Here is a 72,089-nt window from a genome sequence, read left to right on the forward strand (position 1 = left end):
GGAATCATTAATTGGATCTTCAGTATCAATTTCTTAGGATGCAAGTTTAGCCCTGATAGTTCGAATAAAGCCGGGGTTCAAAACTCCGACCCTAATGGTGGGGTAGGAGGCCATAGTGGCCTTAGATTAGGGCAGGGTCACGGGTGAATATTTGATATAGGCTGGCCTAGCGTGATCTTGCTACTTTTGTAGGATACGAAAGTAGGACAACAATGTATTGTTTTATTGGTTGTAGACCTGTAAACGGATCAGATTCGGCTTGGATACACCGTATCTTGAATCTGAATCCGATTAGCAAAACCGTTATCCAAATCCAAATCTGACAAAAATTTAAAGAAAGCATCCGAATTCGAATCCAAAACTTTATTGAATATCTGATAATAATTCAATCCGATAAACTATCCAATTATTGATATAGGCCCTAGCATGATCTTGCTACCTTTGTAGGATACGAAAGTAGGACAACAATGTATTGTTTTATTGGTTGTGGGGTTAGGATTAGGGTCAGGTGAGGTCAGGGTTAAGAGTGTCTGACCTAGCCCAATTGAGTCCTATCTTATGGGGTCAAGATTACCCAGATAAGATCAATCAAGTTTCAGGTTAGTGGTAAGGTCAAGTCTTGAGTTCTTAAAAGCCCGGCTCAGTCCGACCCTAATGTGACATTATGTCTACATCAACATCAGGAATACCAATGAAGTTAACATTGCTTGCATTGGCATTAAACATTACCAATTGTTAAAGCAATAAGGCCACAACAATTAATAGACAAATCTTAAATTGGTAATTGTTAATCCAAGTTTTTATTCAAGTCTTTTTTGCTAAGCAACTATCACTATCTAGCTCAAATTTTACAACTGGTTTGAGCTTCCTTCTTGTCTCCTAGATTATACTAGATTTTGAATATGGGTTTCTTGGGAAGGTGACTTATCTTTGGATGCAATATTAATTAAGAAAAATACTAAATTAGAAGAATTCTGACAATCGATTACTTCATGATGTTGACAAGTTAAACCTAATTAACTTGAAATAATCTTTTCTTATGCGAAGTCCTTATCATCCACACATTTACTCAACACAGTCACAGATTATGCTAGCAACTAATCAAGCTAGAACAATAATGAGATAAGGACTTCCTTTCATTTGGCCATAAATCTAGTTAATGCATAGATATCAAACTTGAAAAAGCCTTTTGTAGAGCCTGGCAGCTGATCTGATATGGACTGTACATGTGTGTGTTTCAAAATATTCCAAGTCACACCATTCATGAGTATTTTGCCTTTTTTTGGGGTAAGAAGTTAAAAGACTTCTTTCATTGAACTTGAAAAGAATACAGACACACGAAAAAAGAAAGAAATACAAAAGATATATGCATGAAAACTCAAGGTTTGATCCGAACCAAGGAGCGGAAATTGATCAAATTATCATACATGCAATAGACAGGGTCATCCAAACTAAGGGATGGGTTAAGCCCACTAAACCTTTAAAATAAAGTGTTGTAAAAACGACAACAACAATTAAGCACAAGAGATACAAAATACGTATCCTCCATCACAAACGCCCAAAGAGGCTAAAACATGCCACAAAGGCGGAAACTGACACGGCATGAGGGCGGAGAAACACTGATGGCAACTCAGTTGTTGTTGTGGTGGCACCATTATTGTATGAGAAGGTTGTTGCTGCAGTGGATCTGAAAGAAGTTGAGTCCCTTCAATGCAAACGGGGTTGGATCTAGATTTTGGACTACCATCCATTTCGTCGTAGACACAGAGACCAGCGGCAGTAGAGAGGCACCAGCAGAAACTCACGGCAACTTAACCTCCAGATTCATGGGATGCACGACCAAATCTCTCATCTACTAGTTTTTTTTTCTTTAAGGGAAACTTCTACTGTTAGGGAAAAACATAAACAACAACAACAATAAGCCTTGTTCCAACTAAATGGAGTCGGCTACATGGATTCTTGCCATCCAATCAGTTCTGTTCGAGGCCATGCTAGATACAAGGCCTCAGCTATACATAAAGACAAAGAGAAATGGAGAGAAGAGAAACGGAGAGAAAATAACGAAGAAATGGAGAGGAACGAAAAAAAGAATGAAACAGAGAGAGGCAATGAGAGAAACGGAGAGAAGGCAGGGGAGAAAAGAGAGAAAAAATGGAGAGAGAGGACGAAGAAGATACAGAGGAAGAGGCAGAGAGACAGAGGCGAAAGACCGCCAATTTCTTTCCACCTCAAAACGAAGCATGCACAGGGTTGCTCAGAGGGGTGATGTCATCAGAGGTGCTGGGTTTAGGATTTTTCAACATCCATGAGTATTAGTACAGCTGATTGATTTAAGTATTAAAATCATTTTTGTATGTAACAGTTAGCCCCCTGTGTTGTTTCTTTATTTATGAAGCACTTTTACATGCTTTCATATATATACATATAACAAGAATCAAATGTATAAATTTAGCCATTAAAAATAAAAATGCATAGAACATGTAATGATTAAAGGGACCCATATTAATATTTGAATTTTGAAGTCATCAATTACAATTCAATGTATTTTGGGTATAAAAAAGTCACAATTTAAAATCTAACTAAAGGCAAAATACTCTTTTTGGCTCCTTTTGACATTTCCCTTTTTAAGGTCTAATATCTTAAGAGTATTTTTCCCTTTATGTAAAGCTTTCAAATTTGAGCATCTTTCCCCTCATCATTTCCCAATAAGTATCTCTCCCTCTTCTTCTCTGTGGTGAGTTGTGCTCCGTTAATGCAAGATTATCTACACTAAAATTTTTTTTATGCTGGTTATAAAGAAGTAAAGTTTGATTTTCTTTGGGTTTACTTTTAGTTAAAAGATCCCAAAAACACTTATTATTAAATTATAGGGCCCAACCGGGTTCGAACCGGTGACCTCTTGATCTGCAGTCAAATGCTCTACCACTGAGCTATGGACCCATTGGATATATATAAAGGTTCTCCTAAGGATCTAGTCAAGATGCGTGTAAGTTGATCCAAATAAACTTCAGATTAAAAAAAAAAAAAATTCACAATGCCCTTGGGTTCTCAGTACTTGTGAGGATAAAGTGATAAAAGTTTTGAGAATATAAGAAAAGGTCACGAGCGAGACGAATTGTTTTATCCGTATGATAGGTGTTAAGTGGAAGTACCATGATGTGTACAGCTGAAGCATCCTAACAAGCCGTCCTTGAAACTTGTTCTTTTTATTTTTTTTTTTTTTTTTTTTTTGGTAATCCCTTGAAACTTGTTCTTACATGACCCAATCAACTTAGAAGCCGTGTGAGATGAAATCTCATGTATGGTTACAAATGAGAAAAAGAAATGAAGAATCCTCTTTTTTACTCTTGACTCCCCCACTCCAGTCATTGCTTTTCTTTCTATTACTTTGAAAGTAGCTGCTGCAGCTTCAGGCACTTGAATTTTACGATATTTCTTTTTATTTCTCATTAAACAAATGGCATATTCTTTTGGAAACCCTAACTATTCTTAGCATGATGTTGAAGAATCTCATTGCTATTACTCAAACAAACATGAAAAGTATGCTTGCATTTTCATCCATAGGTCATGGATGGAGATTCTTTCACCACGGATGAGAAAGGAAACTTGGCCCTAGTACTCTAATATCTTGATGCAAATCTTCTTGCATTTACATATCATTAGATCTTGAAAAAGCCATGTATCAGTATCCAAGAACCATATGAGAGCTACCGAATAGCAACATATAAATACAGATGCCAATGCAAGGTTGGTAGAGTGGTCAAATACTTTTTAGTGGAGAGGTCGTGGGTTTGACTTTTACGAACAACATATGTAATATTCTACCCCTCATATATATAAAATTCCTATTCCTCCCCCCCCCCCCCCGAAAAAAAAAGAATACAAAGACACCTCAGTGAAGAGGTCAAAGTTCGATTTTCTTTGATGATATATTTAAACCATATCATGTCGCTACTTTCTTTTCTTCTTACTTATAATATAATAATAATTTTACGGTCCAATTGGGTTCAAACTAGTGACCTATTCATCTGCAATCAAATGCTTTACCATTGACCTATGAACCATTAGGTATGTATAAAATTTCCATTGAGAATGTAGTCGAGGTATGTAAGTTGACTCAAATAAACTTCAAACACACAAAGACATTGGACTTTACTTTTAGTAATTCTCCATCAGAGTAGTTGGAATTCATCAAAACTACTCAAATGAGTTCGGTTGAGTATTGACTAATTGAAAGGCAAAGCAAGTAGAAAATGTTCAATAAAAATCAAATCTATAAAACTTTCAAGCCTCTTGCATGTGCGAATCATAACTCATATTAATTGGACATATCTTAACAATTTTGGCTCAAAAAAAACTAGTTGATTTGCCTCATGCAATTCTTAGATTTTAAATATCCCACCAGCAATGCCCCCGAGTCTAGCATGGATGAAAATTTCTTCACCATGGATGAGAAAAGAAGCTGCCTCTTGAGAGGAGGTGATTTTGGCTCATTTCCGATTCTTGGATTCAGAGGGTTGTTAGCTACTGATTTATTGTCTTACCCCTTAGTTCCTAATGAATGAATGTGTTTTCTCTAAAAATTAAAAAAAAAAAAAAGAAAAAAGAAAAAAAGAGAAAGGAAACTATTATCATTGTACTATATATTTCTTTATCATAGGCTCTGTTTGTTTGTAAAGATGGAGTGAGAAAAAAGAGGTAGAAAGAAAAAAATATGTGGGTATCATATGTAATGGGGTAATAGAGTGAAAATGTATGGTTGGTAGGGTGGTAAGATCCATACTTCTCAGTGAAGAGAGGTCATTGCGTTCGACCCTTGCGGATCACAAAGCTCCTTCTGAGGATGTAATCTAGATACACGCAAGTTGGCCTAGATGAATCTCAGAAACAAAAAAAAAAAAAAAAAAAAACTGAAAAGATTTTGTAAAAAAATGTTAAATGTGAGTCTCACTTTTTGATTTTTCACATTTTTTCACAAAATTTTGAAAAGAAATTAGATGAAAAAATTAGCATACTACTCCACCAGAAGCTTATCCTAGCTTTTCCAATCCAAACAAACTATACTTTCAAGATTTAAAGGAAATTTTTTTCCCCTCTACCTTTATTCTAGTAAACAAACAAGAGGAAAAAAAAAGAATTATAAACTCGCACTAGAACAAGGGCAATTTAGTCATTTTGCGAGGTGCTGGTACTTGGCTACTTGCACGGTTGGACCATGCGCCGTTCACGACCGGTCGGCGTAATTTAAGATCATCACGAGGCTGGTCTGTGTTTTATTTATTATTGACTTTTAAAAATTCTCAAAACAGAAAAAGAAGAAGAAAATAAAAAAAAGTAAATGAGATGGGCCCACCATCATCAGTACGGCACCACCGTCGTCCATCGTTCATCTAACCGATCTGCTCTCAGTCTATGCAGCAAAAGCGATTCTCCACTCCACTCTTCCCACATTCTCCTTCCCCTCTGCTTGTACTGCACTACGTGCTTTCGAAAAACCGCGCTTCTCTCTTTCCAAACTCTCTTAACCCTTAAATTTCTGGTTTTACTTTACCACGATTTTCACTTGAGTTAGTTTCATTCATTCATTCCTTCGTTTGTTTCTTTAATTAAAAGTGTTAGATTAGATTTCCTTTTTCTTTTTCCATTCTCGTCTGTTCTGGTGTCGACTTGTCGTGTTCTTGGCAGTGAAATCGAAAATCCCGGATTTCCAGATTTGTCAGGATTTAATGCCGAAGCTAAGCTAGCTAGCTCTGCAAGGAGTTGAAGTTATGGCTTCCGGTGGTTACAGAAATGGAACTCAAAAGGGGGCTATCAAGGTCGATAGGACTCTTCCTGTGTATTCCAATGTCAAATCTTCTTCTTTTAAATCTAAGACTGTTCCCTCGCCTTCTTCTCACGGCACTGGTCTTCGAAAGAGTGGGTCTGGCTCTCTTGGTTCGTCTGGAGCGGGTAAGGGCGATGCTGGAGGTTGGTTTTTGTAAAACTGAACCTGGGTTTTGTTTTCTGTGTTATTAGTTATTGTTTGGTTCTTGTTGCTGCATTTGATGCCTGAAGGTACGGGGATCTATTGTCATTCTTCAAATTTCACTATTAGGGTGTTATCCTTGACTCGAAGTTGACATCATCTCTTTAAAACTTTTTTTCCCTCCTTCTTTTGTTGGGAGAAATGTTGATTTTATAGGTTCTTCTGAATATGGGTTTGGGTTAGATAGAAACGGAGATGAAGCGACTGGATTATTTATTTTTCTTATAAGAAATTCATTCGTACTTAGTTGCACTGGAATAAAGCTTTTAGAGGTCGCGCTAGATGAAGTCAGTATTAATTGTGTTAGTTTCAGGTGGATAACTCCTTCAATTTTCATCGGGATTCATTTTAGTTTGTAGATGAATTTTATGCATAAGAGGAAAAATATTAAACCAGGTGAAAATTGCTGATTTCTGCGCTTCTAGTTTAAATTTGGTTGAGGAGACGCACCTCCAGCCTACTGGTTCATGGTTTAGGTGTGGCAAGGGTGAACAACTGCTGATGTTTTGCCGGGAAAGTTGTACTGACACATATGCATGAATGGATCTCAGATAAATAGGGAACAGACTTTATAGTCATCCTGTTCGGATCTCATACAGTGTCGGGGGAAAGTTTGTGTATGCTATGTCCAAGAAGGTTATACTTCATTTTATTGCTGTTCCTGTATGAGCTTATGGAAATCTGTGGATGGTTATATTTTTCCATGGGAAGATAAGAGATAAGAACAACGGAGTTCAATTTCTGTTTTTGAGTGACTGAAGGGAAAGTACAGAATTATTCTTGGGTTTCTGCAGTCAAAATGATTTTCAAACTCATTGGCAACGGACTTGTAGAGGGGAAGCTGGTTATAAATGCTTTAGTATGGGGTATTCTTCATGAAATGCCTAGGACAAGGCACATGTTGTACCATGGATTGTACTTTGTATATTGAAATACCTCTTCAGAGCAAGGCTTGCCCCCCCCCCCCAAAAAAAAAAAAAAAAAAAAAAAAAAAAAAAGGAAAAAAGAAAAAAGAAAATCTAATCCTTGGTTCTGGTTCCACTTATTTATTTGGAATTCTTGGGACATTGGGGTTTTTCAGGTTTTGCTATTTTGTCATCCATTGAAGATCATTAGTAAGAGTATTTCTATAGATGGCTCATCAAAACAAACAAACGAATTATCCAGATTGACTAAATTGACAAGGCAACGTGCATTCTTTAACTGGTGACTTGTTCCAACATACATCAACAACTTTTTGTGGTGCATTAACCATTGCATGTCTAGTCTGGAAATTAATACTCACAATAGCAGTAAGAGATGATTATGATGTTTTGTCGTGCATTGGTGTCAATACTCAAAAAGAGTAAAAAGGGAATGATCCAATGGTTGAACCTAAACTGATGGTACAAACCAACTCTAATTGCTATGCATGGTACCTCTATATCCCATAAAATTCTCACAAACCATTAAGTGAGGTTTTAACATCATCAAACATCCTGAACTCTTGATAACACTAACCGACCATATTGCCACCACATTATTTTTCTTCTTCTTTTAATTATGATATTTTGTGGTTTTGACCTTCTTAGGGTTGCCTCTTGTGTTGAGTTCCATGCAAATGTCCATTTTTGGGATGGAACACTGTCTACCATTGCTAACTTTTTGTTTAACTGATGCTAATTTTGTTTTTCATTAGCATATATGACAGCAGTAAAAATTGGATATTGCCTTCCATATTTGTGTATATTAAATAGTTCCATCTGTCTGAATATGGTCCCTTCTGGATTGCTTTGGTGTCACTGTCAGTTCCTGGTAGGGTTCGAGTTGCTGTGAGATTGCGGCCGCGGAATGCAGAGGAGCTGGTGGCTGATGCAGATTTTGCTGATTGTGTAGAATTGCAGCCAGAGGTTTGTACATTCTGCAGGACAACGTGAAATATTAAGCACCACTTCCAACAGAAAACGTAAAAAAGAAATAAAGAAAAACTCAGATGTTTCGTGAAAGGTTGCTTCTGTCTCTCTAATTCTGATTTGGTTTGCCAAATTCAGCTTAAAAGGTTGAAACTTCGCAAAAATAATTGGGATTCGGACACCTTTGAATTCGATGAAGTGCTTACCGAATTTGCATCCCAAAAGCGTATCTATGAAGTTGTGGCAAAACCTGTTGTTGAGGTGCGTGAGATATTTACTGTGTATCCTTATAGCTGTCGTAGACTTTACTCTTTGAGTTATTTACTTTTCTTCTTGCGTGATGTTGGAAAATGTCTCTTTTCTCTACAATATTTTTGTTGTCTATATTGATTATGCTACTGGTGCAGTCCTTGGCCAAAATCAGGGTATGGAATTTCAGATGTTGAACCCGAAATATTTTGGTGAAATTTCTGTCCATAGTGGTCCTCTTCATGAATTTTGATCCATTTTAACACCTCAATTTTGATAGTCCTTTCATGTATTTTCTTGAAACTTGGATAATTTTGACTGAAATGTTGAACTTCTGGGCCGAAGTATCTAATTATGCTAAAGTCGTTTGTCCACTTTTGGTTTTGTGGAGCCAGTTGATACCGTTAACTTGCCTAAATTTATAATATGGTTTTTGACTGTTAATAGGCCTCATGGTTCCTTTTTATTCTGCATGTTGTTGGGTTTTCTTAATTTTTGTTCTTTTTGTAATGGCTGTACCACCTATTATCTCCCAGAATGTTAACATCATTGAGAATTAGTCTAGGTAACTGGTGAATAATTGCAATTCTTGTGATGAATAATAGCTCTAATGGTGAACTATGCATGGTTTGAATAGTGACTTCTCTTTACCATTACTCATCATTGTAAAGAATTATGCCAAAGTGGCTTCTCCACTTTGACCCTCTTTTCAACAATTTGCGGCTCTGATGTGTCAGTTATTTCTGTAGAGTGTTCTGGAAGGTTATAATGGAACGGTGATGGCATATGGGCAAACTGGTACTGGGAAGACTTTTACCCTTGGACTGCTTGGAGAGGAGGATACTGCTTCCCGTGGAATTATGGTGCGCTCAATGGAGGATATTTTGGCAGATATTTCTCTGGAGACTGACTCTGTATCAGTCTCCTACTTGCAGGTTATTAATCTTTAAGAGTAGTTGTAACTGCACATTGCCATTATTATTTAAAGCTAATATACCTGTTTGTTGGGTTTTAGCTTGTGATGGCTGTGTAATTGGATTACATTACTTGTTGAGTTGTTGTTCCAACTTCATTGCTTCTACCAACATGTGCAGCTTTATATGGAGACAATCCAGGATCTGCTTGATCCTGCTAATGATAACATTTCCATTGTGGAAGACCCGAGAACGGGAGATGTTTCATTACCAGGTGCAACTGTAGTAGAAATCAGGAATCAGAAGAGTTTCGTAGAGCTGCTACGATTGGGAGAAGCTCATCGATTTGCTGCGAACACAAAGCTGAATACTGAATCCTCTCGCAGTCATGCTATTCTTATGGTGAATAATTGCTCCTCTCTTTAAGCATTACACACTCATGTATAAGCTCATATGGTCTTGTTTATGACTGTTTTCCTTCTTTATGGATTTGGCAAGTATAATGGAGAGTTTTTCTTTTATCTTGTGTAGGTACATGTTAAGAGGTCTGTCATAGGGAGAGAAACAGCCCTCTCAAGTGATAATGGCAATGCTTCCCACTTGAGCAAGAGTATAAAACCACTTCTTGTTCGGAAAGGGAAACTAGTTGTGGTAGATCTTGCTGGTTCAGAGCGTATTGATAAATCGGGTATGTGATCACAACTTCTGACCCGTTATTTTTGTGTTGTCTAGTTTCCGTGCATTTAAAAAATATGCATATTGAGGGGTCACAAGCTCCAAGAAAAGGAAGAGATAATTAAAAAGGAGTTGAAAACTAGAAAGAAAGATTCTTCCGTGGCCTCATCTGCTGCTCTGATTGACTAATGCTATAGTTCATAATTTTGATGAGGAAGAGGAGCACTGCCATGAAGTTGGACAAGTGATTACAAGTTTCCAAACCTGGGTTTCCAGTTTAGAAATCATGGTACCATGACATACTTGACTTCAATTATTGTTTCTCTTAGTCTGAAGTAAGCTCAATCAAGCTACTCAAGTTCAAGTACTATGATACTGTCCCCATACCTCTCAGTTATGCTCACTGCCTGTGGGTCTAAAAAGAAGAGCATCCCAGTGCATGAGGCTCCCACAGTTCCACAACTGAAGGGTCTGGGAAGGGCAAATTGATGAAGTTCAGATTAAAATGTTAAAGCCCCTCAGACCTTTTTATATCACTGATCCCACACTGACAGCTAACATAAAAAATGCTATGCTACGCTTCCTCTTTTCTCTTCCTGTGGGGCTGTGTTAACGCCTAGTCATAGTGTCTCTCTTTAACTTGATTGCTTCTAAAGTCTTCATTTCCCCTTCTTTATTTATATTCCAAAGGCAGTTCTGCCTCAGAAATTTCTTTGTCCATCCAATCTTTCTTCTAGTTTCTTAATGAAACTAATGGCAAATCTGGCCTTCTCAAAAAATGATGCCTTATTGTTGACCCTCTTCATAAACATGATTTCTCTGTCTTGAGCTTGTACATCATAAAAGATCTGCAGCTCCACATCCTTGTTCTAATTGAAGTGATCTTTGATTGAATCACATTCTGGCTCATTATTGAGATGAAAGGTGATGCAGGATTCCTGTTCCATTTCCTTGATGGCCAAGTGGTCCCTGCAATTAATTGTGTCCCTTCTCTTATGTAGTTTGTCTTTTTATCCATATTTCTTAGAAAAAAACATATGCGTTTTTGTCAGTTTATTCTCCCCCATCTCCCCTCCCTTTTTTTCCTGATAAAATATTGCATGATTACAGTTTCATGGATTTTCTTCCATGTAGTGATCAAAGTTATTGATTGATTAGTAAATGCATGTAGTGGTCAAAGTTGTTGATTGATTAGTAGATGCATCATATAAAGTCACCTAGTCCAAAACTACAACTCAGTTTTTCCTCCTCTCTCGTCAATGAAAGTGATTGTCTCTGTTCTTCACTGTAATGCTATTTCCTGTTGTTTTGAGTTAGATTCTTATATTTCTTAGTGGGTTTCTTGTTGTATTTTATGTTGGCAGGAAGTGAGGGGCATACTTTAGAGGAAGCCAAATCTATTAATCTCTCATTGAGTGCCCTGGGGAAGTGCATAAATGCACTGGCTGAAAATAGTGCACATGTACCAGTTCGTGACTCCAAGCTTACGAGGTTGCTTCGTGATTCGTTTGGGGGTGAGGCTTCCTTTTATCTCTTTAGCTCTATTTCTTATCTTTGTTGCTGCATGATCTCATCTGCACAAAGCAAGTCATGATATGCACTTATTTATATGTGTAACTTGACATTATTAATTGTTATAGGTACGGCAAGAACTTCATTGATTGTGACAATCGGGCCATCTCCACGCCATAGAGGAGAGACTTCAAGTACCATTATGTTTGGACAAAGGGTGAGTTTTTTTGACAACGCTATTGTTTGTTCTTTAAAAAGTAGTTCCTCTCCAGTTTTCCAAAATGTCATTGATTTTATTATTATTATTATTTATTTTTTAAGGTTTAAACCGGAACTCTCGTAACTGCAGAATTTTATTTTTCCATAACTTATGATCTGAAGCGTAAGCTTTCCAAGGAGATGAGTGTTCTATTTTTTGGTGCTTTGAATGATAGAATTGTTGTGATTTATTGTTCATTTTCCTTTTCCTTTTCCTTTTCGTTTTTATTTATTTATTTATTAGTATTCACTACTTTTTTGCTAATTTTATTCTTGCATGTAACTACTGTATTTTCTTCTCTTTTTATTTATTTATTTATTTATTTTTTATGTTAAGAATGTAGTTACTGTGTTTCCACACTGCTATTTCAGTTTGGAATTATTTTCAGGGGGAGGAAAAATCCTGCAGACATTGGTAACACTTGATATTACATGATTGGACTTTTTTGGGTCAAAACATGATTGAGTTGATATGTTGTCGAAATTCTCCCTCTTATAGGCTATGAAGGTGGAGAATATGGTTAAGTTAAAGGAAGAATTTGATTACAAAAGTTTGTCGAGAAGACTTGAAATACAGTTGGACAAACTTATTGCTGAAAATGAAAGACAGCAGAAAGCTTATGAGGATGAAGTAGAAAGACTAACTCTAGAAGCACAAAATCGTATCTCTGAGATGGAAAGAAACTATGCTGATGCTTTGGAGGTTAGTTCTTCAATTGTCTATATTTTACTATTCATTACAACAAAGTGAACTGAGTTACTGTTCCAGTTACAATTATTAGATGATGTATATTGAAAGTTTATCAGAGTAAACTGTATTTAACATTTTTTGCTGAAGAAAATAATCTGAATTTTTATGTTTGTTTTTTGTTATGCTTTTGTTCTTTTCCTTTTCATCCTGAGCGCCTCTGGCTTGTCTCATATTCTTATCACAGTATTCTTTTTGAGCTTCAATATCATATCAATTTCACAAAAAAAGAATTAATTCAGTCTCTCTCCTTTCCTGCAAGATAGTGTTGTTGTCTGTTTCCATTCTGGCAAGATGCACTCCATGGGTGTAAGCTTCCTGTATTAGTGAATGATGAGAATGATTTTCACAGATATTTTAGTTAGCAAGATTTATGCAGTTGCATAGATATTTTTCATGGCATCCAGGCGACTCAAGTTGAGTGGGCCTGGATACAAGACGACTCTAGATGCGACCGTAGTTGCCAACTTGCTTGGTGATTGGACGCCTAGGTGGCTTCTTGACAACTATGGTAACATGTGCATGGCTGGACCTGACTTGATCTGGAAAAGAGACTGAGATGAACCAGATCCAAACCAAGAGGATTGTGGTCCAGTCGGGGTTGTGGCGGACCTTGGTGCGATGATAAGGTTGCTTTATTGTGACCAAAAGGTTGTGGCTTTGAGCCATGAAACAGTCTCTCTGCAAAGTGGGGGTAAGGTTGGGTACATAGTGTGTTATTTTGATACTGCAATGGCAGGAGCCTTGTGTACCGGTTGAGCCCTTTTAGGGTTTATAGGTTTATTCTTGTAATTTGAAATTTAATTTAATTTAGTTTTATTTGAGAGTTAGCCACGTAAGAGTTCTGGAAGTCTGGTTGTTTTAGGCATGTACAGTGAAGAGGTTTTGTCTTTGATTGAATATACAATTTGCTTTGAGTGGGGCTGTTGCCTGGATGGATTAAAGTAGCATTCTATCTGATTATCTAATTGCTTCCTCTCGTCTTCTGGTTCAATTCTGAATCCCTCCACAATCTACACAGGTGAGACTTCCTATTCCTTTCCTTTTTTCTCCCTTTCATTGTTATTCTTCCCTCCTCCTTGCTTTTGCTTTCTTTTATTTCTTATTGTTGGCTGTACCTTGGCTTGAGAAACAAAGACACAGAGTTTAGTGAACCTTCAAGTTCAATTCTGTGGGCACTGGGTTATGGAGGGCTAGTTAGGAGAAGAGGGAAGCCTGAAAGAGTCAGTTGCACAGGGAAGAAATTAAACAAGACCCACCTTTTTTTTTTATTTTAAAATTTGTTTTGGGGGAGGGGGTTGGAGAAGAAGATATTCTCACAACTATTGCTATGCCATTTTAACCACCAGTTGCAATAAGCAAAACTCAAAATTTTATTGAATCTGAATAATAACCTGATTACAAGAGTTTTAAAAGATTCGACCAGTGCCATTCCCACCAAGTGATTGAAATAGATTTCGACTCTATTCTGGACACTAAATTGAAATGAATTTCAACTCTAACTTGCTACTAACAATTCTTAACAAGTTAAAAAGGTATATTGTCTTATAATCCCTACTTAATATATCCTACAAAACCTAAAGAAAGCCATAGTCCTGGACTCCTGGACTCCTGGTTCATCTTCAGATGGATATCCAAATAGGTTTGGGTCGGTCTGAGGCAGTGCACCTGTGTCATTGGGCTTAAATGGGCATTTTTGTATAAACCCGCATCTAGGGTCTTAATTCTGAAAACTGGATCATGTATTCCGTGGAGTTCAAGATTTGATCTACAATGTAATTTGATAATTAATATTTCCTCATTCCGGTGAATCTTTTCCCCTTTTGTGCACATCATGCTTATCAAGGTTGGTTTAACATTGTACTAATTGTACTATGTAGTCTGTAATCTTCTTCCTTCATGCATTCTCTTTTGTAGAAGGAGCGATTTAAATACCAGAAGGACTATATGGAGTCTATAAAGAAACTTGAGGAAAAGTGGCTAATGGATCAGCAAAAGCATGGTAATGATAAGAGTAGAGTTGAACATAATGATGAGTATGTGGAGAAAGTGCGTAGCTTGGAGGTTCGTTTCCCCTTTCTGAAATTTTTTCGAAGACATCATCTGATTGTCATTGGTTACTTCGTTTTAATGTATTACTTCCTTCCCTCTCTTCCTTTGTGCCATTCCTCATGCTTACAGCACACCATAATAATGATTTCACTGTTTTTGGGATGTGGTTGTCTATCTTGATTTAGGCATAGTTATTTTTTCTTGCTTGTCAAGTTAATGGCATGCCAGTTGACAGAATAAATCGAAAGTGAGGCAGTAGTCATTTGGTTCATGCTTTTTCTGAGCTTCTTGCCTCACTTTGTGTTTGCTATTCATCGAAAATTTTGCTTAAGTTGTATGCACTTCGTTCCTTCTTTTTTTTAGGGGAACCAAAGTTACTTCATTTTTTCAATCAAAATATTTCTCACTGCATCATTATTGATATGATAAACATCTCAAGATACATAAGTTTCAAAATTGATCCAACCATCACACCAGCTCTCAAGATATCCAAGTGATTGGACAGCGCCAAGTTGACCTCCTTGAAGGCGGCCCAGAAGAGCTCCATAACAAAAGCTTTCTGTTGCAGAGTTTACGAAATCATCTGGTCCTGAAGCTTGCCTTGCTCTTACAAATTCACGTGCTCCACAATAGCATCCTGTAACAATGGCCAAATTTACGAGCATTTGTTGCAGAGATGTTAGTGAGACTGTGAGTTTTACAATGCTTGGATATCAGTCCAACTCCACCCACAACCCCTGCAAGTAGTGTAGGAATTAAGATGCATTCCTTCCATCCCTCTGACGGTGAAGGCTTTGAGGATCTCTTGTCGGAAGCTGTCTCGCTATCAGTGAGGAGTCTGGACTCTGGAGGGGACTCGACCTGCACTATGTTCCTTTTATTTCTTCTGCCATCTCTTTCTTTTGTCTCTGTTGAGAGATGGAGAGATGACTGTTGAAGAGCTTTGTGGTTGTTGGGAAGTTTTTTCTGTTGGGTGATCTGAGCATGGTTGCATCCTGTGTGATTGATTGAGGGCGGGAAGAGATGTTAACAAAGAAAGACCTCTTTTGTTGGACATTTAGCATCAGTTGACATCTGCTTTTAGTTTGCTTGAATTTTGAGTTTTGTGGTTTTTACACCATGGTTGATGGAAACATCTTCTTTGGGAATATTTGTTTGTTGAATTGTTCCTTGGATGCGATCCTCAGAATTTCCATTCTGGTGAGCAGGGTCCCTTGGTGTCTGTTTCTGAGGAAGTCATTGAACTCAGACAGTTGCTCAAGAATGAAACTAATTTAAGAAAGGTTGCTGAAGAGGATGTGAAAAATTTGAAAAATCAACTAGCTCAATGGAAAAGTTCTGAGGTTTGATAGATTCAATCATTAAGGCTGTAGTTTCATTATCATTTCGTTTCTTTTACAGATTTTTAATTTTTTTTTTTGGGTCAAAGATTTTTAACCATTGGCTTGCTGGTATTTGTCTTACCATAGGCATCTGGAAATGCTGAGTTATTAAAGCTCCATAAGATGCTAGAAGAAGAGGGACACCAGAAGGAGAAACTGGAAGAAGAAATTGCAATACTAAGAAGTCAGTTGTTGCAATTGAGTTTGGAAACTGAGGAGGTATGCTGTTTGTAGAAGCTAAAAATTGGTCATTACTTTAATTATACTTATCTTGCTAACTATTGATTTTTTTTAGTATATATGTTTTAAGTGTGGTGTATTGTTTAATGCCTGGGTTTCCTCTTTGTAGACAGGAAGAAGTCTTGAAAGAGGTGGGCCTGGAAAAATCTTCACTGGATTGGATTCCCTTATGGCTCAAGTTCGGCATCCACAGCTTAAAGATTCAGGAAATGGACAAAAAGCCTCTATTGCAAAACTCTTTGAACAAGGTAATGTGAACTGATCGGACAAGATAATTATGTAACGTTTATCTAAAAACTTCTGCTAGCTCTGTCTATAAGAGATTATTTTCTTTTGCAGTTGGATTGCAGAAGATCTTGTCTCTGCTTGAATCAGAAGATGCTGATGTACGGATTCATGCGGTAAAAGTTGTGGCGAATCTTGCAGCTGAAGGTAGTCTATCATGCTTCTTTATCCTGTTTTGTGCTCCATTTACATTGTGTTCAAGGACTCTGCATCTGGTGCCCCTTATGCTATACTGTAATGGAGCATATTCTAGACTAGTGATGCTGAAGAAAAGGCTATCCTCTTGTTTAACCTTTCCCCAAGTGTGGTCATTGTTATTGTTGAATATAAAACTGAAATATAGGTTCAATGGATTTCTGATGACTATTTGCACTGAATTCAAGAGGATAAAGGTAAGGAAATGACAAAGTGAACTAAGTCAGATCTGCATGTGGGGATGATTTATGTTGTTTGTATTCAAGGTTTTGGAGCTGAAATGGAACTGCAGAATGCTTATAAATAGTGATAGAGGCAATCTAGGTATTGCAGAATTTGACATGGATGCTAAATCTCTGACTTGAAAAATGAGCAGACTTTTGGGGATTCTGAGATGGAAACCGAAAATTAACATTGTTTTCTTATGATGTGGATGGTATATTAATCACTCCTGACAGGGCTTGGTTTAGGGGACTAGTGTGCAATCCTTAGGTCCAAAACCCTGATTTGGACCGCTCTGGGTCCAACTAGACTAACAACTCAAGGACTAAGAAATATGACAACTGTAATCTATGTAAAATCTAGCCAAACCCTTGTCATAGATTTGATCTTATATGATAAACGCTATGCTAGGGCGTCCCTCGACAAAAGAAGTAAAGCACTACACTGTGGCCCAAGTGTAGTGATAAGTGGGCAAGGGTTAGCTAGGGTGTGCCTTGTAAACGACGCGCCGCATCAGCATCAGCGCCCGGATGCGGTGATAAGTAGGCAAGGATTCTCGCACCGTGGATGAGTGCGGGTAAAGAAGTTGGTTAAGAAACGTAGGATTATATTGACATCTTAGAACATAGGATCTTTAACAAGTAAGAGCTTAGAATTATTAGATGTTATGACGGGTAAAAAAACTAAAGAGTTGGATGACTTTAAAGTTTAAACTTTGGTATACTGGCGATAAAACTAATAAAAATGGAGTAGGTATAATAGTGGATAAGGATTTTAAGAATGCTGTGGTAGATGTTAAAGGAGTAGGTGATAGGATTATTGCTATCAAGCTTGTAATGGAGAAAGAGATTGTAAATATAATTTGTGCATGTGCACCTCAAGTAGGATTGGATGAAAGAAGTTAGAATTTTAGGTAAATATGGATGGATTAATGCAAGAAATTCGTCGAGGAGAAAAGATTATCATGGGGGTGATCTAAATGGACATGGAAAAGATCAAAGAGGCTATGAGAGTGTCTATGGAAGTTATGGTTTTGAAGAGAGGAATGAAGAAGGGATCTCAATTTTAGGTTGTGCTGTTGCTTTTGATCTATCTATTGTAAATACTTCAAAAAGAGAGAGGAGCATTTAATTACCTTTAAAAGTGCACATCATAGAAGTCAAATATATTTCTTCATAACTAGAAGGATCAGATAGATTGTTGTGCAAGGATTGCAAAGTGATACCAGGGGAAAGCTTAACTGTACAATATAGACTTATGGTCTTGGATATGTGCCTAACCCCCAAAACTCATAAAAGGTGCAAGGTTAACTACCCAAGGATAAGATGGTGGAATTTGAAAGGAGAGTGCTTGCAATCCTTCGCTAATGAAATACTCAAACAAGGAAAGTGGGATTCTAAGGGGGACATTAATGCGATGTGGAATGAGATGGTGTCTCAAGAAGCTAGCTAAAGATGTCTTAGGTGAATTAAAAAGAAAGCTCCATTCTTATAGAGAGACTTGGTGGTGGGGTAGTGAGGCTCATCTCTGTTAGGAATAAGAAAGCTAGTTTTAAGACATAGCAAATGACTAAGGATGTTAAAGATCTTTAAAGGTATAGCTTGCTAGAGATAAAGCTAAGAAAATTGTGGGATAAGCAAGGGAGAAGAAGTATAAAGAGTTATATAATAAGTTGGGCACTAAAGAAGTGGAAAAATCTATTTAGAAGATAGCTAAAATAAGGGATATGAAGAGTAGAAATTTTGACCATGTTAGATGTATTAAAAGTGGAGATGGTAAAATACTAGTATGTGATAAGGACATTAAGAAGAGATGGGAAATCTATTTCTCTAGTCTACTAAATGGGCACACTTAAAGTATCTGTGATTTGGACGATTATAGCATACACCAAGACACCCATTTTCGAATATATATACGGAGAATTTTGATATTTGAAGTAAAAAAAGCACTAAGGAGGATGAAACTAGGCAAGACACAAGGTCTTGATGTTATAAATATGAAAGAGCTTAGGAACCCACGGGCTAGTTTGGTTGACTAAGTTGTTTTAGAAGATTATGAGGATAGAGAAAATGGCAGATGAATGAAGGAGAAGCATTGTGGTTCCAGTTTACAAAAATAAAGGAGATATTTAAAGCTGTAATAACTATAAAGGCATTAAACTGATGAGCCATACTATGAAATTATGGGAGAGAGTAATTGAAACCCGTTTGAGACACTTAACCTTAATTACGGAGAACCAATTTGGGTTTATGCCGGGAAGATCTACGACATAGGCTAGTTACCTAATTAGAAGACTTATGGAAAGGTATAGAGTGTAGGAAAGACCTTTATATGGTATTTATTGACTTAGAAAAAGCTTATGATAGAGCTCCAAGAGGATTAATTTGGCGAGTATTAGAGAAAAGAAGGGTCCCAAGTAAATACGTGAATATAATTAAAGATATGTATGATGGTTTAGTGACTAGTGTAAGAACAATGGGAGGGACAAAGTAATGAAGTCCCTCAATGATCAACTTTAAGCTTATATCTATTTGCACTTATATTGGGTGAATTAATCAAAGACATCCAAGACAATGTTTCTTGGTGTATGCTTTTTGCTGATGATATTGTGTTGATATATGAGACTTAACTAGGGATTAATACAAAGTTAGAATCATGGAGAACAACTTTGGAATCAAGAGGCTTTAAGCCAAGTATAACAAAAACAGAATATCTAGTTTGTAACTTTAGTCATGATCGGGCAGACAATGAGGTGGTGAAACTTGATGATAAGAAGATTCCTTAGAGTGATTGTTTTAGGTATCTTGATTCAATCATAAATAAAAGTGGTGATATCGAGGATGATGCTTCTCAAAGAATTAAAATAGGGTGGATGAAGTGGAGAGGTTCATCCGGGGTCTTATGTGGTAGACGTATTCCATTAAAGCTTAAAGGAAAATTTTAGGACCGTTGTTTGATTAGCTATGATGTACAGTGTAGAGTGTTGTGCTGTTAAAAAGAATCATATAGATAATTCAGTGTAGTAGAAATAAAGATAATATGATGGATGAGTGGCAAAACTAGGAAGGATAAGATAAAGAATGATCATATTAGAGTTGGTATGGGAGTTGCTTCCATTAGTGATAAGTTATGAGAAAGTCATTTGAGGTGGCACGACCACTTTCAATGGAGGCCTATAAATGCCCTTGTGCGGAGAAGTGATATAATCCAAATTGAAGGAACTAGAAGAGCTAGGGGCAGACTTAAGATAACCTTAAGAGTAGTGGTGAGAAATGATATGTATATTTTAGGCCTTGTATCTAGCATGACCTCAAATAGAATTGATTGGAGGGCAATAATCCATGTAGCCGACCCCATTTAGTTAGGACAAGGCTTATTGTTGTTGTTGTAATAATATATGTAAAATTGCCCTTAATATAGGTAAGGGACAAGTAGTGTCAGTACTAAGGAAAATTTTTTGGTGTCGAAACATATGATTTTTTCCCCCGAAGTTTCAAACTTCAGTTTTGAGCCTTATATGGATTCAAAATGATATGGATTCTTGCATCCAATATATTTTAAGCATAATAAACACAATGGAATTACTAGTTTACTAAAAAAACCATTGAAAAGGTAACATTCAAGTACATAGTATATATGAGAAGTACTGAGAATATTATCAAGTACAAGTTTGCCTAATACATGTCTTCATCCTCCCTCTTCACCCCATACAAATGACATTACACCTCCCATGATGTTTGCTCCATCGACAACTGCATCTCTGTATGTGGCCTTATCCACATGGCTAAGATATCCTGATCGTGGGAACTTGGAAATATCTAGATAATGAGATGATGGAAGGGCTGGTGGTGGCTATGGTATATAGTGGAAGATTTGCTCGACAAATGAGGAACCACTTTGGTCGTCAACAGGGGCAAAGACACTATAAGCTCCATAACCATAGTAAGGTTCTAGTGGCTGACTCAGATAGGTGACAGTGGGAGGGACACCATAAGCTCCATAAGCTCCATGACCATAAGGTTCCACTAGTGGTTGACTCTGGAGTTTGACAGCCGGAGGGATACCATAAGGTCCATAACCATAAGCTCCATAAGTCGACCTATTTGAACTGACACTCTCCACAACAGTATAATATGAGGACTCTTATGTAAACATGCTCCTAAGGCTAGTCTTCCTACTCTCAAAGCTCTGCAATGCTATCCAATTGGTAGCAAATCTGGTTATGCTTTGCCTCACTGAGTCACCCTAACTCTTGTCCCTCATCATCTTTAGTGCATAGGTGTGGTTATAGATGAAGGTGTTAATTTGTTGGGCTTGCTCCATGGTTTTCTTCACAAGCTTGACCTTCCTCGTGTACTTTAGCATTAGGTCAATGTAGTGAGCAACACATGGAGTCCAAAAGAGCTTATATTTGTCCAGATAAGAATGTCCAAATTAGACTAATTAGTAATGATTTACTGAACTGTCAAGGCATCACTATAAAGTCATTAAGTGTATATGTAATGCAAATTACCAAATTAGACTAATTAGTAATGATTTATTGAACAGTCAAGGCATCACTATAAAGTCATTAAGTGTATATGTAATGCAAATTATGTAATATACATTTAAAAATTAAACTTAGTAGGTAGAAGCATGTTTTGATACTTGGAGTTCTCCATCATCTTCAACCTAGCTTTGGATCACATTCTCCACTCTAACTTCTTTCCCCACTTGCTTTAATAATTTGTAAATGTATTTTGCATCCATCTTCTCACGGGATGCATCTATTAACTTGAAGAACATTGTCCTCTTGTTACATTTCCATATGAAATTGATTATAGACTGTCTAGTGGGACCAGTCCAACCATCAGCCATCACAATCACTCCATAATGAGCCCATATGGGTTTTAACCTATTTATGTACTCATTCAAGTCCTCTTTATACTTAGGCAAATATACATTATTTATCTCATGTGGGGTGGGCTCTTGTACACCACTCCCAACTCTGCCTATTTCCTCAATCATATCCCTATAGTAGGGGCCCTTGGGCTATATGTGCTGGAATATTATGGTACATAGTCCATTTGGAGAAAGCCAACCCCACTTTCTTCTTCACACTCCCCCACAAGTGCTTCAAGTTTCTTTGCTTATGCTCTGGCTTCCTAAATTGGGCCGGATCATTACAAATAATCTCAAGATCCGGATTTGTAGTATGTGCTGATGAAGTTCGACCTTGCGTTGGGGCCTATGAGATAGGAATCTCCTCCTTCACATGCTGACTCCTTATAGGGACTTGGGAGCTGCGTGTGCCTCCGATACCTGTTGGCTCTCTAGAGGAGCCACAACCCATATCCCTCTGCTGCCTCCTCATGTCATCAATCCTCGCCTACTCTCCTGGCTCCTCTGGATCAAAATCCTACTCTCCTAGCTCTGGAAGGTCATCTAGGCGTGCATCCTCGAACTCCTCCCTCTGTGTTCTCATCTCTTTCCTCTTTTGCTTTCCACTAGTCAAGTACTGTGCCATTGCCTTCTTCACCTCTAAGGGCACCTTGGTGCATTTTGTGACATTTTTCTCCCCTAGCTATATGAATCTTCAGTCTAGTGGCCCCACCAACTTCTATTTGTTTCTTGTAGTAATTACACTCACTCTTCTTCCTATCAGCTGTTAGTGGCCCCTCGTGTTGTCAAACTATGTTTGATATATTTGAAAGAGAGTGCCTGATACAAGAAATACACACTAAATATCTTTAAAAGCTCCACAATATGCTCCGAAAATTACATACATGCTTATAATAATGATCTCCTATTTTTAAATATAAAACAAAAATTAGTATTTTTTAATATAAAACAAAAATTAGTTAATATTTTTTAATATCTAAATAATTTAAACAATATATAAAATATACACTAAGTATCTTAAAAAGCTCCACAACATGTTCCAAAAATGACATACATGCTTCCACTATTACTCCTATTTTAAAAATAATTTTTTTTTAATATTTAAATATTTTTAAAATTATTTTAATACCTTTCAAATACTAAAAATAGATAATTAATGACTAAAAATTTGATTCAACACCATCAAAACAATATGGTGTCCACATACATTAACTTGAAGCTTATACATCTACTATGTATACATTTTTAGCAATTTACACAATTTACAATGTATTTTTTAATAACAGAAAAATATAAAAAAAATACTAGGAAGAACCAAAAATTAATTTTGACACTACAAATTCATAGATTAATACTCTAGAGTAAACATACTTAAATTTGGAAGCAATCCAAGCATATATAAGGCACAAAACAAAACAAAAAAAAAAAATAAAATGGGGAAGTTGGTTACTCGCTTTGCAAGATTTGAGAAAATCCACCAATGGAGGATCAAATCTAGTGTTTGAATGAAATAGAGTTTCACAAATAAGCTGAAATGAGGAATGAAAGCAAGAAAAACCATTTTTTTTTGAAACAGGTCGAAATCTCCATTGGCAAAATGACCAAAAGTGGCGAAATGAATGATTTTCATTGAAACTTGTGATTTTATAAGTTGCGAATGTAACGCTTTGGCCGAAACTTATAGGCACCGAAATTTTGGTATATTTTGGCCGAACATTGAACTTTAGGGAAAAATTTGTGATTTTGTTTCGTTTTCAGTTTTTCCGGATATTTCGGTCGAAATTTCGGTAATTTTGACTGAAAATTTTTCCATGTACTATAGTTTAATGAAAGCACAAGCTACAGGAGAAGGAATTATGGGTGGGTAAAATTCTTGCTGGGAGGGTCGTTCTGGAATCATTTATAAGGAATTAGAGAAATGAAGTAATGCAATAAAGAAGGTGATGGGAGGTTATTTAGGGTAGGGATGTCAATTAGTTAGTCTAGGCCGGTTTTGGTCGAACCTTTGCCCCCATATTTTAGGATCTGCATTATGTGACTGGTCCATTGAAGTAGTCGATCCATTTGTTAAACATGGTCCTATTTATGAACAGTCGGTCAGGTTCTGGTCTATAATCAAGCTTGTACTAAATGGTCTATAAACAAGCTCATACAGCATGGAATACTATTGTGCTATTGTGCTATGCATGTTTAGGTCTTTTAGCTCCTAATGAGATTTAATCATTTGGGATGAAACAAGAACTCATTTTGGAGAATTTGTTGGGGCTAATGACTAAATAAGTGAATCTCAAAAGCATTAAGCTTTATGGGGGCGCAATCTTAGTTGACGTGCATATATGGGACAGTCCAAGTTCTTGATCTTGCTACCCAATTTGCTTCTTCAACAAACTTAGCTGGGGCAAGATCTCAGCGAACCGGTGTAATTTTCTCTTGCCATCTCAGTTGGCCATCTTGGTGGTTTTTGAGAGAGGTCTCAATCTTGGTAACGTGAGTGACACGTTACTGACATGTCGGGCTGGTTCAGGCTTTCCATGGTTGGGACAGGATTGTCCTGCTGGTATGGGCTTAGAGTTGACACTCCTGATTTTGTAAATATCAATAAAATAGAAGCAGAATACCAAGACAGAGGGGGAAAGGAGACAGTGCTTCCTTAAGCTGGAAAACTAAACGGTTGCAAGGAAAGGGGATTTTGAAGATAGGATCTCCCTTACAAAAACCTCAGTCAAATGGGATTTGAGATTTCTGGTTGCAACTAGAAGTCCTCTCTCGTTTGAATATCAACAGACTCAAAACTCATGTAGAGAGAAGGTTCACAACACACGCAACTTCACTTGGCAGTAAAGCAAGAACCAGATCTGAAGTTTAGCTTGGTTCCCAAGGCAAGAAATGATTTTGGAAGTGACACTCTTTGGGTTGCCTATAGGGTGGTAGCCTTTGGCTGTACTCTCAGGTTCAAGCAACCTGGTATGAGTGTTCGGTCACTCTTTTCTTCTCAGGTACATAATACTGTCCGCCAGAGGCACATGGGAATAATTTTGAAAATAAAGTAAAGGATGATACTGTTAAGAACCCGATGATCAAATACCAGAAATATTAATATTGAATTATAAAATAATATGCAAGAACAATTAATAAAGACAAACTGGTGACAATGGTGCTAGACACCCCCACAGCACACTGCTGCTCCTCAACCTACAGCTGCCCAAACACTAAAATTACCCTTAACTCCTCCTAACATCTTACCCCTATTTATAACCCCTAATCAACCCTAATTCTCTCTCTCTCTCTCTCTCTCTCTCTCTCTCTCTCTCTCTCTCTCTCTCTCTCTCTCTCTCTCCCCCCTCTCTCTCCCCCTCTCAATGTAGCATAATACCGTGATCCCAAGGCCCTATCACTACCGGCCCCTCAAAATTCACCTTGTCCTCAAGGTGAAGGAAAATTAGATGCTTGATCTTCACATGCTTGCCACATAACCATGCCAATTCAATGTCTTCAAGAACAAACCTTCCTGAAAACCAGCTGAGTTTATACCCACTCGAAACTTCTGCTGCACTGAGTTGTGCATTAATATATGTATGAAGGGCTTTCAGCGGATAGAAATCATGGAGTCCCATATGGGCAGTGTCAACCGTGTCCCTTAGGAAACTAAAAACGCTTCTGCTATCTTCTACAAATGTGTAGAGGAAACAATCAAACGAAGGCCAGTCTACACATTCCCCTACATATCTATAAATCTTTCTTCTTCCCCTACATATATTTCTTTAGACAAAATGATCCTATTTTCTATCTGTAAAGACTACCCACAAAGCTATTAAAAATAAAAAATTTAATTTTCTTATAAGGTTGAAATTGTCCATTTAATTTTGTTGGATTCTATTAGGAGTCTAATAAGAGTTTGTATAGGAGTTAAATTAGAGTTTGCATTCATGTAAACTTCTATTCCTTGTAATAGTCTACTTTCCACTTTATTATAAATAAAGGGCTTGAGATCATGGATCAATAAGCCATTCTGCCAAACATTGTATTTCAACATGGCATCGAGCCTAAATTCGATTTGGACCTACCTTCTTCTTCTTCGATTTTTTCAAACCCATCGCCAATCTTCGGTTCAGGGTTGTATCTTGGTCAAAGAAGGAGATATTTTCTCATTAATGAATAAGAAAATACTTTTTTCTTTTTTATTTTCATTTGCTGGATTGTTGGTTGTATAACCTTTTGGGGTTCGTTTGGTTCTTGTGGCGTGTTTCTTGTGTGGACCATAGGATTTTATGGTTTGAATTTGATTTTTGAATTCAAGTTTTTGAATTCAATTTTTGAATTTAAGTTTTGAATTCAAGTTTTGAGGGTTATTTTGGTATTTGTTTTGGGATTCAAGTTTTGTTAATTTTTGAATTTAGTTTTGAATTCAAGTTTTGAGTTATTTTGATAATTTGTTTAACTTATATGTAATTTGTATGTTTTGGATTTATTTGCAAATTGTTTTTAGGACATATTTGTCATTGAGGTAGATTGTTTGGGTTGTTTGGTATTGCATTCTACATTTCTTTACTTCAAAGGGTGAAGACCAAGACTGAGATAATTTTGTTAACATGACAACTATTGATGATACTCCGCTCCCACTGGATCCGATATTTTTCCCTTTTCATTCTCTTTGGTAGATTTGCCACAAATTACTTGATCTGGTCTCAATCGTTACGACTATTTGGAAGGACTAGTTGGATACATTACGGCACTACTATCAAACCCACTACGGGTGTTTTCGATAAATGGATATCAACGACTCTCTTATTATGTCATTCCTTTTGAATTCCATGCATCCAAATATTGCCGGGTTACCTATTACTTGATTGCTCTGAGGCTACTCCGAAACATATGGACTTGGGAATGATGACGTTTATGAGCTACAGAAGTTCATGAGACTACCAAAGGAACTAACGTGGCACTATTATGCGAGTTGGATCTCTTTGGAAGAGTTGGATTATTATGGGGATTATCACCCCACTAATCCGGATGATGTGGACATATAAGAGTGCATTGATGGATTCGAGTATATGACTTCTTGGCGTTTGAACGTAGTACGATCGATCGAGTGAAGTCTTGTCGTTTCCTTTCCTACACTGCGTCTTATGCTCTTGTTCGGTGAGGAAAGTGTCGATTAGTCATGCTTCATACTCCTATTATGGAGAAATCAACTTTACTTTGTGCTCTAAATCTGATCCGGTGGAGATTGTCAAGTGTGAGCACGTCACAAACCATATCATACCAAGGAAAATTGTTGGCATGGAGCCCGTGATTTTGAGCAAACGAGCACAAGCGGGACAGGCTAATCTTTATGACGCTTTCCACCACACCCTTGCGTTGGTTTTGGAGGGTTGTACTGGACTTTATGCTTTCGCCTCCTCACATGCTTCTCTACTACCCCTACCAACTCCTACCTAGCTACTTCGGATCCGGGGGAGATTGGTCGTGGTAAATGGACTTTATTTGCTGGCGATTGGAGGATCTACTTATGCTTTGACTACATCTTCTAATCCGGTCCATTCGGTAATATCGACCTTCATTAGTGGAGTAGGCTCGTCGCCCCTTTCAAATTTTGTCATTTTCTAGATTTGTTTTCCGATACTTTTATCTTACCATTACAATTTCTTCCTTTCCAAGTTTCCCATTGGAATTTCTTTGTTATTATCTTCCACGTGTGCTACGTGGGGGAAGATTGAAGATGTCTACAATTCAAAGCCTTTCATGTAGACTTCCTTATGCAGAATTTGATCTTTGTTACCTTTGAAAGTTTGTCCCTTACCTTCGAATCTTCTACTCCTTTGAAAGTTTGTCCCTTACCTTCGCAATCTTCCACTTTGGAGATCTAACATTGCTATAGATCTATCTTTTTGATGTGGTAACTTGATCTCTGTTAACCCGAGATTTGCCCCTTAACTTACATCTTCCTTCGAGATCTAACCTTGCAAAAGACTTGTCGTTTGACCTTTGCGTACTTGATCTCTATTACCTTTGGAGATTGTCACTTATCTTGACAAATTTTCCCTACCTTTGGAGATTGCTTGGCAAACTTTCCTTTAAGATCTAACATTGCTACAAATCAAAACTTTCACTTTGGCTATTTTACCTAGCTATTGTTACCCCAAAAATATATTTTCCTCGATTTGTGGAATTTAGTCTTCTCAACATTTGAAGATTCTACTTTTTTACTTGGGGTTCTTCCTTGGAGACATAAAGTTGCGGTAAGATGATGACAAATCAAATGGAAGTCTTGGCCGTAATCTATAAGTTTGAAGATCAAATTGCAGATGTTTACCCGGACGAGATGTTTTATACTTTTTTGGTCAAGTTGGACATGTGTGATATCCATGCCTCAACTTGAGGGGGAGTGTTGGATTCTATTAGGAGTCTAATAAGAGTTTGTATAGGAGTTAAATTAGAGTTTGCATTCATGTAAACTTCTATTCCTTGTAATAGTCTACTTTCCACTTTATTATAAATAAAGGGCTTGAGATTATGGATCAATAAGCCATTCTGCCAAACATTGTATTTCAACAAATTTTTTTTTTTTTTTTTTTTTTTTTTAAAAAAAGAACCTTTTTTTTTTTTTTTCAAGGCCGCCCCCCAAGGCTATTATACATAAAGAATTTAACTTTCTTATAAGGTCAAAATTAGTACATTCAAATTTATTTGTATTTAATCATTATACTACCTATTAATTTAAAAGTTTTATTATTATTTCTTTTTTTATTTATTATTTTATAAACACTATTAATTTGAAGTTAAAAAACATTAATTATCTCATTCCCTTGATTCTCTCAATCAAACAGTTATTTATGAAAAACCATGATTGCCCACTAAACCCCTAAATTCCTTTATTCTTTCCCTAGTCCGTTTTGAACTATTTAATCATTATATTAAACATTAATGTGAAGTGCCAATGCAGAGCTGTTTTAGTGGTTGAAACCAACACCTCTTAGTGAAGAGGTCGTAGGTTCGACTCTTGCTGAGGCATATTAATATCCCCATCCCCCGCTTAATAAAGCCCCATTGTATCCCAAAAAAAAAATACCATTAATGTGAAGTTAAAAATTATTAATTATCATAGATAATTATCACATTCCCCTGATTCTCTCACTCAAACTATTATTTATGGAAAACCATGAATGCCCACTAAAGCCCTAAATTCCTTTATTTATCTCCCTAGAAGAGACATGATCTCCAAAACAAAGAACCGTTATCTCTAAAGCAGACTGAAAGGGGGGAAAAAAACCTAAATTCCTTTATTCCCAAATCCAATCCTTGGATCATTATCCTATAAATCTAACCGGTCTTTTTTCTTTTTGTTACGTAAAACCTATCAGTTCTTTTTAAAATATCAAACATAGATAATTATCAAATCCAACCCTTGAATCATTCTCGTTTAAATCTAACCGGTCTTTTTCTTTTTGGTACATAAAACCTATCCGTTCTTTTTAAAATATCAAACATAGATAATTGTCTCCACCCTTGATTCTCTCCCTCATACCGTTTCTTTTGAAAATATCAAACATAAATAATTATCTCCATCCTTGATTGTCTCCCTCGTACCGTTTTTTATGCAAACCAACTAGGAATGCCTCGCGATTTTTTTTTGGAAAAATAACTACTAACGGTTATTTGCAGATAGCCACCGACGTGGATTGGCAATCTCCTCAATTCTAGACCATGTGTGTTCTTTAATTGCTGAGTTTAGATCTGTTCTGTTTCACTGTTTTAGTGGGTCAGAGAATTCTAAATTAGATTTCGAGCTTCAAGTTGTTCACGGTTGAAGTTTTCCGGGGTTTGGTGGAGTTCGCTCCCACCTTTTATTGTTGATCCATCAATCTGCCACTCTAGGCTATTTAGGCCTTCTTATTTTTAGTAATGAAAGGTTCAATATTTAGACCAGAAAAGGTTTTATATTGATAAATAAAAATAAAAAAAAATTGATTCCTATTTACCTGCAAAATTTAGTGATGTTTTTCTTAATAATAATACTCTTCTATTTCTTGTTGTATTTATTTTCTATTTTTTTTAATCCCTTCTCAAAAGTTTCAACTCTTTCTCCTCACCCTAAAAACTGAATTTTTTAAATTATTTTTTCTTTCTTACTATGAAAAATTTTCTTTTTAAATTTTATTTCTCCCTTTTTTTTTTTTTTTTTTTTTTTTTGATTTTTCTCTCTTATATTTTGCACGTGTCAGTGTCTAACTAGTAGATATAAATAGATTGTAATAGTGCACAATTTTCAGATTTAATAGAATGAATTTAGGTTTGTGAGCGCCTGTATGGCTGGTGTGTGAATGTGAGCACTCTCTTCTCTCTTCCTCTTATGCAATTTCTCTCTTCTTCCTCTTCTTCTTCCTCTAATTCTCCGCCCATTTTGGCCCCCACCATTGTGCCCCTATATTAGGATAGCATCTCATAGTAGCAACTCACAACTTTTTGACTTCATTCAAATTTATTCTCCATGTTGTATCATACTTTTCAATATGAAAAAAGAAAATAAAAGAAGCAAAACATATTAATGGAAACCGATTAAAAATGAAAAAACCACCAATCCCTAGCAAATCCTGACTTAACTGCCAAACCCTCTTAAATAAAGAGAATAAAACAAGGCCCTCCCCTTTTCCTTCCCTCCCCCCCCTCGGGGGGGGGGGGGGGGGGGGGACCCCCGGGCCCCCCCCCTTTTTTTTGGGGCGGGCTTTTTTTTGTTTTTTTTTTTTTTGTTGTTGTTGTTGTACATGGAAATAAATATCCTATGTAGCCTACCACATGATGGAATAAAAAAGATTTTAAATAAAGTTCCTGCTAGTGAAATAAGAAACTGCAAAGCATCTATCAGCCCTAGCTAGATGAGGAAACAGGTGTAGTCATGTCTGTCCAGCCACAGACCATAAACCTTTACGTAGGAGCAGTATGAGTCCGTTAAGGCTTTTTGTCACTTGGATCAGTCTATCTGAATCTATCCTGTATGATATTTCCAAGAAAGTGATCCAGGTCTGGTATCCTTCCTTAGCACCTCTTTGGAAATTGGAACTTCTATTCCAAGAGATTGTATTTTCATCAATTAAGTTAGGAGTCAAACCTTAGTTCAGCTGTCAGCTTAACTGTAACTTCACCAAACAGTACTACTGTAGTAGTCATCCATAGTTATTTACATTAGATGATTAAATTGCATATTAATTATAGATGGGAAATGTAAACCCATTAGTAACTAGGTACTCTAAAAAACTAAATATGTCTTATACACACAATAAAGATCATGTTTGAGTTGCAATTTCTCTCTGATACATTATTCAAATTGCCCTACCTTCTGAAAATACTTTCTGGGATTTTCTTAGACCTATTATTTATGTGTCTAGAAGCTGGATACGTTTAGTTTTTGAACAATTGTATTTAGATTGAGTACTTTGAAGCTCTGGGAAATATTATGTTACACAGTTCAGAGCGTGATAAAGCTTATTTTGTGTCTGGTACTTCACTAGGATGATTCATTTGTTGCTTGATTTTCGAACCTAATAGGTTGACTTTTTAGGTTCTGATGAGAACTGTGTTTGGCTCATGTTGCCTGGCCCAAGATGCTTCGTAAATTGATTTGATTTATTTTTAGCTGGTGTTAATCAAGCCTAGCAGTCTTGAGTATCTTATTCATCCAATGTTGGTTGATTATGTTGATGTGTGCAGAAGCAAATCAGGAAAAGATTGTAGAAGCTGGAGGTCTTACATCCTTGTTAGTGCTTCTTAGAAGCTCAGAGGATGAGATGGTTCGCAGAGTAGCTTCTGGTGCCATTGCCAACCTTGCAATGAATGGCAAGTTTCAAGATGTTTATTTTCTGATATTTTGATTTTTGGAATGTCTATTATTTGGAGTTCACAACCCTTGCTGTTTGTGTTCGTCTTTTTGTTTCAGAAACCAACCAAGAACTTATAATGGCCCAAGGTGGCATTAGCTTGTTGTCGATTACTGCTGCAGATGCTGAGGATCCACAAACTCTTCGAATGGTTGCTGGAGCCATTGCAAATCTGTGTGGAAATGGTAATCTGTCTTTATGTCTTCAGTTTTTTAATTTAGTTGTTAGATACCTGGCTGATATGCCATAAGATCTGAGGAGAAGTGCATAGTGAGACAGATATTACTTGGGAGGGGAGTTGGACCAGTAACCAACTTATGTTGGAAGAAACATAGGCACAAAAGGGAACTGTTGATTCTACATTTTATTGTGGTGGATACTCTTGATAAGCAAAGGTCTCATCTCCATGGCACAATATTTTTGGTGTTGGTAAAGCTATATTTTTTTTAGTCTAGAAGATTATTTTGTATGTGGTGGTGTATTACAATTATCTAAGGTACCTTAAGATAGTTGCATGTTTCAAAGCGAGATCGAAATTTCACCTGGAAAATTATTTTAGTACAAGTGGAAATGTTTATGTTCATACTGTTCTTTAATTTGTATGAGGGGAAATTGTCTGGTGGGATCCTTTGTCACAAAGTACTTATTCCTTCTTGTCTAGACAAGCTACAAACAAAATTGAGAGGTGAAGGTGGTATCAAAGCATTGCTTGGAATGGTGAGATGTGGACATCCTGATGTTCTTGCTCAAGTTGCACGTGGAATTGCTAACTTTGCAAAATGTGAGTCCAGAGCATCTACTCAAGGTAAGTACCTAATAAATAGATTGTTAGTTTTGGGTTGGTTTGGTTCTTGTATTTGGGAGTTTTTTGAGTTTTCATATTCATTGTTGAAACAAAATCCAAGCATCTTTTGTTCAAAAAATTTCACATGGGCATCGCTTGTTTGTTGAATTTGAATCTGAAGTGGGGTGGGAAAAAGTTTGGAAAAATAAACTTTTTCATGAAATCCCAAAGTATGACTTATTTGGTTTAATAGGGTGGGAAAGTGGGTAGACAGGCTTTCTTAAGCTTGTCTGCTAATGTGACATTTTGCTTTTCCCACCCCATCCCTTTTCATAGTCCTAAAGGTTGGTTGGTGGTGATTTGTGAAAAGGAAGAGAAAAGGGGGTGTCTTTTTTTTTTTTTTTTTTTTTCCCCCTTTTTTTTTTTTTTCTCTTCCCCCCCCCCCCCCCCATTGCGCCCCCCCCTTTTTTTTTTCCCCCCCCTCTTCTGCAAATAAATGATGCCATATGGATGGATGGACTATGTGGGGAGACCCCAATATAAATGTTTTGCAGTATATTGTCCCTTTAAAGTTGGAGTAAAACAGACCACGAGTTTGTATGGGTGCTTAATTATAATTTTGCTCCACACTACAGGAACAAAAAGTGGCAAGTCTCTTCTGATAGAGGATGGAGCACTTCATTGGATTGTACATAATGCGAACAACGAAGCCTCACCAATCAGACGTCATATTGAACTTGCACTTTGCCACTTGGCACAACATGGTCAATAAAGTTTGCTCTTCTGATGCTTAAGACATGGAATCTCCTCTGACTTTATTGCTTAGAAACTTGATTTTTATTTTGCAGAGGTAAATGCAAAGGATATGATCAGTAGCGGTGCTCTGTGGGAGCTGGTCCGTATTTCACGAGACTGTTCTCGGGAGGACATAAGGACTCTAGCATTTCGTACACTAACTTCCAGTCCCACATTCCAAGCTGAACTGAGGCGCTTACGGATAGAGTGTTGAAGATACTTCTAATGAGTGGCTTCTGAAATATTTTGCTTGCGGAACACTGCTGGGAGACGAATGCAGAGAACCCCACTGTGAGGCGTGCCAGGGAGGAACCAAACCAATGCAAGATTAAGCTGGCCTATGAGTTTTTGAAAGTGGGTGTGGCTTGAGTTTCATAGCCAGAGGTACCTGGTGAATATGTTTTTGTAATGTATTATATCTATTGTTGTCTTACCATTATGTTGGGGTTTTCTTCCGAGATGGGGGAGTGGGTGGGGTGTCAAAGGTAAATGCTGTACTGTAGAAATCGATTTGTATATGCAAATGAAATGGAAGCTTTTTCAATTGGATTCCTACTCTTAGCAACCAACAAAGAAGGTAAAGCACTATCACAAAGCTCCAATGATCACCGAGCAACTTCATCCTCCACCTGAATCGGAGTCCAGGTGCGCTTCTTGAATAACAAGTCATTTCTTGAGATCCAAAGCTGCCAACACATGAACAAACATTGGGACAACAAAAACTGCTTCTCCCTTTTACTTGTCATAGGTAGATCTCTTAGCTCATGCAACCAAAAATGTACCTTAGGCACAAGTTAAGGTATTTGGCTTCCACTTTAGATATGATTCTTTATTACTAGTTAAGGACAAGAAAACAGGAATTAATATGATTATCTTACATATATTTATTTCATGTAGAGGGACAAAAAGATACATTTATTGTACTAATTATATATTTAGAAATTTTAATTATAAGTACCGCCTTTATAATTTATAAGATAATTTTATAATTTTTCATAATAACAACAATAGGTTTAAATATAAATTACTTTAAGGTATAAATTTTTTGGCAACTTTTTTACTTACCCCCAAAAAAGAACAAGGCAAAGCAGTTTGCAAGATTAGGAGCTCAAATGGGATGATCTCCTCCTCCCTCCCCCTTTGCCTTCGACAAACTTTTCTTCTCCCCCAGCAGGCCTTGTGCTCTCCTCTCCCCTCCTCCTTCTTGGTCATTTCTTTTCTCTTCCTCACCCGTCCCCCATTAATGGAGTTCCCCCTCTATTGACCCCTCCTTCCATCATTGACGACCAACTTATGGCCTTTTGGCCAACAAGAATACTTGATGAAGAAGTATCTTGTTGGAGTTGACGTCTTGTGAGACACTTCCTTGGTTCTTGTCCTCTGTTCCACATATTCAACTCTTCCCTTTCCAAGCAATGGAATCCTAGTGGTATTATGGAACCTTCCTTTTGAGCCATGGGTTCTTTCTCTTCAAGTTCTTTGATGATGTTCACCTGCATAATGTCCTTGAGGTGGGCCTTAGTTGGTAGGAATGGGACCATTGTTCTTTTGGCGTTGGGACCGTTTGCTCCAACTTACTAGAGAAGATCATTCTTCTCTCCCTCTTTGGGTTACATTCTTAGGCTTGCCCTTGCACTTCTGGTGTGAAGGACTTAGCATTGTTCGATATGCCCTTGGTATGGTCCTCTACTTTGATGCTTAAACCATAAGAAAGATCGCCACTCCTTTGTGAGGATCTACATTGAGGTCTTGGCTGTAGCTTATCTTCCCTCTTCGATCTTTATTAATGAGGAACTGGGTCAAAGTCTTAGGCATGAAGTCAAGTTCAATGGGAGGCCCACCCACTATTGGGCATATAAATCCTTCTGCCACTCCTAGATCCTATAAGAAAAGCTCTACCCTTGATGCGCCAACCCCTTCTTGCGTGAGCGCTCCCTTTGTGCCCACCTTTAATGGTTGTACCTCTCTTCCCTATGTCCGACAAAGAAAGATATATGTAGGATCCGACAATATCATGGAGAAACTCTTCATGAGTATTGGGAAAGATTCAAGCAATTGTGTGCTAGTTGTTTGCAACATCAAATTTTTGAGCAACTTCTAATTCAATATTTTATGAAGGGTTATCTAACATGGACAGGAATATGATTGATGCTGCTAGTGGAGGTGCCTTGGTGCATAAAACCCCTACAGAGGCAAGGAATTTAAATCTATAATATGACTGCCAACACTCAAGAATTTGGGACTAGACATGATGATCCACCAAAAAAGTTAATGAGGTAAGTGTCTCTTTTGTTGATCAATGTTTGGATAATCTAACTGCTCTTGTGGAAAAATTGGTTGTAAGAAATATCCAACAAGTGAAGGCTTGTGGTTTTTGCTTCAAAACAAGTCATTCCATAGATGCATGCCCAACACTTGAAGATGAGACTCATGAACATGCCAATATTGTTGGAGGATTCCCAGGGCCACCACAAAGAATATATAATCGATACTCAAGCATGTACAATCTAGGATGGAAGGATCATCCAAATTGAGTTATGAGCCTAGAGCTAACAATTTCCAACAACATTACTAGCCTAGGCAGTCCCAATCAACAATATCAACAAGCTTCTAAGAAAGCTAAATCTCTTGAACAATTAGGTGAATCCCTTGCTCTTAGTTCTCATCAATTTCAACAGGATACAAGAGCAATTATTTAGAACTTGGAGAATCAAATTAGTCAAGTCGTATATTCAGTGAGTAAGCTTGAGAATCAAGAAAAATTGCCCTTACAAACAATTATCAATCCAAAGCAAAATGTGAGTGCAATGACATTGAGAAGTGACAAAGAGTTAGAAAGACTCATTGCTCATCATTCAGATTTTAGAGAGGAAAAGAAAAAGAAGTAACACCTCCAATACAACAAGTAAGTCTGAAGGTAACACCCCCTCCTTTCCCTACAAGACTTTCTCAAACAAAAAACTTGAAGAGGAAAAATAAATTCTTGAGATATTTCGCAAAGTTGAGGAAAATATGCATTTAAATTGATGCTATCAAACAAATTCCTCGCTATGCAAAATTTCTTACGGAATTATGTACTAATAAGAGAAAGTTGTAAGGCAATGAGAAAATAAGTGTAAGGAAAAATGTCTCAGTTGTTTTACACAATAAATTACCTTCATAGTGTAAGGATCCAAGTATGTTTGTCATTCCTTGTAAGATAGGTAATATGAAAATTGAAAAAGCCATGTGTGATTTAGGTGCTTCAATTAACGTTATGCATTTATCAGTTTATAAATATTTGAATATCCTTTGAAAAATACTGGCGTAATAATTCAATTGGCTGATAAATCAAATGTTTATCTTGAAGGGATGTTAGAAGATGTTTTGGGGGTGTTAGAAGATGTTTTAGTTCAAATAAATGTATTAGTTTTTCCTACAGATTTTTATATACTTGATATGGAGGAAGACTATTTTCCTAACTCAAGTTTGCTTTTCTTGGGAGACCTTTTTTGAAAACAGCTAAAATTAAAATCGATGTGCATGATGGTTCATTAACAATGGAGTTTGATGGTGAAACCATTTAAGTTTAATATCTATGCTTCCAGGAAATATCCTAATGATGTATATATTGTTTATGCTTTTGATGCCATTGGCACACTAGCTCAAAAAACATTTAATTTTTGTGAGGAAGATAAGTTGAAAATTGCACTTAGTAATGATTTAACTCTTGAAGAAGTGCAGATTGTAAAAGAAAAGTTTGCAATAGATGATGAATTGCAAAACATTATTTTTGAATTAGAGTTACTTAGACCTATGAGGTTTGATGTTTTTTTGTTAACCTTCCTATTTCTGACACAAAGCTTTTACCCTTTATTGTGTAGGCCTCTAAGTTAGAACTAAAAACATTGCCAGATCATTTGAAATATGCATTCTTGGATGATAGTAGAAGTCTACCTGTAATAATCTCAAGTAAGCTCAATACATTGAAAGAAGATAGATTGCTTAGAGTGCTTCGGAAACATAAGGAGGATATGAGATGGACCATAGTAGAAATAAAAGGTTTAAGTCCTTCAACATGTATGAACAAAATCCTGCTTGAAGAAAATTATAAACCTTCTAAGCAAACTAAGCGCTGTTTGAACCCACCTATGATGGAGGTAGTGAGAAAGGAAATTCTAAAACTTTTTGATGCAGGTATGATCTATCCAATCTTAGATAGCAAATGGGTAAGTCAAATTCAAGTAGTTCCAAAGAAAACTGGCACCAATGTGATTTAAAATGAGAATGATGAGTTGGTGCCCACTCGAATCCTGAATAGATAGAGAGTTTGTGTAGATTATCTTAAATCGAATGCATCAACTAGGAAGGATCATTTTCCTCTCCCATTTATTGATCAAATGCTTGAACGTTTAGTAGGTAAATCTCATTATTGTTGTTTGGATGGCTTTGCAGGTTTTCATCAAGTTCCGGTTGCACCAGAGGATCAAGAGAAAACCACATTCATATATCTTTTTGGTACTTTTGCTTACCAAACGATGCCATTTGGACTTTGCAATGTCCCTGCTACATTCCAGCGATACATCGTTAATATTGTTTTTGATCATGTTGAGAACATCATAGAAGTGTTTATGGATGATTTTACATTATATGGTGTTTCTTTTGATATATGCTTAATTAACCTAACAAAAGTGTTGCAAAAGTGTATAGAAGCTAATCTTGTTTTGAATTATGAAAAATATCACTTAATGGTAACTCAAGGATTTATTCTTGACATATCGTTTTTGCAAAAAGTATATATAGAGGTTGATAAGTCTAAAATTGATATTATAAAATCCTTGTCTTATCCTGTAATTGTATGGGAGATTCGTTCTTTTTTAGGGCACGCAGGATTTAATCGTCGCTTTATCAAGGACTTCTCCAAAACCACGCAACCTTTGCGTAGATTATTGCAAAAGGATGTGGCATTTGAGTTTGATAAAGCGTGTAAGGAAGCTTTTGACACTTTAAAAGACAAATTGACTTCAACCCCCATCATCAGATCACCAGATTTGGAACCACCTTTCGAAATCATGTGTGTTGCAAGTAACTATGCAGTAGGAGCTCTTCTTGGACAAAAAATTGGAAGATATTCTCATTTCATTTATTATGCTTCAAGAACTCTTGACAGTGCACAGTGCAATTATTCAACAACGGAAAAAGAACTTTTAGCTATTGTAATTGCTTTAGAAAAATTCCATTGCTATTTATTAAGTACTAAAATTGTTATTCACTCTGATCATGCAGCTCTAAAATATTTTCTTTTGAAGAAAGAAGCTAAATCGAGGTTGATCTATTAAATACTCTTGTTACAAGAATTTGACTTCGAAATATATGACAAGAAAGGTACTGAAAATTTAGATGCCGCCCACTTGAGTAGATTGACTTCCAATGAAGACCCATCTCCACTACAAGACAACTTCCCAGATTAACATCTCTTTTTTCTTAATGAGGTTTCTTAGTATGCAGATATAGTTAACTATCTCGTTGTTAGAACTCTACTTAAGGATTTATCTAAAGCTCAAAAATATAAAATAAAAAAGTGATGCTAAATATTATGTGTGGGACGATCCTTACCTTTGGAAGCATTGTTCAGATTCAATTATTTGCAGATGTGTACATCAATAAAAGATATCATCCATCTTACAATTATGTCATTCATATGCTTGTGGTGGACGATTTGATAAAAAAAAAAAAGAACAGCTCGAAAAGTCTTAGAATATGGGTTATATTGGCCAACTTTGTTTCATGATGCATATAGGTTTTGTAAATGATGTGAGTGTTGCCAAAAAATTGGGAATTTAGGACATAGAAATCAATTACCCATTATCCCTATACTTATTTGTGAAATTTTTGATGTTTGGGGTATAAATTTCATGGGTCATTTTCTTAATTCTTTTGGTAATTTTTATATAACTAATACTTTGGATTATGTCTCGAAATGAGAGGAAGCTAAAGCTACCCGAACTCATGATTCTAAAGTGGTTGTGGATTTTGTCAAGTCTTAGATTTTTGTCAGATTCGGCACATCTAAGGCAATGATTAGTGATAGAGGCACCCATTTTTGCAATAAAGTGATTAAAGCATTGTTCTGCAAGTATAATGTCACTGCATACCATCCACAGATGAGTGGGCAATCTGAGGTGTCAAACCTAGAAGTCAAGTCCATACTTGAGAAAACGGTAAATCTAAATTGAAAAGATTGGAGATGCATTATTAGCCTACTGGATAGCATACAAAACACCTATAGATATGTCCCCTTGCCGCTTAGTGCATGTTTGGGAAAGGTTTTCATCTTCCTGTAGAGATGGAGCATAGGGCATTGTGGGTTGTGAAGTAATGCAATATGGAGATGGACAAAGTTGGAGAGTAACAAAAGCTTCAGTTACAAGATTTGAAAGAAATTTGCAATAATGCCTATGAGAATTCAAGGATTTACAAAGATAAGATAAATGTTTTCCATGATTAACAATTGCAAGGTAAACATTTTACAATTGGTCAAAAAGTCTTGCTCTATCAATCTAGATTGAAATTATTTCTAGGAAAACTGCGTTTTAGATGGTTAGGACTTTTTGTAGTTACTAATGTCTTATCTCATGGTGGAGTTGAAATCCAAAGTTTAGATACTAATAAAATATTCAAGGTTAGTGGCCGTTAGTTAAATTTTTTTTTTATGAAGGTTTTCATGTGCATAATGTTGAAATTGAGCTTGATATCCCAGAATACAAGGAATGAAAATACTGTTGGATCCACCAGGATCTATAGTTCCTATAATAATTAAATCATAGTTATGAATACAATCACGGAAGCGTAAAAATAAATACCTGTGGTGAATTCTCGTTATAGATCCTCCTTTTGCTCTCCTTGAATCTTCCGTAGCTTTACCACTTTGGAATCTTCGTTTGAGTGTTTGTGGAAACAATCTCAAACCCAAAATATTGCGTGTGACGGCTACGGGGACCCAATGAGTTATTTATAATATAAAACCCTAACCTTTAACCACTCCCACAATAGTAAAGGTCGGTAATACCCCTGAATGAATATGGACCCATATAAAGGGACCAGTGTTAGTTAAGCCCACAAAACCCAACAAATACGTTATGTCTAGCCAAAGGCGTTAAATGAATCGGAAGGCAACCCAATTTTCTTTACTTTAATTTTTTTTCTTTCTGTTTTGATTGATGTTATTAATTAATTGTTATTGTTTTATATTGTTAGAAATCTTGAATGTTTTTTTTTTCTTTTCTGAAGACTAGATTATTTTGAACTTAACACCTTCCAATTGATTGCTTAGCTTCAGTCCAATGTTTTATATATCAGGGGAGCATTTCTAGATTCTCTTATTTCCATGACAATGATAACATTGATAGATGTAAGTGTGGGGGAGGGGATTATATTAATGCTTTTGGTGGGTAAAATTTTTGCATATTTTTTAAATGATGTTTCATCTTCTATGAGTTCAATGGATTGCATAATCAATATTTTTAGGTTGAATTCAATTTTGATGAACCATGATCAATTAAATTCTTTAAAATCACATGTTAATAAAATATTGTTTTGATTTTAGTTTAGAGGAAAAGATAAAGATTTATATGCACAAACCATTTTTGTGAGCTCTTGAGCCTAATAGCATATCTCCTTGGTTTCGCTCTATTTTTCTTGGTTGTGTGATATCTTTCATGTTTGGATATTTCTAGAACTTGTTTAGTTTTGCATGCTGAAACCACCTAATTGGATTAAATGCATACAAATGACAAGGATACCAAGGATTCATCGCTTTTTAGCTTTTTTTTGATAGTCTATCCTTGGTTATTGCCCCTAGGAGCCCCCTTTGAGCCTTGACATTTTTTTTTGATAATGCACCACCACATAAACCTTATTAATCTTTTTATCTCTTTCACTATGTTGAACTCAAATCGAAAGATGATTGAGTTACTGATATGAAATGTCAATTAATGGTGAGAAGAAAAAATAGGTACTGCCAAACTTGATGCACCTTGTACTTGAAGTGCTTTAAAAAAAAAAAAAAAAAAAAAGAAAAAAAAAAAAAAAAAAAAAAAAAAAGAAAGAAAGAAAAAGAAAATGAAAGAAAGCAAAAGAAAAGAAAGAAAGAAAGAGGAAAAGAGAATATATATATATATATATATATATATATATATATATATATATATATATATATATATATATATATATATATTTTTAATTTTTTATGAAAAGAGTCAGTTTCTTGGGAAGTAACATCATTTTACTAAATACCTCATTTCTCTCAGTGCATGTTGCTTAGCCTTTTTGCTTTAAGGATTTCAAAAGTTTTTGAGAACCTGATAAAAATTGATTAGGACATATTATTGTGATTCAACTCATTCCTTCGATTTTATTTTACCCCAGTTTCCTTGTTTTTCCATACCCTACCTGATAAGGAAAGAATAAATAAACCTGAATCAGTTCGGTTTAAACCCAGTTCGACCAAAACGACTAGACCAGTTCGGTTCAAACTTAGTCCAACCAGCTCGGACCAAGTTAGACCAACCAAGTCAAGGTCGGTTGGATAAATACAGAGGTTGAATAATAAGGTAAATCTGAATAAGATTCTAGCCAAAGAAACAATATTCAACCAGGACTCTACTACTCATGTTCGAGTAGGTATCTAGGCCAAGAGGTCGGAAAGCTAGGGACAGAGGCAGACCGAACAAAGAAATAACGAGACCTCCAACCCTTGGTATTGGTTGGAAGAGTACCTGATCCTATGAAGTTACCCTCCCACCCAATTTGCAGGGAAGTTCGTTTGGAGAGATAGAACCAACAACTTTGTTTTTGTTTTTTATACATAAAAAATTGAAGGAATAAAGGTAAGGTTGGAATGACACCGACCTCAGACTGCTTACAGAATCCCCAGAAACAAATTATGTTGCGCCAACTATTTGGCGCCAACATCCCTGGACAAACCCCAAAATGATTAAGCATATCAGAAAAGATTGGGTGCACTAGAAATTTGAAACCACTGACAAAGGCATCTTCATACACTGCAAACTCACCAGGAGAAGGTCGGTGAGCCCGATCATGGAAAGAAGGGACCCTCAGTATAAAGCTATCAGGAATGGAGTACCGAGCTCGGATATCCTTCAAATCATTTTCGGTAAGCTCGGACGGATAAAAACTGGGACCCGAGGTACTGGGGTCGAAATCTATGTGTTCGGAAGTCCTAGGACGACTTCTCTCAAAAGCTAAGGCTGAAGAAGAAAGCTTAAGCAACCAACGTGTCGTGTTAAATGCTGAACCGACTACGAATACTTAATGAAGTTAATTCAGCATCACTAAGTAGGTTGGGACGACTACCAGGAGACAAGGTCGGATCAAGTTCAGTGTCACTCTCTGTGTCACTGTATCCAGAAGAAGCAGCTCCACTGTTCTCAGAAAGAACAGAAGAGCTCCCAGAAGAGGGGGGAATAGGGGAGGATCTAGAGGGCCTAGAAGCTTTCTTCTTAACACCCATCAAAAACAAGAAGCCTATACGAAGGCTAGAGTTGCAGAAATGAAAGAACTGACAAGCAAAACCCAAGGAAAATAAAAAAACAGAAAGGGTAAAGCACGCTCAGAATACAACACCAAATGAAAAATAAAGTAGATGAAAATAACCAAGAGAGGAAGACGAACTTACTTGTTGCAGGAATCGAAGAAAGAACTCCTATGAAGGTCGAAAAAAGGCACTTTAGAGAAACTGCAACTTCCGTCTTCTCCATAGGTACAACAAAGAAAACAGTAAAAAATGAAAGAGAAAAGGAAGTTCAAATCTATATACTCCCTAACAAATCCAGATCTAACGGATGAAAAGGGAGGAACACAAAAAGCTTCTAATCTACTGACTTTAAAGCTATCCATATCCAACGACCACGTATAAAGACTCTTCAGGAAGATTCCAATCAAACGCTGGCAATCTGGAACCAAAACGATTCGTCTTCTCAGATTTTTAAAAAAAAAAAAAAAAAAAAAACAAAAAAGACATTATGAAGGTCATCATTTCAGAGCCACGTGTCATATAGAGAATACGTGCAGAAAGAACGTGTGCTGCCTTTTCACATTCTACGGCGTAGCACCCTGTCAGATGACGTCAGCCATGAAACCTCCAACGCCAGGCTGTGAATACACACAAGTAACAGAGGTTGGAAGTGTGGACGTGTTCGGTCACCAAATCTCTAAAGCCCGAGCAAGATAAAGCTCGGACTTCAGAGACTGGGGGGCTTATGATAAGGAAAGAATAAATAAACCTGAATCAGTTCGGTTTAAACCCAGTTCAACCAAAACGACTAGACCAGTTCGGTTCAAACTTAGTCTGACCAGCTCGGACCAAGTTAGACCAACCAAGTCAAGGTCGGTTGGATAAATACAGAGGTTGAATAATAAGGTAAATCGAATAAGATTCTAGCCAAAGAAACAGTATTCAACCCGGACTTTACTACTCATGTTCGAGTAGGGCTCAAGGACTAAGATTCGAAAAGCAACCTAATTAGGGTTTGAGTCCCACTCAAAATTATACAGAAAAAAGGCTATAAAAGGTATGAGAACACAAGAGAAAGGTACGCTGAATAGAATTATCACTAGTCGTATTATTATTGTTCATTACTTTCTTGCCTTCCTTAGTCGGATTTCTAACTAGATCGTTGGAGGTGAAAACTCGACCTCCCCGGTCGAGCTCATCTGTGCAGGTTTAACTGGCTGAAGGGACGAACAGGATTGTGCAGCAACACTACCTAAAGCCCCATTATAACCTGTTAAAAACCTTTAGATACGTGTGTTTGATTCAATACTTAGTGGTGGAGGCATGATTTATGTGCAAGCATATGGTAAATTATCCTTCTGTGAATGATTTGAGTGAATCCAAATGAGCGGGTATTGGCATGGAACTTAATTTCGGCGAAATATCGCCGAAATTCATTGGTTTCGCCCCCCAGCGAAACGATACCAAGGGGCGAAACGAGATTTGCAGTATATCGCCGGAAAATCGTCAGCGAAAAGTGTCGAAACATCGCCGGAAAATCGCTGATTGTCCAGCGAATCAAAAGAAAATGGCCAGAATTTGATGAAAGAAAGAAGGAGAAGAAAGAAAGAGAAAGAAATCGGGTAGTCCCATTATATCTCCGATCGCCGAAATTTGATGATCCGTGCTCTCTGTTTTGCAAGTAGAACGATGGTTGAGTCACCCATAAACTTCGCCGGAGCCATCGTCCCAAAACACTGAACTTCATCCCTATCCCTGCAACCCATCGTCCCAAAACACTGATCCCGGTCCCTGCAACAAAATGAAGAAGATGCAAAAACTTCAAAAATGGGTTTTGCCTATTTCTTCCATCACACGCAAGTGTCTTTTCAATTTTCATCCCTCAAGTATTAAATGAGTTTCAAACGTTCATCTGTCCATTTGTGTTGTCGCGTAGTTAAAAGTGTTAGTTTTAGATTTAATTTTTAATGTATAAAAAACTGGGAGCCAGACATTTATGATTTCAAATATTTAATAGAAAAAATGACTTGGGACTTGAGCCGAACTGGATAATATTAACTTCACATCAACCGAACTTAGCGACTTCTATAGGCGAAATATCACCGAAATTTCCCGGTTCGCTGGGTAGCGAACCAGGCGAAACGAACGAGATTTCGTTCCATGGGTATTGGATCCTGATGCATCTTAAATCTGATGATTTATTGAAACTAGTTGTTCTCCATGTCGATTGATAAAGTTTAATTGAAATTGTTGATTCTTCGTTGAAATTCAATATATTTTTGAAATCATAGAAGAGAAACTTTTTAAAATAATGTTTGAGGACAAGCAATGGTTTAAATGTGGGGGAATTTGTTAGGTTGCTTAATTGCATTAATATTATATCAAATTCTTTGTATTTTAATAAGATTAATTGGTTGTTTATTTGGATTTTTATTATATGGACATATTAGAGCATTTGGATATCAAGACAAAAAAAAGAGTGGTTTAAAACCGCGATGCCATATTTTTAAATCAAATTAAAGAACCATACCCAAATTAAGATGGAGGATTTGATTACGTCCAAAGTTGGAGATTTGATTTTATTCAAATCTGGAGGATTTTCATAAAATGTCTTAATTCAACAAACAATGATTTCGCTCTCTCTTGCGATCGAACATCTAAGGAAGACATTGAATTGGAAAGTGACTAAATTAGAAACCATTGCATTGACAAAAAAGATAATAAAAACAATCAATAGGCAAGGGAGGAAGAATGGAAACTATTAAATGGGCAAGGAGGAACAAAGGAAACAATTGAATTGAGAAAAATTGCATTGCTAAAGAGAACAATGGAAATGACAACACCGGAATGATGCAAAATTGACAAAATCCTCTATAAGAAAGAAGACATTTATAGAGATTAGAAAACACACACTACAACAAGAAGAGGCCATAGTTATAAGGAAGAGGGCATGGTGTTTTCTTTCATTTCTTTATTCTTCTTGCCATGTCTAACTAATTCCATTTTTTTTTATCAAGATTAATAGAAGTCTGATTTTTGACAATTATGAGACTCTGGGTAAATAGTTTTCTTTAATTCTCGGGTATTTATACATTTTCCATGTTCATTATGTTATTGGATTAATATTTAGACAAGAGGCCTATTGTTTGATGATTACTTCAATAGTTAGTGAGTTCGAATAGTTATTTATTGGTTATTCTAATATAATTGACAAATAGCATCTTTGAGTGTAATCAATGTCCTAGAGAGTTTGCTATGAGGATTTATATCCTAGTTTAAATACAATAGGCTTTTCGGAGTTTACTAACTAGGGATTGGGTCTTCAATATTTGATGCAATTAATAGGCATAACTCAAAGGAGAGATCCAAGGTTATGTTTATTGATTAGGGAAATAACCCAAAGGACGGATCCAAAGGTTATCGAGGAAGTAGGAAAAGATTGGTTGTTGGAGGACTGATCCTCAATGACCACAACCAACTACCCGAAATTAAAGTTTTTGTCTTTGAGTCAATGATCAATTGATAGAATCAATACTGAAAATTAAATCTTGATTGAAAGTTTTTACTATTCTAATTTTCTTATTAATTACTGCATCCATGGTTTGTTTTATTTTTTTTAGTTTCTCGATTCAAAACCCCCCAATTTTTATCAAGGAATAAATTTTCACCATTCTCTGTAGATTCGACCATATTCAGTACTATTACAGATTCAGTTGAGAGAAGGATTAAATTTTCACCCATTAGTAAGTCTCAATTTTTTTTTTGATAAAAATAAGCATTGAATCCATCAAAACTTGGTGTTTTGTGGGGGCCCATGGAGAACAGGGCTTCTTTAATTTATTCATGAGAGAGTGGGTTAGATATGTCCAAGGGAATTAGATTAAGGTTCAGAGGAGGGAACAGACCTTCAACAAAATCTGGGTCTAGAGGGTTTGAAGAAGTGAAAAGGTTTTTCATGAAATTAGCAAAACCACTTGCAATATCCATGGTACGCCTTAAAGTTTGTCCCTCATGTACGAGGGTCATGATTCTCCTTTGATGGCAATGAATTTAAGAACCAAGCTGATAATTACCTGGTATTTTTGTCCCCATCTGATACGTATTTTTCTTTGAATATTTGGAACCAAAACTACTCCTTAGCCCGCAAGGCCCATTGGATTGTGTGGATTTTTGCAAAATTATATCCGAATTTGGGTAATTTAGAGGAGGTGATGTATTGAAATTAAAATTTAACAGGTCAATAACCTCACCTCCAACAATAGCGTTTTTATCAACAGTATCAACCATAGCATAGTCATTCACAGACTTGTTTAAGGATAGAGAAGTCTCATCTATTTTGCTGATGAGATCAACAGTAGGGGGAGAGAGCATTTTTTTTTTTTTTTTGTAGAGATTTTGTAGAGAGAACTCTAGATAAACCTCCCTAGATAAGTTCAATATTAAGCCCTGTAAAGAAAATAGGGTTTCCCAAGTGAGAACCCGTGGCTGAGTCTAGACCCATCACCTCTGAGCAATATTTGGTAAGATGTGTGATTTTCCACATTTGTAACAGAGTATTCTTACCTCATACAGAAGGTCTAGTGGGACCCAAAGTCCCTCACTATTACGAATGGATGTGTTTTGAACCCAACGCTTTTGTTGATATCCAAGGTGATCTTTACTCTGGTTGAGTTTCCAGTCAAGCCAAGCTCAGTCGGATTAATGTGCACTTCAATCACCCTTCCCAGTTTAGCATCTACAGTCTTCACTTGATCCATATTAAGAAGTTCATCATCCATTCCTCTTAATTGGATCCAAACAACAATGGGTGGTAATAATACGTCAGTTCTAAATTCAGGTAAAGGTTTGAGGGATAGGTGAAGTAGTGAGGAGCCCAACCACCAAGGTGACAGAGAGAAGACATGGTTTCTTCTTTCCTCCAAGATAAAAGTAGCTTTGAAAGTATCCATACCAGCATAGAAGACCTGAATAGCTCCCAAAGCAGCCCAAAGTATTGTGAATTTCTTCTCGATTGCTAAGATGGATTCCTGTTGAAATCAAATCGCGTAACCATACATAAGTTTTCCTTCCTCAATCACAGGGGGATGGGAATATCACAGTTCATAACCCAGGTGCTCGAATGGAAAACTTCTTTCCAGGATTTAGCTTTTCCTTTTTTCTTTTTATATGGATGTTGTGAGGAATGAGAGGAGACCGACATCGTTGGAGATTGCTGGTGGAAGGACAATTAGGTATCAAAGAAGGTGAAGTTCTCACCATCTTGAAGAGGGAAGTAGGAGAAGGGTCTATGGAAAACAGTGTTTGCATAGGAAAAAGCAGCAGGAATAAAGTGTGTTGGAGACATGGCAGATGGTTAACAAAAAGTATAAGCAAGTCTTCCAGAAATAGAAATGAATTTGGGTTGGTACACACAGGCTTTGTACAAGCCATAAATGAAAATTGAAAATGCAGCGATTAAGAAGATTTGGGTCTACTTTAGAGGATTATTGCAGGGATTTCGTTTCAGAGTAAGGGATAGCAATGCCTAGGCAGAGGCGCGTGACCAAGAAAGCTAACAGGAGGCAGAGAGGTAGCATCACATCATCCTGCAAAACAAAGGAGATCAGTCTTAAAGAGAAGATAAAATACACATCTTACCGTGGAGGCACCCATCTCAGAATTCGCCCACTGAATGTAGATCTAGAGGGTTAAAGAGGAAAAGAAGCAGAAAAAGAAGCACAGCGATTGTAGAGGCGAAAGAAGAAGAAGACCCATCTTTCTTTCCTTTTTTTCCTTGTTTCTCACATATTTGCTGCAATTTCAGTCTTCGTTTCCTTCTCTTTATTCCTTTCTAGGGGACCATTTTTTTTGGGTCAACAGAGGACGAATTGAGTATAACATTATTATGATGAATTGGTGAATTATCCGAGCAAGCTAAGATTTGAACCAGCCTAGACATATTGCCAATGGATTACCAATCTGTCCCCATTACTTGCTAAGGTGCTGTTAGATGAAGAATCAATTAGAGTTTTATTGATGATCCATCATCACTTCCTGTTGTAGTACCTTACCCTATTAAAAATCAAAACCTAGATATCCCAAACAGTTACACTTCTTTGTCACTTGAAATGAAAATTGTCCTAACCTGTTATTTTTGTTATTAATTCATCTCACAAGACAATAAAAATTTTCACAACCCCAGATTAATCTTCTAGGTTGTTGATTGTCTTTCTCACTTCCCTTTTTATTTCCTAGATGAAATTGGATACAATCATGGGGTTAATATGTATATATTTGAACGTTTCTACCATCGTTTTGTCTTAAATTCCTGAAGAGTAACAAAGTCTGGACTCTAACTCTCATCGGCATCATTGGCAAATGGTACTGTCAATCTTTTATTTGGAAGAGCCTTGTATAACCAAAGATTTGACAATTCCTTTGGCGAAGTTGTGCGGGAGGGCTTGCGACTTGAAATGCTTTTCATCCCTGGCAATTTAATTTGGACCCTAGATACAGCCATTGTGGCGAAGCTACAGAAGATTTTTCACATGTTATTTTTGGTTGCACATTTGCCAAGGCGGCATTGTTTGCTAGTGGCTTAAACTGTATACCTCCTGTAGATGAACCTATTACAGTGTTTCGATGGCTACAACACCTTCCTAAAGTTCTTCCTTCCTGGAAAGACACCAGAGAAGTCTGAGTTCTAGACACACTGCCTCTTCCTTTGCTGGTTTCTATGGGGTGCAAGAAATGATCTAATATTTAAGAAGGAATGTACTGGCGGTTGCCTTTAAATCTGGCGGACGTGTATCAGAGCAGCAAGAAGGTACCGAAACAGATTTGCGAGTTCATGCCGGTAGATGTGTGGAAGATTAACTCAGACACATCTTTTCTTAAGGAGGATATGATTGGTGGCCTTGGCTTCATTGCTAGGAACTCCATTGGTGATATTTCTTTTGCAGTTTCAGAGCCTAAATGGTTTGGCAGCACTTGAAGGAGAGGCACTGGCCTTTCGGTCAACCATGCTCTATGCCTTATAAGAGGATCTGCAGCAAGTACTATTTGAATCGGACTGCATGTCTAGTTTTGGTTCAATGTTGCACGGGACCCTCATGTATCTTGACGATTGTGAAGGATATCCTTGTACGTCTTATTTTTCAAGATGTAATTTTCAGTTTGTTACTAAAGAAGGAAATTTCAATGCAAATTTTCTAGCTCAGAGGTCCCAGTTGATTGCATACACAACGGTCTAGCCAAACTCAACTCCTTGGCTTAGAGAGATTTGATTTCTAGCCTTGGTCCCGCTGGTTGAATAAATGAACTTTCTACAGGGAAAAGAAGAAAAAAAAAGTCTCTACTCTTTCAACTTTCTCATGGAGATGCATGCCATTATACTTGCTTTTAACGACTCAAGGAAATAATACAAATTATATCTCAAGCTGCAAAAAAGTAACACAGGAAAGGCTTTTCTTGGTAAGTACTGAGAGATCTATGCTTACTAGACAGCAATCTTTCTTCCTAAACTAGCAGGACATCATAACTATCATTATGAGGCATCACTTGAATGGATTCTAGCTCAGAAGTTATTTTGTATCATTATCAAGTCTCACTTGTGTTTCCTTGAGTGCTTTTCTTTCAATTGACCCTCCACATGCACCTATAAACATTGTTTCAACTTTGAATTCATTTTCTTGAATTTCTTGTGCAATTTGATTTGGTATACGTATTTATATACCTTAGTATTTGATATACACATTTATGGATCATGTCATAATCTGATCACAAGACAAAAGTTTCAAAGAGATCACCTCTCAGGTATCATGAAAATGCATCCCAGTATATAAAAAAAGAGTGGTTAATTTCAGCTGTACAAGAACCTGGCTTGGTGGATTCCTTGATTTTTCTTACATGAGATAATTGTCTAGAAGTTGGAAAGTATACAGGAGAAGATATGATGAAGGATGGTGGGTTGGAGTCCATAGTTCAGATGCAGGTGATAATTTGGAATACAAGGCTGCAGATCAATCATGACATGCACCCATGTAAATCATGCTATCACAGCCTTATAATGAAGAACTACATATGTTACCTTTCTTTTTTGAATTAAACATGAAATCAATGATGTCTTTAGCAATAGGAAGAGAATTGGGAGAGTTAAATAAATACAAATCAATTGATTTATTTAGATAATCAACTTGAAAAAGCATATATATGTAGGCCCATATGCCACCTACTTAGTAGAACATCAACTGGGCAGTAGGTAACTGATCAAAAACCACAATGGCTAAAAGACAAGAGGTTAAAAATTAACACTTCAAAAAGTACCATTTCAAACAAAAATGTATCGATTAGACTTATTTTTGTTCTTTCTAGTTTAAATGGTCATGTTGAACTGAAAGGAATTGGGGTTTAGTGCAAGTAGGAATCATGACAGAGAATAATGGGATAATAGCCTCTCCAAAGCTCAAACTAGTGGTTTATATTTCCTTAGGGCTGCGTTTGTGCAAGGTGGGGGAGGAAGGGTGGAACATGTGGTCCCGGTGGGGTGAGGGAGAAGGAGGGGTTTGTGGGATGGGTGGTCCCTTTTCTTTCCCACTTTCCCCAATCCCTGGGGTTCGGGGGGGGCGCGGCCACGGACCCCCTCCCAGGTTAGGAGTCTTTTTTTCCCCCTTCCCCCCCCTTCGCCCCCCGAGGAAGAGAAAGAATAGGCGGTTAAGGATCAGAAGGAATCAATAAAGGGTAATTAATAGACTTTTTTGAAAGAAAAAGTAGAAAAGGAGTTCCTAACCGCCGACATTATTTAGTCTGTTTTTGTCTGAATCCTTGTCTGGGATCAATGGTAGCCATCATGGTGCAGCATACGAGACTCTGAAAGTTATCTCTCGATCACAATAACATGGGGCCACATAATAATCACATTTCACTATGAATTTCTATCAATCTTAGCCGCAGGAAACTTTGTACTCATGAACAGGAAAGTTACCACTAAAACACATACATGCGTGTTTCAAGGGTTCTGAAAGAGAAAAAAAAAGAATTTCCTGTAACAAATAGTTTATTTCCAACCTGAAAAAGGACTGAAACTTTCAACGGTAATGAGAAGATCAACATGAACAAACGCCTTCATGAAGAGAAGAATACTTTGTTAGACAATCAACTGCAGCATGTGATGGTTTTCAGTTAAGCTACTGTAGGGTTTTGGAATATTTCTATCAATGTGATGATTCTGGATTAAGCTATATTAGGATAAAAATTTCGTTATGGATAAAGACATGATCTAGAGATCTAGAGAAAAAAGAAGAAGCAGAAAAGAGGGTGAACATGGTTGACTTGTGTCTTTTCATGTCTAGAGGAGAGGAAAAAGGGTGTTAAAGAGGAAAGAGAGAAATGAATGGGTGCAGCAGTGCAGTGTTGCAGCATTTGTTTTCAGTTGAGTTCAAAGAACCTGCTTTGGCTCTGCAATGCCACCCATATAGATTCCCGGACAATACTGAATTTTTTTATCACATACCTCAGTTGTGATCTTCAATTCAGCTGGGTTGGCTTTATCTTCTTCTTCAGGGACAACCATGGTGGATTGAGAGACTTGAGAAGGAAAGTAGCTTTAACAGTCAAGCTCTCTCTTTGTCCTCCTTCTAGCTAGCCTTTTGTTTTTATCCAAGCATTCTCGCTGCCTCGAAAAAGAAATTGTTCCGAACAGTGCACGTGTAACCCAGAATCCGATGTCCATGTCTCCTCCCTCTCTACTCTTGGATCCTCGTTCCTTTCATAAAGAACCCTAACTCTGAAAAATAATGGAACTCAAGCCCATGCCTTGCATGTAAACTTCCTGCCATCTTCCCTACCACAGAAACCTAGATCACGGATGATTAACCATGAAGCCATCATCCTGTCCAATGAACATTGACAGTAATACATATAATAATAATGATAATTTCATGGATAGTTTGGAAAGATTGAAATGGATTTTGAATAAAATGTGTAACACTGATGATGATGAACTTCATGCCTAGATTTCACTAATTTAAAGTGAGCTGCAACATTTCTTTTTCCTCTTAAAGAGGGGAGAGTGGAGGTGGAGTGGAATCATTCAATGAAAACTGAGGCATTCAGACAAAACTAAATATGAGCAAAAGGCAAACATTGAAACACCAAAACAGTCAATTTTTTTGCAGAGCAAGAAGAATTATCAAATAAGTCACCAGAGCTGCAATTTTAAAAAGAAAGAAAAAAGAGAGAAAAGTTAGAAAGAGAAAGAAGAAAAAGCCTATCATTCTTCTCCTTTCTTCTTGCTCTTGTTGTTGCCTTTTCCTGCCCTTCTTCTTCTTCTGCATCTTCTTCTTCTATGCTGTTAAATACATGGAAAAAGTAACAGAGCTACTGTTGTAAAACCAATACTCAAAGAAGAATTCCTTGATTTGTACATAGCTTCTTCAATCCACAGCCATATGATATGAATCATCCCAAATAAAGATCTAACATAAAAGAAGAAGAACTAAAAAGAAAATCTTGGTTTCAAACAACCCAATTTCTCCTCTGATGAGAAGGTGGAGAGGAAGGTGGTAGTTCTTTGTTTGTTGTTAATAAGGAGGGCGACCAGTAGCCCAATATGCCTCAGCTGGTAATTGACTTGGATTGAGAAGATTGGGAGGTAAGCCATGAAAAAGAGGAGCACTTGGGTCTGGCATTAATTGTTGTTGCTGTTGCTGCTGTTGCTGTTGGTGTTGTTGATCTACCATTCCGGGTTCAAGTCCTTCCGGCATTGGAAGCGGCGCCTCCTCCTCTTCAAGAGGTAACCGTTCATATGCAGCATTTCCAAATGAAGCCGCCATAATTACAACCGGCCCAGATGCCAAAAGGGCGCCAACAACTCCGCCGCCGACCACCTGACCTTGCCCACCTGCTAGATATATGGTCAATCCAGTGGCCGCCGGTGGCGCAGGTGGTGGCAAGAAAGAACCAGAAAGAGATAAGATTTCAAATCTCCCATGTAACGTTACAACTGCACCGGGAGCAGCTGGTTGCCGGAGTGTAACGTTAGTAACAGTACCACTACCACTTAGAATACAAACTCCCCGCTGACGGCGGCGGGCGAAGGTGGCGACGCTTTCACCGATATCACAGCCGTTGGCAATTTCAATCACATGGCTTCTTAGGGCATTTGCACTGTCACGAGTTATGATTATTGGGGGTTTGGGTTTGTTCTTGGAACCTGCAGGTCTACCTCTAGGTCTCCTTGTCATCTCTCCTTCTCCACCACCACCTGTGTTGGTACTAAGAACCATTTCTCTTCCTTCGTTGTTGTTGTCATCGATGTTATTTCCATTGTTATCATCGCGATCGCGCTTCTTACCTTTGTTTAAGCCACTGCTTCCGCTGTTTTCTTCTTCAGAATTCTGCTGCTGCTGCTGCTGTTGGTGGTGGTATTGGTGTTGTTGCTGCTGTTGCTGGAGGTGAGGGTGGGGATGGTGTAGATGGAGATTTCTTGCGTGGAAAGGAGGTGGAAGAGAATGTCCATGTGCTGAGGCTGTTACTTGATCCATCCTTTTGTTCTTCCTTCTTCTTCTTCTTCAAGATCTTTTCCTCTTCATACAAGATGCTAGCAAACCCAGGGAAGAAATTGAAAGAAAGAGCCACCGACTTAGAGGGTTTCTGGGTATCACTCCTGCTCTTTTTTGCTATGCTTTTGTTTTGAATTGGGTTTCTAGGATGAATCAATTGCTGCAATCTTTGAGCGGAGAAGGTGAAACTAGGTGGTTTTGGCAGAAAAAAGGGATCAATTTTGTAGCTGAACCATCCATGTTTGTTCTTCTAAGCTAAGCTCTTCATGACATGGTTGTTAAGCTTTGGAGGGAGGTCCCCTTAGTCGCTGTTGTTGAAGGTTTGGGAGAAAGAGATGAAAGGGGTAGAAGGAGAGAGAGATGATGAGCTATTGGGTCAATGTTGGGTTAGGGTTAGATCAAGAAAACGGATCGATGATGGTTTTGGTTTCGGTAAGACAGCGTGCGCATGGGCGGTGGATGGGGCCCACCTTCTCTCTCTCTTCCCCGCTCTATATAAAAACTATATCACATTCATCTCTTTCTACTACCCTGGACTACTTCCAACCTCCCATCTTCTACCCTTCCTCGTTTCTTTTTCTTCTTCTTCTTCCTTTGAACGATGCTATGCTATTCTGCAATGCATGGATTCTTTAAGAAACCAAATCAAACTCATGTCTCTCGTCTGCAGTTAATTCTTAAAGGGTCGTCTTGATTTGATCACCCATGATCGGACAAAATCAACAATAAACTGTCCAAACACTGTAATAATACATGAACTGTGTAACTAATCCTACTTATAAGCGAGATGATAAAAGCTTGAATAGAGACCTGGGTTTCAAGAACTGTTTCGCATCTCCCTCGAAGTAATAGCCGCTAATTTCCAGTCTAGCTTCTCCTTTCCTCTTTTCTATATCGCAGGTTTCTCCCCGGTCAATCTTGAATCTAATTTGTGCTTTGAAGTAGAAGAGATAAGAAGTAAATAAAAGCAGAAAAGAAAAACAAATCGAGCTCGATCTGGGTTATCTTCTTTGCTGAAGATGGAAATAAGCAAGAAACACTGCATTTCAGAGAGAATGAGAGAGAGAGAGAGAGAGAGAGAGAGAGAGGAGCGCCCGAGAATCTAGCCGGTCATGAGGAGTTTGGAGTCTTTGGACAAGCACTGACCTCATTGTAAGGGTCCGTTTGGCTCGAGTTCCCATGGAAGGCCATGCCGCCATGGCCATGACTCCATGACCTCATTAGCGCTCTCTCTTTCTCTCTCTCTGTCTCTCTCGTGCCTGCATACCACATCACGCGCTCACATACGTGTCAGCATTGACGTTGGTGGGTCCACACGCTTACAGTTGACAAGTGTCATCTTCCCCTCGTTTCCTTCCTTGTTGAGCGGACCGTTTTTGGCGATCAGATTGTGTAATTAATTCGACAGAAGTTTCAACTCAGAGTGACTCATGGACCATAACTCCATGTCCGGACCCGGTTCATTGAATAGAAATAGAACGACTCAAAAACAAGCGGTTCAGAACTGGGGCCCACGTTATCGAGATTTCTTAATGGCTGCGTGGAACTGATGGGTGGGCCTGACAGGGTTTGATGGACGATCACAATTCACAACCATGGAATTGGATCACATGTGTGCCAGTTGTCCAAGTCCAGATCATAAAATGGGTCTTGAATCTTCATACACAAACAATAAAAAAAAGGAAAGTAGTACATATAGAAGGTCGAGGTAATTTGTGGTGCGCACAAACAATCATGCGCACGTGCAAGGGGTCACAAGGATTGAGATGTGCCGTATGCGCATTGCGCACTCTTAATTGGACCATTTGAGCTTTCCGGCTTTCGCGTTGCTTTCACATGAGAAGTACAGATTTCCTTCCCTGATTGCGACTTGCAATGGACTTATGGTTATGGACGTACCGTCATTCTAATGACGAAAATGCCCCTCTAACATTATTGACGTGATTTTTTTTGTTACGTCTTTCGGTCTGATCATATGAAAATACAATTTTCTTTTCTTCCACACGGTTCAAACCACATAAGCAAATTGATAATATCGAACCGGACTCAGCTTGTGACTAGACCTGTAAATGGATAGCCAAAATCCGCCTCCGAATTCGCATTCGTTTAAGGAATATCCGTATTCGAAAATTTTTCTTGACGGAAAATATCCGTATCCGTCCGTTAAACAACCGGATTCGGATTCGAATAATTGCTTATCAGATCAAATAATATTCGGATAAACTTTTATCTGGATAGAGTAAAATATTTAACATTTTTCTTTAAAAATAGATGATAATCGGATTTGGATACCGGTAATCGGATTCGGATAGTGGTATTCGGTAATTGAAAATTAGAAATTTATAATAAAAATGTAAAAAAGTGACAATTATCAATCAATAATTGAATATTTTATCGGATCGGATTATTATCAGATATCCGATAAAGTTTCGGATTCAGATTCGGATGCATTCTCTAAATTTTTGCCGGATTCGGATTCGGATTCGGATAACGGATTTGGTAATAGGATTCGGATTTGATAACTGGTGTATCCGAGCTGAATCCGGTCCGCTTACAAGCCTACTTGTGACACCTGGTCCAGCCATCCAGTACTCGAAGGTCCCAAAGCTGCATGTTTGAGCCAACACCATTGGTGGTTAGTCTAGTATTTTCAGCATTCGATATTGGAAAAAAATGTGAGGATTTCAAAGTTTCAATCCCATTTTCCTTGTCACTTGCCTTTTGTTGTTTTTATTTTCGTCATCATCAAATTAGTCATAAGGACCGGGAGTTTTTAAGCTCAGAAGATGAGAATGTGAAAAGGGCAAAAAAATGCGTACGAACGTAGGCTCAAATCCAAAATGTCTTTGATTTTAGAGTCTAAAAATAAGAGGTTGACATTATCATGCCAGGAGCACGACCACATAACTAAATTAGAAAAAAAAGAAAATTCATGTGGTCCTATTTGAACAAATTAACCTATAGTGTTGCTAGTATTGATTCGTTTTCACGTCCTTTTACATAATGAGTCGTGGGGTTCACATATATTCTTTAAGTCAAACGAATGTGGTCCCTATTGGACGAGTCTTATTAATTAAATCCTTTCCGTTTATTAGTTTGCTTTCGAACCTCTTCTCTATGACAAATTTCAAAAACAATCTTTTAAACTACCTTATTTTCCATCCTTGTGTGCACCATTTGTTTGAGTAATATTAATAAAAATAATCAGCAAATTATCAACATGTAATGGCTAAGGAGGAATAATTAGAAAATAATTAGTAATTTTGAAAATTTTATTTTATCTTCAACTTAATTTTTTTTGCAAATTACTTATTAACTGAAAGCAATTCAAAGAAAGTTATAAATTGTAAGCACATCTATGGATTTATCATGGAAACAACATTAATATTGAGCAACTATTAAATTTGTTGTTATCGTGTATTTACAGAATATACTTACAAAAATCTTATCCACTTATTTATTAGCTTAAAAAAACCACCCCATTTGAGCTGGCACTTGCTTTTTAGTGGCGGTTTTAGCCACTAAATATCATTATTGTGGCCGTTTTCATAATCGCCCTTTGTCCTTTCTGCTTTTTCTTGTAGTGAGGGCACTTGCTTTTTTTTTTGTTTTTTTTTTATCTTATTTATATCTTATGACAACATTTTCTGTATATTATTTTTAACTTTGATATGTCTAAGTCATGTGATTCTTGGATAATCAACTTAAATATCATCCCTATGCAAAAAAAAAACTTAATTTAGTACATATCTCTACTGTTATACATAAATAGACATATGATATGATTTTGGCCAAAAAAAAGCATATGATATGATTGTTAAAGTTACCAAACAATCATGCAAAATTAGAATATTTATGAACATGCGTGTATTATCTTGAAATGTAATAAACATAAAATATTTACTTATTTTTCATGGGTCTTTCCCAATCCTCTCTCATTTCATTAAAAAAATTACTATTGGAGTTATTTTAACTCTAATTAAGGTACTTTTAGTACCATTACCAAAAAAGAAAAGTACTCTCCTTTACCAAAAAAAAACATGAAAAGGTACTTCTAGTACTCTTAAGTGTCCTTTCAATTTTATATATGGTAAAGTACAATTAATTAAATAGTCTGAGGTGAATTATTATGCTTACTTAACATTAATCATATATATTTTTTCTGTTGGAAATTCAGGATAATTTTTCTCTATTCTTTTCTTTGAGAACAAATGGTATTAATTAAATAATAATACAATGTGAATTGAAAATTCTTTATATCCTTAACGTGTCAGAATGCACCCTTTAGTGCCCAAAAAGAGAAGAAAGATTGTACTCAAAAGGGTGTGATATTTTTAACTTGGAAGTCGAATTGGATTCTGAACACCCTTCCTGATCTGGGCTGTTACTCGTTTGCTCTGAAAGGACCAATCAAAGTTGCCCAATTGATCAACCCTAGCATTCATTTATGAAATCGAGAACTATTAAAGACCTGGTGGCCAAGCCAAATGGTGGAGAAAATTTTAGCCATCCAAATTCCCCATTTGGCTTTGGAGGATCGTTTTATTTGGCTCTGGACTTCATCTGGGAATTTCACTGTGAGGTTTGCTTACAACATGGCATGTGCTCCCAAGAATAGTTACAAAGATCCTTCGTGTTCTACTTGGCGACTCCTTTGGAGATTGCACCCATTTTCTATGGAAACTGCTACATCACAAACTCCCCACGGCTAACCTACTCGTCGCACGCGGATGCTCCATACCTTCATCTTGTTTATTCTGTGGAAATCAGGAGACATCACCCGATCATATCTTCATTCACTGCCAGTATGCGAATAAAGTCTGGAATGATATGCAATTTTCGTCTCTGTTCAATGCTAGCTCGATTATAGATGTGGTTCAACAATGTATTTCTCAGCACTGAAAAGCGATGATGAAGAAAAGATAATCAATACTCTCCTCGCCTTATGGCTTCTTTGGAAATCTTACACAGTCATATTGCAACAACCACTTCTATCCAACCAGTCCGGCTTAGTTTCCAGATATGGAAGGGACTGCAGTATTACCATTCTTTTAAGTCTCGAAAGCTCGAGCCTTCTACTACTTATGGAGTCATCATATGGGTACCCCCTCTTCCCCACCTTACAAAAATTAATGTTGATGGATATTTATTTAAGGAGAAGAGACTCGCGGTATATGGTGGCATTGCTAGGAATCATATGGGCAAGATTCTCTTTGCCTTTGGACATGAAACAACATCCCAAGATATCCTTACCCTGGAGGCACTAGCAATGAGGCAGGCTATGTTATGGGCTAAGGTTTCAATCTGCCTAAAATAACTATGGAGAGTGATAACCAAGCATTAATTACTATCAATCAAAAGCGCCCCCAAGAGGCACCTTGGAAACTTTTTCCACTCATATTGGACATCAGAAGTCTGGCAGCAACTTTTGATTATGTATCCTTCAACCATGTTCCAAGGGAAGCAAACTTCGTAGCAGATGCTTTGGCAAAAGAGGAAGTGTTAACGCAAGAAGCCTTTTTATATGTACACACACCCCCTTCTTATGTTCGGCAATTTATGTTATTTGATGTTCTATCTATAGGTTGTAATCATGGTTTTTCCTTACAACAAAGTTTTCTAGCTCTTACCAAAAAAAAAAAAAGAAGTGATATTTTTAACTTGACTTAAATTTTTTTTCCCCGTTTAATACAATTTTAAAATAACTTACTTTTGATATAGACTTAATGGAGTTATTTTTAATCATTTACTTTGAGAGCTAGAAGGATACCCACTAGGTCTAAAGGAGGATTTGGAAAGAATGTCAAAATATCTGAATGCATCAGTAGGACTTTTGCCATCCAATCGACAGTAAGTTGGCTTCTTAATTTGTCGGTGTTTGCACCCATTTGCAAAATCTTTTGAACCATACTTTTGATATCCATAACAATCCTCACATATATATATTTGGAGGAAAAGAGACCAGAACAACTTGTCTTTGCCGAATCGACTCCATTATAAAATATTATGTTAGAACAAACACTACGAAATAGCAAATCGAAAAAGAAATAAAAACAAAAACAAAAACAAGAACGCACAGAGACTTAACGTGGTTCACACACCGATGTGATATGCTATATCCACGGTTGAAGAAGAAGAGTTTTTCCACTATGTAGAAAAGAACAGAAGGAGATCCCACAACTAATCGCTAAGAACGACATTATAAAAACTCTCACCCAAAACCCTAATTGAAAATCCCAAATATCTCAATAATGTGGCAAGTGAACATAAGATACATATATATAGATTCCAATTGTGTAAATGGGTCAACCCATTGGGTTGGGTTGTACTGTATCGCGGGGCTCCGCCCCAACACCCCGTCCACAGAAACTCTGCAAATAGGTTATTCAGTTCGCCCACCAAAATATATTGGTGCAAATCTATCTTCCAGATCGGGTACAAGAATTCGGGTCAAAACATAACAAATCTCTACCTTGCCTTGAATTCTCCCACAAAGATGAATAATCTTCATCTTCTCCAAAAGCCTCTTCATGGGCTAAGCTCTAATGCGAGCAACTCCAATCAAGTCCAAGCAATGCTTGAACTTGCCAGTACATAATGGCTTTGTCAAGATATTAGTTGGATTGTCTTCAGTACCAATCTGCAATACCTAGATATTGTCTTCAACAACTATTTCTCTAACATAGTGATACCGAACATCAATATGCTTCATCCTCTCATGATACATTTGATCTTTAGTTAAGTGCATATCACTTTGGCTATCACAATGGACAACAGTCACCTCCTAAACCAAGTTGAGTTCTCCAAACAAGCCTCTAAGTCAAATAGATTCTTTAATTGCTTCAGTCACTGCTATATATTCTACTTCTGTAGTAGATAATGAAACTGTAGTCTATAAAGCGGTTTTTCAACTGATCGCCACAACCTCCCAAAGTAAACATATATCCTTTGAGTGACATCGTTTTATCAAGATCACCTGCATAATCTGAGTCAATATAACTTGTCAACTTGTTACCATTCCTCCCAAACTCCAAACACACACCAGATGTCCCCTACATATGCCTAAGTATCTATTTCACTACTTCCCAATGAGTTTTACTTAAATATGATAAATATCTACTCACCACACTAACTGCCTGGAACATGTCAGGTTGAGTGAACACCATATCATACATAATGGAACCAACTGTACTAGAATATGAAACACGTGATATATAATTTACCTCTTCATTTATCTAAGGGGATAGAGCAGCTGAACGCCTAAAATTAGATGCAATTGGAGTACTGAAATATTTTGCATATTTCATGCTAAAACGCTCTAACACCTTCTCTATATATTATTTGAGATAGCCATAGCTTCCCTGTCTTTTCTATCCCTCTTGATTTCCATACCAAGAATCTTTCCTGTAGCCTCCAAGTCTTTCATCTCAAATTCAGTGCTTAACTGTTGCGTCAACCTGATGATCTCATCCATATCTTTAGCATCAATCAACATCTTGGCGACATATAATAGAAACTATATGAATGAACCATCAAAAAGGCTTCTAAAATATACACATCAATCATACTTACACTTACTGTAACCCAAAGTAACCATGACATAATCAAACATTTTATACCACTGTTTAAGAGATTGTTTCAAATCATATAGGGACTTTTTTAACAAACAAACATGGTCATCATTTTCTTCTATAATAAAACCCTCAAGCTGATGCATGTAAATATGCTCTTCTAATTCACCATGTAAGAATACAATTTTCACATCAAGTTGCTCTATATTCACATCAATTTGCTCTAACTCCAAATTATGCATAACAATAAAAGCAAGCAAAATACGAATGAAACTATGCTTAACAACAGATGAAAACACATCATTAAAGTCAACACCGTGTACCTGACTATAATTTGCAATCAATCGTGCCTTATATTTAGCATCTCTATCACTTGTAGTGGATTCTTTCTTCTTGTAGACCCATTTACAACCAACAATCTTCTTCTCTCTAGGTAGCTTGACAAGCTATCGTATTTAATTTTTATGAAGAGACTCAATCTCCTCATTCATGACCAACAACCACTTTGAAGAATCAACTGAAGAAATAGCTTTTGAATATGGTGCAAGTTCACTATATCAATTGTTTCTACAGTAGACAATGCATAAGCAACAATTCCAGCATATCCATATTTTTTTAGTAGTCTAATGTTCTTCCTTGGCCTATTTTGGCAATGTTATACTCTTCTTCTTGATTCTTTGGAGCACCTTCTTTTTTAGTAAGAATGGGCGGCTGAACTGAGATTGACTATGTTTTCTTTGTAGATGGATCATACACTTCAAACTGCACCTTCTCCCTAGAATTTGTTTGATTTTCATCACTGTAAATATGAGTTTCTTTTCTAAGATTTAACATTATAAACTTATCAAAAGTTACATCTCTACTAGTAATAAATTTAGGATTATGTGGATCAGGACACCATAACTTGAATCCCATAACTCTATATCCATATCTAAGAAAAATGCACTTCTTAGCTTTAGGTTCCAACTTCCCATCATTCACATGTGCATAAATAGGAAATCCAAATACTTTTAAGTTACTGTAATCAGCAGGTTTACCTGACCATAGAGTTTTGCATATACTAGTTGTGCAGGGAGACCTATTCACCAACCATGCTGCTGTGTTTACTGATCCACCTAAAACTCCTTGCCTAATCTTTTATTTGACAACATGCACCTGCTTGCCTTCTGTAACAAGGTTTCGTTCATACGCTTTGCAACTCCATTCTACTGAGGTGTCTTCACAACTGCATGGTATCTTGCAATTCACTCATTCCTACAGAATTCATTAAAGTCTGCTTCACAGAATTCTAGGCCATTGTCTGTTCTCAATATTTTAATTTGCTTCTATTGTGTGAAAGTAACAAATACTTCATTTTTGTGCTTCAAGATGTAAACCCGGACCTTCCTAGAATAATCATCGATAAAGGTAAGTAAATAGTTAACACCAACTCACTTTGAATGAACCTTGGATGACCTTCACAAATCTGAATGAATGTAGTCTAGAGTTTCTTTGGTCCTGTGAATAGCAATACTGAAACTGACTCTCTTCTGCTTCCCGAACACACAATGCTCACAAAACTCCATTTTTCCTATACTCTGACCACACAATAGACCCCTTCTGCTTAATGCAACCATATCTCTTTCACTCATATGGCCTAATCGTATGTGCCATAATTTTGTGGTATCTAAATCAGAAACTGATGAAGCTGCTACAATAGATTTAGTGACTATAGTACCCTGAAAGACATACAAATTACCAACCTTCTTTCCTTTCATTAATAAAAGGGCACCTTTATTGACCTTCATGACTCCAACTTCACCTGCGTATTTGCACCCGTTTGTATCAAAGGTGCTTAAACTAATGAGATTTTTCTTCAACTTAGGAACATGCCAGACATTAGTTAGAGTTTTGATAATACCATCATGCATCTAAATTCTGATATTTTCCCTCCCAACTATATTACAAGGATAATTATTCTCCATAAACATAACTCCACTTCAAAAAGATTCGTAAGTAGAAAACCACTCACGAGTAAGGCACAGATGGTGGGAACACCCAGAATCAATGATCTATTTTTCTTGTGATCTAACTCTTGTCATCAAACACCAATAGCATCTCATAATCACTCCTATCTTCAGCAACACTAGCCTCTCCGAGGTTTTCTTTCTTTGGTTGATTGGCAATACCACTTTCTTTTTATTTGTTGTGAAGTTTGTAGCATTCAAATCTGATATGCCCATTTTTCTTGTAGTAATTACAGGTTAAGTTTTTGTTAGTTGATTTTGACTTAGACTTATTCTTGTCATTGTTCGAATTTTTCTTAGTAGTTTTACCCCTAATTGTCAAACCAACACTCTTAGATTTGGTTGATGTCAATTTATCATCAATTTTCTGTTTACTCAGAAGATTCATTTTGACATCTGCAACTGAATTGTCTCTCTGCCATAGATCATGGTGTCTCTAAAGTATTTGCATGACGGAGGCAATGAACATAACAATAATAATGCTAAATCTTCATCCTCAATTTTAACATCTATCTTTTGCAGATCAGTAACGATAGAGTTAAAAGTAGCAATATGAGATTTGAGAGAAATATCTTTTCCCATAGAAAAAGTATATAATTGTTGTTTTAACCTCAACTTGTTAGTGAGACATTTTATGAGGTAAAAACTTTTCAACACCAACCACAATATTCTATTACTGTCTTCGAGAGAGAACTTGCAGAACCTCTTTCGATAGGTATAATTGAATTGCGGTGAGGGCTTGATCATCTATCTCATTCCAATTTTCTTGAGACATAGCCTCAGGTTTATTCATTTTTCCAAATATGGCTTTCTTCACTCCTTGCGGAGTAAGAACCGCCAACATCCGAACTTGCCATAAACTAAAATTGATGCTTCCGTAAAATTTTTCAATATTGTATTTCGTTGATGAAGAAGTCATGGATGTATAGATAAAAAATAATCAAGAACTCTGATACCAGTTTGTCAGAATAAATACCACGAAATAGCAAATTGAAAAAGAAACAAAAACGAAAACACAAAAAGATTTAACGTATTTCATACATCGATATGGTATGCTACGTCCATGGGCTAAGAATAAGAGTTTCTCTACTATGTAGAAGAAGAATAGAAGGAGATTTTACAACCAATCATTAAAAACGACGTTACAAGAATCTCACTTAAAACCTTAATCGAAAATCTCAAATCTCTCAATAATGTGGTAGGCAAACATAAGATACATATATATAGACTCCAATCGTGTAAACCTTACTGCCGCTCTGCAACATCTTCAGGTCGTGGAAAGCTTGAGGCGGAGAGGTTCGCCTGAATCTGCGTAGTCTCTCCGCCTCCCCTATTTCTCTTCCATTCCTCCGATCTCCCCTACTTCTCTTCTACTCCTCCGATCTCCTCTCGGTCTTAGATCTCCTCTCCACCTCCCGCCCCTGTTTCACTCATCCGTCTCCTATTCCGCCTCTCCATCTCCGATCTCCTCTTCCACCTCTCCGGTCTCCGCCTCCCGCCTCTCTGGTCTCTTCCACCACTCGTCTCTCTGTCTTCGATCTCCGCCTCCCGCCTTTGCTCTCCGTCTCCTCTTCCGCCTCTCCGATCTTCCTCTCCTCTTCCTCCTCTCTGTCACCTATCTCCTCCTTCTCCGCCTCTTGCTTTTTGATCGGACACCCAGATGTGTAGTTTTTGGCTTCGATCTGTTTTGTTTTTCCGGCCATTCTCTCTCCTTGGTTGCAGTACTTCTTTTTCCCTTTCTTCAGTTTTAAATAACGAATAATTTCTTTGGTTGCAGTGATTGTTGGTGAACACCGTCGAGAAACTCCAAATTTGGATACAATTCTTTCTGCTGCAAGCTTGAACGCCTTTACGGCAGCGCCGGATGGCAGGTCTGACCCTCCTCCGCACCTTTGATGTTATCAGTGCGACAACCGAACGACTTTTGTGTCCGCCCTTGAGACGTGCTGTTTGTCTGCCCTTAAGGCGTGTTATGTGTCCGCCTTTGAGGCGTGTATTTTGTTCCCCTATGTGGGTGCTAGTGCTTATTTGGTGCTGTATTTATTGCAGCGTTATTTCTAAGGGTATATTGGGCTTGACCCATCCCTTACTCAGGATGACCCTGTCTATTGCATGTATGACAGTTTGGTCGCTTTCTGCTCTTTGGTTCGATGAGAACCTTGTGTTTTCATGCATGTGTCTGTCTGTACTTTTCTTTCTTTAATGAATGAAGTACATTTTACCAAAAACAAAAAAAAAATCGTGTAAACACCCCCCCCCCCCTTTAATGTTGACTTTGATTGCCGTGATTTCTTTCTATTTCTTGATTTTTGATTTTTTGGTTTTTTTTTTCTTTGTTTTTCTCTTCCCTCCTTTTTCTTTTTTCTTTTTGGTTTTGCTTTATTTCTTTTATTTCTGTCTATTTCATTTTTTTCCTTTTGTTGGTCCTTTCTTCCTTTTGGTCGTCTTTCTTGTCCTTACTTTACTCTTTTTTTTCTCTTGTTTCTCTACTTTTCTGCCTTGGAGCGTGATTCCTATCCTCTCCTTCCTCTCAGCATCTCTTGATTTCTTCATCGTTTCTCTTTGGTTGGTATTCAATTCCTTCTTCTTTATTCATTCTTTCTTCTCTCTTCGTTTCGATCATGAGAGGTATTACCTCTTAATACCTCTTCTTTAATTCTTTTAACCCTAAAGTGATCCCCTAATTCACTCTTGTCTTCCATTCATGATCCTTAATTTATTCCACCAGCTCTTAATGATACTTTCCCTAATTTCCTACCTATCTTTATTATTGTGGGGGTCTCATATTATTCCATCCTTCCCTTGTGTCCTCATGTTGAGAGTTGATCCTTGTTTTTCTTTGCTTGCACCCTTTTATTTTCTATTAATTCATTGGACTCTCCCCAAACCTTTCTTGTTGTATTTCCCTGGTTCTTTTTCTCCTGTCTTTTGGGTCCTTCTTTTAGTAAATCCCTATTGTATGATTTGATTTGTTTCCTTCACTTTATTGAGAACCTTATTTTCTCTCATTAGTAGACCCTTCCTAATTCCATCCTTTATTTTGTACTAATGGTATTCCTTTATCTATCTTGGGTTGTTTTTGTGAGTTAATTTGGTACTCTCTAGGGTAACCAACTCTTATGAGTAACCATATTGCCCTTTGTTCTTTTTCTTGAAACTCCCACACCTTTTTGTTTGCTTCTTGTTTCTCTTTCCCTTGGGTGATATTTGTGTTACCTCTTGATCACTATATTTTATTCATTCCATTTTAACCTAATTGATTTCTAATTATTCTTTCTTCGTTCTTGTTCTTGTTTGAGATCGGGGATGATGCATTCTTGCAACCATCTATTCCATGATCTCATTCTATTCTTTGAGATCTATGTCATCATCATGATCTTAACACTAGCTAATAGATTCTTGAAACCTTAACCCTAACCCTTGAATATCTTTCGAACCTCTTGTAACCTTCCATGTGGACCTCATGGGTTTTTTTACATACTAGATTTCCTATGATTTCATGCTATTTTCTTGATACAATCATTCCCTCTCTTTCCGTGATCATACCTTTTCATGAGCCATATGTTATGATGACCCTACCTCTTTGTTCAAACCTATTATGATTGATTTTTGGACTATGATCTCCCCATTCTTCATTTGGGTTTGGTTGTACTTGTCTTCAACCCCATGGCCCCCTTGTATCTTTCTGGTTCTTTCCTTCCTGCCCCCCCTCTTTTGTTTTGCCTATTTTGCCCCCCTTCTATGCAACTCCGTCTCTTTCGTTCTTTTTCGTTTTTCTTATTTGGAGTTAGGCTGGGATCCTCTTCTGGTTTGGAGTCTTTTCTTCTTCTCGCTTTCGTGTGTTTGACTCCCTTCGTTCTCTACTCTTTTATCTCCGTTAGTTTGGTTTTACCCTTTTTCCTCGTCCGTTTCCCTTGGTTATTCTTTACCCTTTTTTTTTCTGGTGAGATGGTACCTCCCCTTGTGGTGTTCTAGAGGTTGGATAATCCTGTGGGTTGCTTTCTCTTCCCTTTTGTCTTTGGGAGTGTTTTTCGAGACTTAGATTTACTCACCTTTTCCTTTCGTTGCTCTCTTTTCTCACTGTGGCTGCTCCTGCCCCCTCGTGCCTAATTTGGTTTTGATTCAATTTGGTTTATGTGACTTATACATTCTTTAACCCTATGCCTAGGTGTTCTCTGTTTCAAATAGTCTTATAATAGTTTTTGATTGCGTTAGAGCTTCTACTAAATTCGTGCATCATTCTTATTTATATGCATTACATATACATGATGATTCTTGTTCTATTTACTATTCTTTGATCATGTAACTTGTGTATTGTATAAAGTATTGAATCTTATTGTCACTTCTGTTTGTGGTATTCCTTGATGTCTTCATCTTTCATGATATTCCTGTTCTGGTTGATGGTGTTGTGTGTGTTGTGTGGGGGTATTCCTTGGGTATCTTGGCTTGGTATCGTTGATGGCACATCTCTGATGTCTCGACTATCATGATTACTTGATGACATATTTAGGAGTCTAGAATTGCATGGCTGGTACCCCACTGCTTTACCCTTTCGGGGTTGGGTGCCCTCAATGTCGTGCTATGTTTCATCCAACCGTACCTCTGAGCTCTGGTCCACTTTGTCTGTAATGGTAGGGTTGCATATGTTAGGTTGGGCTCATGCTCGCGGACCGGTTCGTCTAAGCATCCGCCATAATTGTGTGACCATGGTTAGGTTCCCGTCCTCGTGAGGTTCACTCCTAGGTTGGGGATCCCGTTGGTTGGTGCATGGGAAGTTCTACTTCATATAGTATGTTACCATTATGACCTTGCATTGGATTAGAAACCCCCATGCGCGTCTCTTGCCAATGTCGTGGTGGAGTGTTCTTACCCCGGTTTTGAGCGGTGTGCTTACCCTTTGGTCCCTGAGGTCCCCTTGGTCGGTGTGCTTCCGGAGGGCTGTTTTCTTCATTCCTGAGCTTGCATAGTTAGATCTTGTAGCATTCATATTTCCATATCATCCATATCATTTCATATGTGCATTCGTGGTTGTGTTGACATATATTGAGTTGCTTGTTCCTTCGGTTCGTTGGAACTCATTCCTTTCATTGTATGTATTATATAAGTCGTGTTGCCCCGGTTGGTGTTCTATGGAGCCTTCTTGTTTGGTGTGCACAGACACTTACATGAACTTGCGAGCATGAAGCCTCCCGAAGATGAAGACTATTTAGTTACTTATTTTGCTTCCGCTGAACTCGATATTACATTTGATTCTTGATTCTTTCCTTTGATTATTTCTTGGATATTTATTGGAGTATTTGGACTCCTGTAACCTGTTTATTAATTATTGCACTATTCTTGCTCTTGATTATCTGTATTTGTATTTATTATTATTGATAGACTAAAACCATGGATCCTGTGACGGTTCACATCCGCGGGTTGTCGGGGGGGGGGGGGGGGGGGGGGGGGGGGGGGGGGGGGGGCGCCCCCCCCCCCAAAACAAATTATAAAACACACACAAAAAAGGGGGGGGGGGGGGGCTCCCCCCCCCCGGGGGGCCGGTTTTGGAATTAAACCCCAATTTTTTAAACCCCCCCCCCAGCCCCAATTTAAGTCCCTCCTTCATAGCTACCAACTGATCAGCATCAAGAACCCATCAGAATTATCCAATCCAAATAATGTCAAACCCAAATGAATTTGAAATTGAGCTAATATCCTCTAAAGACCAATACGGATAGAGATCCACATATATAAAGAGCCCACTTGGTCAAACCATGGATTCCAATGAGTCTTTTCTTTGTGGGTGTCAGCGGCAGGTTTCCATGCAAGTGAGGGGGTGGGTGTGTGTAGGTGCATTATTAAGAGGTTGTCGGAGGTTGTCGGGGTGGGTGGGTGGCAAGTGGCAACTCCCACGGTGCAACCTTATATACTGTGTTCTCCGATCAAGACAGCACACATGCATGTTATTTAGTAAAACCGTGTCTGCCATCTGCCGTCTTGTGCCAAATAAATTGACACTTAAGTCAGAGAAGCAGCTGAGACGGAACCGGATTTCAAAGTCTCTGCACCTACATGCATGGCTACAAGCCTACAACCCACCTCTCTCTCTCTCTCTCTCTCTCACAATCCCATCAACACAGAAAGAAGAGAGAGAGAGAGAGGATCTCACAGGGGAATCAAATTTCTTACTCTTGTGCCGCTCGGGTTACCGATAAATCTATTATAGGGGCTTATAATGACGTGACATCTTTGACTGGAATATCGTCTAACGAGTTGGAAGATGGCATCTATATTGAGCGGAGTGCATCCTTGTATGCGTGCGTGTGCGTGCGTGTGCGTGCGGGCGCTGCGCATTTGTGGGTCAGAGTTGAAAGCGCCAGTAGCGCTGACACGGTCACGGTCACGGCCACGGCCACAGCCACATTACCCAACTCACTAAAGCAGTGCAACCGTGCACGTTCTAGTTTCTACTAGTCTCTCTGGTTCTCTCAGCTGCTGAGAAAGAGTGTGAGAGACTTAGTGAAGGAAGAGTGATGAAGGAGAACGGCAGAATCGCTTTCTCTCTCCTCCTAGCTCTCCTATTACACATAGATCTAGTATCAGAGTCACTTACTCGTGTCATGAGTCATGACCAAAGCCGCAAAACCCCATGGAAACAGAAAGATGCTGTCTGTCGGACATATGCTGCTTCAACTCACCTGGTTCTTACGTGGTCTCCACTCCAATCAAGCTTTGAATCTCTCTCTCGTGCAAATGGATGGTCTAATCTTGTATCAAAGATGAAAGCCAACTCTTTACCCTAAAAAAATGAGTAGCATTCAATGTATTTACCACATAAAATACCATTACATGGTTGAAGGTTTGTTATGTACATGGACTTGATTTTGTACAACTCAGGTGTGGCAAGAGAGGTAATAGTTTTTTTGTGGGAAATAGAGTTTGCGAACCCACAAAACGAGCTAAGGTCGAGTTTAGGAGGACGACATGAGCTTTATGTGAATTATTTTTGGACCTCAAATTACCCTTGAATTTATTATCTGATAGGCAATATTACTCTCAGAGATGTTTGGTGTTGATTGTAAGATATATTAGGGTTTATGTGTAACTGATTTTTAACAATTGAAAAATTAGTAGATTGTTGGTGTTCGTGAATTTTTTTCCCCCTGAAAATTTTCTAATGTAAAAATTTTGCATGTCTCTAGTAATTGCTCACTAGATTCCATCTTAACAAGCTTGTCCCATTGGAAGGGGAATACCTATAGGCATACGATCATACAGCTTTTGCTTATGGTCACCAACCTCCATATGAATCAAACCCAAGAAAGACAAAGCCAAAGGGAATATTCTTCTCAATGCCTTATCGTTTCTTCTGTCATGCAGTTGAACTAGTCTTAAGGTGTTATATAAGTTTAAAATCAAATTTGATTATAAATTAGTTCCAAACTGCACTAGCCAATACCTCCCCCAATTATATATTATTCTTAATTTACCTCTCAAACCTCATTGAAAATCCTTGTGTTCTCTGCAGACTTTGAGCTTATCCTGATCATTTTAAATATATTAAAGGTTGGGAATTTGAAATGGAGGAGAGCTTTCCAGGATGACCGGCCCGTTTTCTACTCGCCTTCACACGACTAAACCTGCATTTCTCACACAAGATGTCTATTCTTCAAATCAAACAAAATTGAAGGAAAAACATCGCTTTCAATGCCAGTCAATGAATCGAGGCTTGCAACCCCTCTTCTTCGAAAATTGCTTGGGTGCTGCACAATTAATGCAGTGAACGGTCAAGATCTTTTCAAAAATTGTGTTTTTACACTTTTAAGAAACAGACGGTTGAGATCGAAATGTTCGCAGCACATTGTTGTATATCTATCATTCATCTCTCTCATACATGGAAACAAGTTGGGTTTCATGAGAAAGTAATCGAATGTGAAGACTTGTACGCATTTCCTTTACTTGTATCTTTTAAGAATAAATTTTAAACTTAGTTGTCAAGGCTTTCACACAAATAGAGTCAGTGTGACAGTTTTACTATGTGACCTTACTCTAACAATTTTTGCTGAATGATAGCTTCGATGTTCTCAGGATAAGTTCGTCTGGATCCAAATAAGATACATGACAAACAAAACAACATGAGAATTCCTATTGGGATGCAGATCCTCTTCATCCTGTGTTGCCCTCTGTCTTGTTTGTCCAACCGTCAGATGGAAGATGTGTGGATTGGTTTTATTACAGCCGTTAACTAGAGAAAAATCACGCCTTTTGATTTAACTATCAATTTAACTACTGAGGCATTTTTGAAGCATCTAGTGAAAATGATGTCAAGGTTTAGTGATATTGACACTCTTTTCTTTTGGAAACACTATCATGATGCATGGATGTTGCTGTTTGCTGTCATCATGCATATGCTGAAGCTCCTCTTAAAAATCTCTACCAATGAATACTATAATTATATGTTGCAAAGATTAACCCAGATGGGTTTTGGTGATCATGAT

The 72,089-nt window shown here is 37.4% G+C and overlaps 1 protein-coding gene, 1 non-coding gene and 1 pseudogene across 3 annotated transcripts; 1 reads left to right on the plus strand and 2 right to left on the minus strand.

Moving 5' to 3' along the window:
* Positions 1-2,868: 2,868 nt before the first annotated feature.
* Positions 2,869-2,940, minus strand: TRNAC-GCA (transfer RNA cysteine (anticodon GCA)). Its single transcript has one exon. It is a non-coding gene; the product is annotated as a tRNA-Cys (tRNA).
* Positions 2,941-5,414: 2,474 nt separating this feature from the next.
* Positions 5,415-33,539, plus strand: LOC149029648 (kinesin-like protein KIN-UB). Of its 2 annotated transcripts, none has more exons than XM_089141989.1 (19): positions 5,415-5,967; positions 7,814-7,914; positions 8,056-8,178; positions 8,916-9,101; positions 9,261-9,482; positions 9,612-9,768; positions 11,120-11,269; positions 11,396-11,484; positions 12,025-12,228; positions 14,191-14,337; positions 15,534-15,668; positions 15,795-15,926; positions 16,057-16,195; positions 16,287-16,379; positions 31,236-31,361; positions 31,462-31,587; positions 32,064-32,207; positions 32,822-32,950; positions 33,035-33,539. In XM_089141989.1, exons 1-19 carry the CDS (start codon positions 5,769-5,771, stop codon positions 33,193-33,195), a joined length of 2,763 nt encoding a protein of 920 aa, XP_088998115.1. In that variant the 5' UTR covers positions 5,415-5,768; the 3' UTR covers positions 33,196-33,539. The 2 variants fall into 2 exon arrangements, with proteins under 2 accessions (XP_088998115.1, XP_088998116.1); XM_089141990.1 differs by having other exon boundaries at positions 5,415-5,949.
* A 17,631-nt stretch (positions 33,540-51,170) lies between these two features.
* On the minus strand, positions 51,171-55,109 carry LOC149029649 (AT-hook motif nuclear-localized protein 18 pseudogene; annotated as a pseudogene).
* Between the last annotated feature and the right edge of the window lie 16,980 nt (positions 55,110-72,089).

This window comes from Hakea prostrata, chromosome 1 (assembly GCF_041222555.1).
Source record: "Hakea prostrata isolate BN-2017 chromosome 1, UWA_Hpros_2, whole genome shotgun sequence".
Classification (NCBI taxonomy): Eukaryota; Viridiplantae; Streptophyta; class Magnoliopsida; order Proteales; family Proteaceae; genus Hakea; species Hakea prostrata.

What these genes read in the sequence shown, in the direction of transcription:
- LOC149029648 (XM_089141989.1), top strand. Translation starts at nt 5,769, where the DNA reads ATGGCTTCCGGTGGTTACAGAAATGGAACTCAAAAGGGGGCTATCAAG. An exon ending in GGGTAAGGGCGATGCTGGAG is followed by an intron (nt 5,968 to 7,813) that starts GTTGGTTTTTGT and finishes TGTCACTGTCAG; the next exon opens with TTCCTGGTAGGGTTCGAGTT. An exon ending in TTGCCACTTGGCACAACATG is followed by an intron (nt 32,951 to 33,034) that starts GTCAATAAAGTT and finishes TTTATTTTGCAG; the next exon opens with AGGTAAATGCAAAGGATATG.